The sequence below is a fragment of the Cibotium barometz genome, chromosome 63 (genome assembly GCF_041138505.1).
Source record: "Cibotium barometz isolate CiBa-2024 chromosome 63, ASM4113850v1, whole genome shotgun sequence".
In the NCBI taxonomy this organism is placed as follows: domain Eukaryota; kingdom Viridiplantae; phylum Streptophyta; class Polypodiopsida; order Cyatheales; family Cibotiaceae; genus Cibotium; species Cibotium barometz.
The window spans coordinates 11549193-11621281 of NC_141108.1; the positions used below are offsets into that span (position 1 = coordinate 11549193).

The following is a 72089-nucleotide window of genomic DNA, read 5'->3' on the forward strand; positions in this document are numbered from 1 at the left end:
GTCACTTACTCCCAACCTAGTGAGAAAAGGCTTGGAACTATAAAAGCAATTTCTCTTGTTTGTAACTCATTCTCCCATTTGTGCAATAGAAGTAGAGTGTTCTCTCTCTCTCTCTCTCTCTCTCTCTTCTTGCAACTCTAATCTAGCATGTGTGGTCTGCTTAAGGTTAGAGTTTGGGAGTGATTAGTGATAATCACTTATTCTCTCTTTCTTATTCTCTCCCTCTTGCTTGCGGGATAAGTGCTAATCACTTGTTCTCTCTTGCTTCCCTCTTGCTTGTGTGATTAGGCTATCACTGTGATCGTCTTCCACAGAGATCCCACACAATCTTTGTGAGAGAGGTTGCACCGCCCATTGGATTAGCAACTGCCTTAGTGTGACAAGGATAATGGTGATGAGAGGCTATGGTATTCCCACCAAATGCCCAAGTGTGGTTGAATTTTTATAGAGAATGCAACACACGTTGCAACTAGCTCAAGGAAAAATTTCGAGAGCAGTGGATAGAGCCAAACATTATGCAGATAAGGAGAGATATTTTAAGGAGGGAAATGAGGTATTTTTACTTGTCCCACCTAAATCAACTTCCTTGAGAATAGGAAGTGTCCAAAGCTCTAAACCAAGATACTGTGGACCATGGAAAATCTTAAAAAAGATTGGGGATTTAGCTTACAGACTGGACTTACCCAGTGACTATTGTGTCCACCCAGTTTTTCATGTTAGTAAGCTAAAGCAATATTTACATGGGACCAACAATTTAATTGATGGTATTGTTTCTTTGTAGGAGTAGGAGACTATAAACCATGGTCTAGATCGTATACTAAATCATAGAGAGAAAAGGCTTAGAAATCACATTCTCTAAGAGTATTTGGTTGCATGGAAGAGGTTGCCATTAACAAATGCTACATGCGAGGTAGCTATAGTTCCTTATGTTAGCATTTCCCTACCTTTATCATCAACAAGGAAGATGATTTCTAGAAAGGGGGAGTACTCACAGTAAAATCTCACACAATCATAAGGGTAAGTGTACCAAGGTGAAAGGTGGTGACTATGATCCGGCAAGTAAATGGACGTAAGCACCCATGAGACGACCAAGCATGGCTGGCCAGCACGCGAGGTATAAGAAGTCAAAGAGGGGTGTCGAGTTATAACAACAAGTGGCTAGGGACTCACGTTCATACTTGGGGGATCCCAAGGAGGATTAGTGTCAAGTGAATCAAGTCACTACATAAATTGGGGCTTGGGCTTGGACTAAAAAAAGGTCCTCACACGGGGATAGAGGTTGGGTGGAAGAAAGAAAGCTTGCCAAGGAATGTTTCATTTTTTGGTATCTTCATCATCACGAGATTAAGGGGGATTGGCACTACCTTGGAAAAGGTTTGTTAGAGTAACCTATACTCTCAACACCAAAGTAGCCACTAGCCCTACTGCCTATACCAAATGCTTTTCAACATAATCTTATTACAGCCCTATGCCGAGAGGTATGTACAGACTACCACCAATTCCATATCCACCTCCAATGTTACCACCCCGACCAGTTCCTCCTAGACATAAGCAATATGATTCATATAGATATCTAGAGAAACTCCTAGCCACATTGACTATACCTCTCTATTCAACGCCATGATATAACAAAGAGCAAGGGACCTCAACAATATGGCACAAAGGCCACCTCTTCAATGTTTTCACTATAAGGTCCTACATCTTGCTGTTGAGTGTCCTCATAGAACCATCGCACCACCTAGTGCCCTAACTCCATCACTAAATTCAGTGCAAAACCCTAATGTCATTCCATATGGAGGCACACGTATGGAGGCACATGTTACAAGTGTGAATTTGGACTTGCCTTCAAGGATTGTCCTAACAAAGTGACAATCACCCGAGTGGGAAGTAGGGGCATTATCCACTTTGATGAGCCTTAACTTGTTAAGTGTATAAGGAAGAATTATTCATATAGTCCCCCTTATTCATACAAACCCCCTTTAATTCCATCACAAGGATCCAAACTAAGTTGAGGGCTACTACGAAGGAAACATCCAAGGTAACAAAGAAGCATAAAACTCAAGCTTTGACCTCGAAGCCATTAGCTGATATAGACATAGGCACAAGTCCCAAAGGCTACATCATCCCCTAAAAAGGCTAATAAACGAGATTTAGAGGTCCAAAATAAGAAGACCTTGAAGAGCTCACTGAAATGCAAAATGCACGATTGTTACCACCATTATCTTACATCAAGGAGTCACGGTAGATACACCAAAGGGTCATACATTCAAGATATGAAGCAATAGTGTCCAAAGCTACAACTTGGATGGGCGCTCGTAATGGTGTGACGGAGTATTTATGGCGATTCTCGCTTCAAGAGCATGTGGTGGCAAGTCAGGATGAAGTCCTCAGTGATGTACTTCATGGATATATTATGAGAGTAGTCATTGTAATAGCATTAGGCCTCTTATGAGCCTAAAGTGCCCGGCCGGCCACAGTTTAAGTGAGTGTGAACACTTATGGCCATGTATATAAGTGAATTTCTCTCATAATATAACATACTCTCCCATTGTGCAATTGAGTCTTACTCTTACTAATCCTCTTGCTAATCTCTCTCCTCCCTAATGCATGCTAGTGAGTGTGTGTGTGAGTGAAGTGAGGTGAGGTGAGAGGAGGGACGAGGACCCATAGTGTAACACGGCGGTGTGACAACGCTCGTGGGAGATGCGGTGGAATTGCTTCTCAAGGAGTTGTAGAGCTTGGAGACCTCAAGGGTTATGAGCTCGGCCATTGGAAAGATCCTCACGACAGTTGCGGTTCACCACGTAATCTCTTTTTGGATGTGTTTCAAGGAGGGTTAGAGTGAGCCATAACATTTTTTGCGCCGCTCTTGGGGAGCCATCCCTTGGCTTTTTCCATCGTTTTGCCTCTAATCTACACATAACCCATTGCCCATTATCTTGATTAATGGTTCCCCATGAAAAAGATGTGGATTTGATGGTGATTTGGAGTGAGATTTGGTGTAGAATAGCTCTCTTTGTTGTTTTTAAAAAGAATATTTTTTTTTCATATTCTTAGGGCTTGGGCATAGTTGTATTAGCTTAGTTTGCATCCATTGCATCAAACAATGCACGAGAATGCAATTCTTAGTGAATGTTAGCTCTCTTTAGTTTAAGCATAGATCTAAGATCATTAATTTGAATTTAATTTTGTGTTTTTTGTTGAAATTGTTTGGATTAGAGTGTTAGCAAGCATTAGGAGTAGCTTAATATCTTAAAAATTTTCTTAAAACCCTTGAATTTGACTAATTTCTCTTAATGGACTGGTTTTTGTCATTAAGGGTGATCTTGTTCAAGAGGCCAAAAAATTAGAAAATGTGTTAATTGGGGTCTAAATTGATCCTGTGAGAGTAGTCAAAATTGAGGTTTTTGAGTGTTTTGAAAGCATCTAGATGCATCAAAACACCTAATCACATTAATTTTTACATCAATTGGAGAAATTTGACTCTCTTTGCTTAATTTTGCCTTAAAGAGGAGACTATAATTAAGAGTCTAATTAATCTTCTAATTTAGATTAATTTACACAATTATTGATGCACAAAGATTAGTTTTTACTTGCTCTATCCAATGATGTTCTCAATTGTGTGAATTAATTAGGGATTAATTAGAGTCCTTGATTAGTGTAAAAGAGAAAAAGATTAGTGAAAGAATTAATCTTGGATTAATACTTAATCACTTTTTTACATAACTCAGTAAGGATAATGAGCATTCAATGAGTAGATGCTCATGAGTTGTCAATTTGTCCATTTAGGGGGTCATTTATGAAGGGTGTAAGGGGTGTCAAAAGGTTGACTCTTTTGATTCCCACTTATCTTTTGGGAGAATGTCTATATCCCTTTCATTTTAAATTCAAAAAATATCCCCCCCCCCCAAAAAAGGAAAATTCGTATTTCCCACTAGACTAAAAAAAAAAATTCGGCCTGTGAACGGAAAAAAGTTCGTCCGTGAAATGGAAAAAATTCCGTCCGTGATACAAAAATCCGACCGTGAACGGAAAAAATTCCGTCCGTGAAACGGAAATCCGGCCATGAACGAAAAAAAGTCTGTCGGTGATGAACAAAAATTTCGACTGTGAGAAATTCTGACCGTGAAAGTGTAGGCCATGAAACGGTTTATCGTGAAAGTACAGGCCATGAAACGTTTCGCCATAAAAGTGCAGGCCATGAAAGTGTAGGTCGTAAAATGGTTTGCCGTGAAAAGGTCCGCGGCCGTCGTGAAAAAAAAAGACTCTAGAAAACACCCTTGTTTGGAGGCCCGTATCTACCAAACTGTATATCTAATGAAGGTGCTTTAGGGCTCATTGAAAAGCTGACATCGAGCTCTTCGACTCTGGACTTGGCCGTTTGAAGTCAAAATCGACCATTTTGGCCTCTGACTAGCAGCCTCAAAATTCGACCTGAAAATCGAGGCAAAAAATAGCCCAAAGACCACGAAAAATCGCAAAAAATAGCACGAAAACGATGACAATCCATATTTGGGCTACTTTTTGAGGGTCTAAACGACAAAATCACGGACGACTCGGGAAAACAAAGTTGTAGTACTCCAAAAATACTACAACTCCCTCATACATAGTTTTTCAAAATTCTTTCTGGAACACCCTCAAAAACATGCTGTGAAACAAGGAAAAAATTCTCATTTTTTTTTGTCTCGAGACAGTGATGGAAAATAGATTTTAGGACCTCCTCTTCCATCTGGGAAGTTCCTAGCATACGCTTTTTCTGAAAAAATATCTCAAGTCGTTCATGTGCATATAGCGCCTAAGCTAATTGGGGCGAACGGACACCCGTTTGACTTAACGAAAAGTATGCCAAGCCTCTTGAGGCTCTAACGGGCTATGGGAGAATATAAAAAGAGAAAAAGAAAGAGAAGAAAAGAAAAAAGACTGTGATTGCTCATTAAGGAGCATTTAGGCACTCTGACATGGCCACGATAGAGGTATTGCCAGGGATCACACAAGGACTGAATCCAATGACTGATATCTTCGAGCCATTGAGATCTATGCCGCAAATTCACCTCCCAATGTCATTGGCCATGCCTATAACAAGCGTGTCATCGGGTTTTATGCCCTTTAGCACCTTGATCCCACGCTTTGGTCCCTTGCCTAATGTTCCCACAAACCCTATAAGAACCAACCCTTTTCTTAATGCCCACACCTTGGATATACTAACTAGTCTAGGAAGGGGAGTGGCCCAAGGACTCACTGAGTCTCTTCCAACAAGAGCACTCACATACAGCCTCAGGGACTCATATAGAAATATGGCCGTACAAATTTCCAAAATTATGGGCAAATATGATGGAACAACAGACCATGTTCAATTCATTTAGATGTTTGAACAGAGATGTGAAGCCTTTGGAAATCCCAACTGCTCCACTAAGATACATGCATTGAACTTATGCTTTTAGAAGGAAAAGCTAGTCAATGGTTTATCACATTGATGCCTACGATCAAGACCAACTTCAAAACCTTGAAATCAGCCTTTATACATGGCTTTCCTAAACAAGGTGATCGGCGGAGTGCAGCAACGGAACTCTATTCGATTGAGCGTCAACCTAATGAATCCATTAGAGATTTTATCCTTAGGATAAAACTCTTGGACTCACGTTTTGTGAGTCATGGGAAAAATTAAATGATGTTCAATTGAAGAGATGTTTCATGATGGGCTTAAAGAATAACAGTTTACACAACTTGATCATTGTAACCAATCCGAAAACATTCGATCAATGTTGTAAAGAAGCAATACGTTTAGATGGCAACATGCTAGAAGATGACCATGCTATGAGGGGTTCCTCATCTAAACCAAGTGAAGCAATGGCAAAAGAAAGATTGATCTTGGAATTAACATTCCCAGAATTTTATGCAGCCTTGCTTAAAACCTTACAGCCAACATCTCTAAGAGAGGAATGAGATGCCTTGTGTTAAGTGCAATCACTACGACCATCCCAATCCTCATTGTGCATAAAAGGTACCTGTCCTTCTATACTGCATACATTATAAAACCTTTGACCATGATACTAAAAAGTGTCCTGCTTCATCCACAATGGACTTAAAACCTCCATCTCTCGTTAACCACACAAAAACAATCCAAAGGGTAGAAACTACTCAGGAAGCAGTTAATCGGACACTTCAATGTTTCTATTGTCGTGGACCTCACAAGGTGGCACATTGCACAGTTTGGAATACTTCGATGCCCATAGTCACTGACACCTTGTGACCCATGTGTGAACGATGTGGCATTGATCACATGTTCCAAGATTGCCCAAGATGAGTTGCTTCACTGCAACTTGTCTCACAAAATACAACTCTTAACATCTTAAGTGTACAAAACGGGCAATTGTCCATAGTACCATTGAATGTGCTTACAAGCTTACAAGCCAAGGCACGAGAAACAGTCAAAAGGAAAGCAAAAGACAATAGCTCAACATGGGTAGAAGAACATGCTTTAAAACAGAACCTAAAAGAGAAAACAAAACCTTCTAAACACCTAAGAAAGACAAGGGACAAAAACTATCGAAACCAAGGTCGAAGTAAAAGACAGGGAAAAGAAGTCTGTAGAGGACAAATACCCAAAAGGGGACATAAACACAAAAGAGCCAAAAGCTATACAAGATGCAAAAGCATCCACCTCAAAAGCCATAACACAAACCACAACACCCATATGTGCAACACAGAATACAAAAACCCAAAAGAAAATTCAATCTCATCACATGGGTAAACATAATGAAAAACTGACAAACCAAAGAAAGTCATAGAATGAAACAAGTTCTAGTACATCACTAAGTGAGGATGAAACAAGTTCTTACTCTTCGCTCAGTGCATCAGAGAGACCAATCAAGAAACTAGAATCCACCTAACCACCCCAAATGGATAATAATGATCACATGACATATGCGGAACACAAAAAGCAAACTCAGGAGAGCATGCTTAGCTTGGTTAAATGTCTTATAGGGTCATCGGTTGTGATTGAGGCTCATAATGCCAATCCTAAAAGAGCAACCAAGATTCAAAGCCTAGAAGTGGACCGCTTTCTCTTTCAAGAGGAAGATATACTCTCTACAAAAGAGTCATTTGAGACAGATTGTACGAACTATAGGCTTGAGAAAGCACGTGAGGAATTTGATAATTCCCTTACAAGATTAGAACAATCTCTCAATACCTCATTCGGAGGAATGCTCTTCTTTCATGATAAAGCTAGCATCACATCAGCACTTGCATCTTTAATGGCTCAACCTGAGTTATACAAGGACATAATGAACTCCATAAAATATGACTGTGAGGATTCACAAGTTTCCAAACAGCCCTCATCAAGAATTGTCAGAGGGCCAAGTGTGCCAGTATACGCATTCGATACTCTTGATGAAAAAGTTGAGACCCAAACAGAGGATGAAAGTGAATGGGAATATGAAACAGACATAGGATCTGAAATTGAAACAATAACCGAAACACCCATGGTTCCTTTGGAAGATTCTATCATGGTATGGTTGGATTTCCCTACAGGCAATGATGTTCAGTGCAAACGCGCATCGATTAGCCCTCGAGCTAGTCATAACATCGTGACAATAGACATTTAGGTGTCATTGGAACAACCTAAAATCATCCCTAAACTCATAGCCTTAGCACCAGCCAAAGTCAAGGAGGGCCCCAAACCTTCCACATCAACCCTACAGAAAACTCCACCAAGACTCCCACAATCACGATATCTTAATAGTATCAAAATGTGGGTGGAGAAGCAGCTACTTGTAGCTCAAGGCTACTATGAAGGTGCCAGTCAAATTTGGGTGCCTCGACAGTCAAAACCTCTTCCTCAACGAAGCACTCAAAAGACAAGAAAGAAGAAGAGTACTCCACAACACCGTCCACAAAAGTCTATGCGAGTTCCTCAAAGAACTCCACCAATGTAACAAGTGTGGATACCAAAAACATTGCTGCAAGCACAAGAGTACTACTAAAGAAATACCAAATCTTGGGTACCCAAGCGATCACAAAGTCCCCTAAGCTTGCACAAAGAAGAAAGCCTCAACACCAACAAGCACATCGACCAAATTACAGTGTTCATCAAAGATGGGTCCCTGTGCATGTGCTTCAACCACAAGGATACCATGATGGTAATTTCATCATACGGTTGCCAACTTCACCTATAGTTCGACAAGAATGGAGGCCCAAGAAACAGCAAAGCAAAAAACTCAACCACTCTTGTGCATTCAACACCAACACAAGAGCTTTTCTGTTCAAGCAAACAATCAGCAGTCTTCCCTACTACCTCAACATTATTTCAGCAAAACAAATTCAAGAAGCAATATGGAGACTTAGGAGCACATCAATAATAGAATAACAATGCTCTTGTCACCCCTCTGGAAGTAAGAAATGAGCACATAAGAAGCTGTTGCTTGCAAATCATGACATAGATGACCCATAAAATAAATAAAAAAGGGTCAAAATCTGTAAATTCACGGAATTACAATTCAAGGAGTTCCATCTCACGGCTTAAGAACCTGCACTTTCACGATTTAAGCCCCATCACGGATTAAGCCATATCACGCAACATTAGCCACTATATATTTGTTAAGCTTATTGCTCACTATTATTTTGGCTACATTAATGTAGCAGCTGCTCCATGAGTACATATCCATACTCATGCACTGGAGAACATTTGCACCACCAAAGCCTCACCATCAACTTCCAAGTACATCTCTGGATGGGGGAGCCATGGTGGGCAAAAGCCTGGTCAATGGTACAACATCGCCTGGAATTTGTTGAAATATACAAGTGAATAGGGTGTGTGCGGGAACATGCCCTTAGCAAGAGGCTGTAAAAGAGAATCTGTAAATGTGAGAGAAGCTGTGAAAAGGTGAGAAGTATCTACTGGGAGAGAATAAAGGGTAGCATGAGGAGATTTAGGAGGTGTGAAGATATTCTGGGAAGAGGTGGAGAGAATCAAGGAGAAAGAGGTGTGGAGATATTCCGGGAAGAGGTGGAGAGAATCAAGCAAAAGAGGTGGAGTGAATCAAGGAGAAATCAGTGGGATTGGATGCTTGGATGTAAACTCTATAAATTGAGGCATTGTCCTAATGAGAATTTGCTGGTTTTTGATTATCCATACCTACATTAAGCTATCAATTAATTGCTCACTAATCACATCTTAATTATCATCTAATCTCTTTTCTAATGATGTTGATTCTAGCATTTGATCCACCATAGCTCATCACATTGCTGCAAATTTAACATGGTATCAGAGCCTAGCCTAGAATCCATCAAATTTATGAGCCCATTATCTTGCTAATTAGGATTAGTAGATGATTAAAAAATAATCATTTTTTAGTTATTTTCAACAAGCTCTCTGTACCCCCAGCTAGTGGAGGGGCTTGATCTCCCTCCAAGAGTAACATTAGGGCAAAAGCTTCTAGGCAAGCATAGCTAGCCTCCCCACCATTCAGCTCATCAAATCAATGCATCAAACCGCCACGTGTTGCTGCAGTTCTACGCGTTTTTGCAGGCACCTATTTTCTGAGGGAAAAATGAGATTTCTTCTTCACTAGATGCAATGGCTCTAATTCCTCTTGGCCCTAGGGGTTTTCAAGGGTGCTCTACAAGCTCGTGAAGACAGATTTTGATTTGATCAAGTCTACAATGAGATCCAAGCTCTTCATTAAATCTGCAGATAGCAGACAGCAGGTAACTTTGGTAAAATAGAGATTAAGCATTCAATGTTTGGTCAAATCTTGTGTTTCTTGGCTTAATCCTCCACTAGACTAATTTCTATTGATGGCCTTGAAAGGATTTGAGCTCATTTGAACTCTAAGGCCTCAGATCTGGACTCCCCGCATACTCTATTTTTTGCACACAAAATAGAGGATTAATTTGCTAATCAATGATTAATTAGTACTAATCACTATATTTTGGTACAATTGAGGGTTCAAATTAACCATTAGGTATCTGATACAGATTAGTACTAATCACTATATTTTGGTACAATTGAGGGTTCAAATTAACCATTAAGTATCTGATACAGATCCCTATAACTTCAGATTGCAATTCGGAGATGGTTTGATACTCCAACCATTCCGTACAGATGGTTTGATACTCCAACCATTCCGTACAGATTTGTTACCCTTGATTTAATGTAATTTTTGGTAAAATTATGCTGATAAATTTGTGGTAATCATCATCTTGCATTTAACCCACACACAAATCCAAGTTATTCACACAGCAAGAGTTGCATTTGGGAATGTGCATAAGAATGAATGCTATATGTATTATGTATTGGGCACATTACATCATTGTAAAAATGGGATCAGACGCTACCCTTGTCTAGAATAAGGCAAGAGGCAAGACCTCCTACATAGATTTGGGTTTGCATTGCATAATGACACAAGATAAACATCAAAAGCCCAAAATAACTATCAACAATACATTAAAACATGTTGCTCACATGGAGCAAGAATTGACGGTCAAGCTCATGGCCCTAGCCATGAAAGAAGAAGAACATCTCTTTCCAAGAGGAAGATCAACACCGAGAAGAAGAGCTAGAGGAAGCATTGAAGGAAGACATGGACGCGTGAAGAGAAGCTGCCACAACAAGAAGATTGAAAGAAGAGGAAGACATGGACGCATGAAGAGAAGCTGCCCACGACAAGAAGACTAAAGACAAGAGAAGATGTGAGGCTCCAAGAAGCGAGGAGCCATGTGAAAATCTCTGAGAGAGAGAGAGAGAGAGAGAGAGAGAGAGAGAGAGAGAGAGAGAGAGAGAGAGAGAGAGAGAGAGAGAGACCCCACATTCCAATGTAACCTGTCCCAACATAGTAAAACCACCTCTGAGCCACCAATGATGTAGGCCATGTGGTAGCTGTATGTGTGAGCACTTTAGTCAAGGTCACGGGCACTTGTAGTAGCCTTGGACACATAGATAGAGAGTGTGTCAAGGACTATGAGTTTAGGGACTTGAGGCACTGGTCTCACGGACTATCAAGTAAGAAGGAAACTTGGTATAGGGTCCAGGTGTGCTAGGATTATTCACTTGAGGGGAGGTGTGCTAGTAGGCACTAGTCGTGGGCTATCAAGTAAGAGGGAAACTTGGTATAGGGTCTAGGTGTGCTAGGAGTATTCACTTGAGGGGAGGTGTTGAAATATGCAAGTGAATAGGGTGTGTGCGGGAACAAGCCCTTAGCAAGAGGCTGTAAAAGAGAATCTGTAAATGTGAGAGAAGCTGTGAAAAGGTGAGAAGTATCTACTGGGAGATAATAAAGGGTAGCATGAGGAGATTTAGGAAGTGTGGAGATATTCTGGGAAGAAGTGGAGAGAATCAAGGAGAAAGAGGTGTGGAGATATTCTGGGAAGAGGTGGAGAGAATCAAGCAAAAGAGGTGGAGTGAATCAAGGAGAAATCAGTGGGATTGGATGCTTGGATGTAAACTCTATAAATTGAGGCATTGTCCTAATGAGAATTTGCTGGTTTTTGATTATCCATACCTACATTAAGTTATCAGTTAATTGCTCACTAATCACATCTTAATTATCATCTAATCTCTTTTCTAATGACGTTGATTCTAGCATTTGATCCACCATAGCTCATCACATTGCTGTAAATTTAATAGAATTTTTCTTCAAATCACAAACCTCTCCAAACGATGGCACCATCTTCACAACTCAATGATTTTCAATCCCTAGTGAAGATCTCTATATTAGCCTTGCAAGTCGACATAATTCTTTCAATTGTCACCAAACAAGTGGCTACTTCAACACATAGCAGTTCAATAAGAGTCTATATGACTGAATTCTTGTACTTCATGTACATCTGCTTCATAAGAGCACTTAAATATACATAAAAACATAAAAATCACATGGATAGAAGAAGACAAGATCAGATCCTTCTCAACAACATTTGACAAGAATCCTACCACACAAAGGGACATCATCACAAGCCAATTACTTCAAATGATGAATGTCGCTTCAATGAATCAAATGAGGAATTGAGAATCATCATCTCATTCTGATGAATAAGTCTACGTTCCTCCGGATCCTTCTCTCTCTCTCCCATTATTAACATCTCTTAGTGTCCCCACCCACTAACAAAAATCACATGTAACCTTGCCGATGATTGCCAAAAACAAAGTGAGCCAAAAAAGAAAAGAAAAGAAAAGAAAAAAAGGGCTCACACAAATATAAAAATACAATTATTCGCAAAAACCCCCCACCCCATTAGGAATTCCCAATACACCACTAACCTCTTCATTTATTAACTAGCTTTTCTTATTCCTTCCGGAGGAACAAAGACCATTGAATGCCATTCAACATCAAAGCCATCGACAAAGCTTGTTTAATCTCCCCACACAAAGGTCTTCAATGCGGTCACATGGATGCGATCGTCATCGAAAGGGGAGAATGTTAATCCAATTCTAGGATTAACAAGACCTACCACCATTATCTTACATTAAGGAGTCACGGTAGATACACCAAAGGGTCATACATTCAAGATATGAAGAAGCAACAGTGTCCAAAGCTATAACTTGGACGGGCGCCCGTAATGGTGTGTGACGGAGTATTTATGGCGATTCCCGCTTCAAGAGCGTGTGGTAGCAAGTTAGGATGAATTCCTAAGTGATGTACTTCATGGATATATTATGAGAGTAGTCATTGTAATAGCATTAGGCCTCTTATGAGCCTAAAGTGCCCGACCGGCCACAGTTTGAGTGAGTGTGAACACTTATGGCCATGTATATAAGTGAATTTCTCTCATAATACAACATACTCTCCCATTGTGCAATTGAGTCTTGCTTTTGCTAATCCTCTTGCTAATCTCTCTCCCTAATGCATGCTAGTGAGTGTGTGTGTGAGTGAAGTGAGATGAGAGGAGGGACGAGGACCCATAGTCCAACGCGGCGGTGTGATAACGCTCACGGCGGGAGACGTGGTGGAATTGCTTCTCAAGGAGTTGTAGAGCTTGGAGACCTTACGAGCTCGGCCATTGGAAAGATCCTCCGATAATTGCGGTTCACTAGGTAATCTCTTTTTGGATGTGTTTTAGGGTGAGCCATAACAACGATCAGTTCTGTGAAGGGCAACGACATCATGATCATTAAAAGTGGTTCTGATAATATCTCTGAAGCTACCTCCCTCGTGGAGGCAGCTGACAATGACCGATCTCCTATTCAAACTAACTCTTCCCAAAGAAAACAAACTCATTGACTACACAAACCTTTCAAAGAAATTCAAGGAGTACCCAACCCCCTGTTGGAGAAAGAGCACAAGCCCGAGAGCTTTTGAGGAAGGTGTAGGAGGCTGAATGAGAGATAATTCTTGATGAGGTAGTGGTGGAGTACAAACCATTAACCCTTTTCCTAAGCCAATCCTTGATCCCATCCTAAAGCCAATCATAGAACCAATAAGGAAACCTCAAAGAATGCCAAAGGCCTTGATCAAAACTATAACCATTCTCTTAAGAGGCCATGAAGAGAGTCAAGCTGACCAAACTCCACATTGCTAGATGCAATAAAGGAGGACTCAGTGTAAGTGAAATTTTGTTTTCCATGGGTCATTATAGTCACCACATTATTTTCTATAATGTGATATTAGGTGACAATTTCTTTGATGTGATAGTAGGTGACAATTTCATTTTGACTCCATCAAAGGCATTGCTTCCTAGGGAAGGATCAATTCACATCCCCTACACATTAGCAGGTCTAGCCCACCTTCAAGTGAGTATAAGTTAAGCGAGCATGCATGAGGGACATATCAAGCCTCTCATAACCTTCTTATCCTTGAAAGTTTAAGTCCTGGATAAGTTCTCTTTTACAAGAAAATTTGTAACTTTGGAGAGACTTATCACTTTGAGTGAGTACAAGTTAAGTGAGCATGCATGAGGGACATAACAAGCCTCACAACCTTCTTATCCTCGAAAGTTTGAGTCTTGATAAGTTCTCTTTTACAAGAAAATTTACAACTTTGGAGAGACTTATCAGACTGGATACTTTGAGTGAGTACAAGTGAAGTGAGCATGCATGAGGGACATAGCAAGCCTCACAACCTTCTTATCCTCGAAAGTTTGAGTCCTGATATGTTCTCTTTCACAAGAAAATTCACAACTTTGGAGAGACTTATCAGACTAGATGAATGGGAATTAAAGAGCCCACATAGTTGAACCTAAACTTGAAGAGGAGAAGAATGAGTCATGCCATAGTTAGCGTTCTCCTTACATACCCAAGGCAAAAGGACACATGAAAGTGCCCATGAACAAGCTATGACACTACTTCAAAAGTGATGAAATAAACGTCGTGTTACCCATCGTTTATAAAGGATTGATGGTCTATGTAATCTTGGATTGTCAACATAATCACAAAGGATTGCTGGGAGGCCTAGGAAAGCCCACCACTTATAGGCATGAGCCTCATGGTAAAGCTTGGAAATGGGAACACCATCAAACCCTTAGGCATTCTACAAGATGGAAATATTAAGACCTTTAGGCTTGCATGATTGGATGGTGTTGAAATCACATGCCTATTCGTACTCGACGCATTCAAAATAGAACCAAAAGTGGAATCCCCACCTTGAGCTAGAGCTCCCCAAGAAAGGACACCTAGTTACTTGGCCCGCCTTGGTTCACACTAGGGCTAGCCACAATGTTTTATCTTGGGAGACATAAACCTCATTAGGCCACCCACCATCTACAACAACCATTATCGCAATAAATAATTTCCAATCTATGACCGTTAACTATTTTGAAATAATTTTTTCTTATTGGATCTAAACATACATCATGCAAGTTTTATGTGACCCTCGTAGTATGTACATTGAAAAAAAGAATTATCCTCAGGAGGGGATGGATCATGGACAAGGATTGCATCGTTAGCTTGCAAAGAAGCACCACAATGCTCGAGCTCCCCTTTGGAATGGTTACCATACCCTTGGTAGATGAGGCACCTTGAACATATCAACATCCAAAGCTTGATCCTCCACTTACAAAAATCGCCACCTTAGGTAATCTCTAACCCTAAACAAACATCTCGCCTTGTTGCGATGGCACGGCCACCCCCTCAAACCATGGATATCCTAAACCTCACTGAGGTACGAAGACCACCCCCTAAACCACAACCTCAGTAACCCTTCAAGGAGGTCACCAAAAAGAATGGTTACACAAGAATATAGATAGGGAAAGTATGATGCCTATGTAAGGACAGAGGGCATCCACCATTTAGCCCAAAGCCCAATCGTCAGCGGAGATCTACCAAGAAGAAAACCTAAGCAATAGAGTTTTACCCAAACCCCAAGTCCCACTGGATCCTTTTCAAGTTGCTAGAAACCCAGGGTTTCTAGAAAGGGAACCTGTCTGTCTAGGTCCCAAAAACCTCACCATCTGCACAACCACGGAAGCCAAAAAGATCCAAACAATGGCCTCAATACCCAGAAGGATTCTACGAAAGAAACCCCCACATATGGGTGTCAAGATTAAAGAAACATGTGCCTCAGACCTCCACAAACACACCCTCGAATGTCAAATCCAAGTGGGTGTGGAAACCCAAAAACATGCCTACGATGCACCAACTCCAAAGCTTAAGCAGGAATGGACACTAGTTTCTTTCACCTCAACTCTTGTGTTGCCAACACTAGCTGGACTTTGAGCAGCAAGAGGTAACACGTTGCCCATGTGTAGTGGCCCTCCCATCCTTGTCTATAGAAGAAGAGCCACCGATGTTGCCAAACCACAAAGAGAACTGTGCACACATTTCTATGGCACCGTCGAGTTACCCCAGGGCTCAAAAGGATCACCATGACCCCACAACACCTAATATGTGCACCACATCGCAACACCAAGTCGCAAGCTGAAACTAGAAAGACATAGCTCCATCAAACGTACCAACAGCAAAGTTGGCCTCACGTCATCGTTGGATGGGCAAGCAATTCTCCGTCCTCGACCATTGAGTGCACGCACAGTAACCCTTGAAACCTTGCTCATGCATACCACTAACCCTTGAAACCTTGCTCATGCATACCACTAACTAACCTGTCTGGATGCCATCGTTGGATAGGCAAACAATTCTCCATCCTCGCCTATTGAGTGCATGCATGGTAACCCTTGAAACCTAGCTCATGTATACTATCGCGGGAGCAAATTTTACTATTTTATTTGAATTGAATTTTAACTTTTATTTATTGTGTTTCAATTTTCTAATGATTATTTTGAGTGCAACCCATGATGAGATAAGTGTGTGTGTCGCACAAGTGCATGTGTTGCACGAGCTTTTATTGCATTAGTCGTAATGTGCATATGTTGCCCAAGCTCTCTTATTGTGTTAGTCACAATGTGCATGTGTTACATGAGCTAAAATTATGTGTGTCGCAATGTGCATGTGTTTTTGCACACGAGCTAAAATTGTGTGCCACAATGTGTGTGTGTCGCAATGTACATACGATTGCACGAGTGCTCTTATTATGTGTGTCACAATGTGCATGTGTTGCATGAGTTAATATTGCGTTAGTCGTAATGTGTGTGTGTGTTGCACGAAATATACGCATGTGTGTGTGTGTGTGTGTGTACAAGAAATATGTGGGCGTATGTCCATTGGTATTAGTTATTGGGCAAAGATTTTATTTGTAAACCTTAGGAACTTGGGCCAAATTATTTATATGCAAAGCAAAAACCCCAACTTTGAAAAAAATCTACTATTATTGACTCCAAGGGCTATATTTGGAAATAATATATGATTAAATACGTCATGTGGGAGAAGGAACCACACACGTCGGGGGGAGATTGCACCCAATGCTTTTGTCTTTGTCTTGAGTATTTTCTACGTATGCATTCATGCTTTTATTTTTATGTGTTATTTTAAAGCGGTTCTTCTTTTTCAGTTGGATTATTAACCTTGATAATACTTGAGAAAGATCTGGTTACAATGGTATCAGAGATTGGGCAAGTACAAAGGACATATCTTCAAGGTTTTTAATCAAAATGTATTGTTCAAGCAATTCAAAAATCCAAAGGTATGCCTAAACTTTAGAAAATTTGAATTGTTTTAACTTACAAAGCAAGCAAAAAAAATTTGGACGGGAAGAGGTAGGCTTGCAAAAGCCTACAGCAAAGGTACTATTGATTTGGGGAAAAGGAAGAGCCTCTTAAAAACCTTTGGGCAAAGAGAAGAAAAGGACAAAAACCTTTAGGCAAAGGTTAGATGGTTTATGGAAGAATTGTGAGCCATTGGATGCAAAAGTGGATCAAGGGCAATGCTTTTATTTCAACTTTGGAACAAAAACCACCTCTGTCAAACTAAAAAACCACCCTTCTCCTTGCAAAATCACCTTTCCAATCTTCATCCTCTCCAAGATCCATCTGTATGGATGTAATCGACTAATCAAGAGGAGTATTGCCCTATTCACAGATTAAGGATCCAAGCATGATAATTTGTATATTGAAGGGTTTGTGTGCTTCCCATTTGCATATGCATGCATCAACTCTCACACACATCACATCTTTATCCATGCACGTGCACACACCATTATATTCACACACTTTTGCTTGCGTACGTGCACCCCCGTTTATATTTCATGTTTACATCTACACGTGCACGTGCCTATACCCCGCGCGTGCATATTCACTTGCACATTCACCCGCTCGTGCACTTTCATTTACACATTCACTATAATATCGCACATACTTACATCCACCCATTTGCATGTGTACACTCATTTACACCCACGTGCATACGCATTTACATTCACACGTACACCGCATATGCGCACGGTAAATGCACCCCATTCACCCACATGTGCACTTTGTACACATGCACACACCTTCACGCCATCATGTGCACATGTGCACCCCACACACTTGCATGCACACACACGAGCACACATGATTTTGCCTCATAGTCCTATTTACACATGCACATACCCTTACACAATTGCCTCTTCACTTACATTTGCACATGCATACACTTAACCCTGCTCACACGTGCACTTATCTTTACATTCACACGTACATATCCACTCATGCATGTCATATTCACATATGTGTAGGCCTTCCCACATGCACCCCTGCATATTGGCACCCACATTCACATTTGCATGTGCACACCCACCTACATACACTGTACTCGCACTCACATTTGCATATATGCCCGCATTGCACCCACACTCACATCTGCATATACATATACACGCACATGCACCCTCCCCACACATTTTCACACATGCACATTCACACATGTGCACCCCATACACTTGCACGTGCACATGCACACACGTGCTCATGTGCGCATACACACATTTTCACCTGCACGTGACCTCGCACGTTGTACATGCACACACGGATCCCTGCATATATAACATTTCCCTTTTTATTTTATTTTATTTTTGTTAAAAACCCCCTTTTTGTTTTCTCTTTTTTACTTTTTCTTTTCTTTTCTTGACTTGTCTTTAAAAAAAAAAGCTCTCCTCCTTCGTTTTATTTTTCCTCTTTTGTACTGTTTTTTATTTTATTCCTTTTTTAAAAGCAACTCCTCCTCTTTAAAAAAAAACTTTTTATTTTCCATTTTTTTTTCTTATGTTTCTTATTTTAATTAACAATTAAAAAAAGAGAGCCCTCTGTTGTTTCTTTAAATCTAATATTAAGAAGACGAAGAAGAAGAAACCCCCTTGCTTTTCTTTTTTCTTTATCCACTTGCTTTTTTATTTTTTAATATATATACGTATATATATAATACTAGCAATCTTATTATTAAAAACTCCTCTTTTTCTCTTAAATTTTTTAATTTTTCTTGCTTTTATTTTTTTAATAAATATAAAACTTAAATAATAATAATAATAATAATAATAATAATAATAATAATAATATATTAATAATACGTTTAAAAAAGCAAAAAATCCAAAATGTGTGGCATAGGTCTCAATGGCTTTGTAAGGCTGGCTTTAAGGTCTAAATCATACATATGCATATATAGGGGTAAGCTTTGACCTCCTAGACTAACTACTCTTTCCTCTTTTGATCCTCTTTTGATCTTGTTCTTGTAAGTCTCTTAGTTAATTAAGGAGCTCCCTTTTCTCTCAGGTTTCTAGCATATGGGACCCCTTAGTCTGAAAGTTACGCATCACTTTGAGATATTTGGGTGACAGAGGTCAAACTTAAAATTGCATTAATATTTCATAGAAAACATAATTACAAGAAATCCATTGTTTGGTGCAAGTAATTTAGAAGTGTAGCGCTTATTGAGACGGTCTTTGGACCCCTAGATGACCAAAATTGGACTTCTAGGTGCAAAACAAGGGTTGGGATTCCTGAGCTAAAATGCAAGCTCTTAGCTTCTCAAAAAGCTTCTCCCCACTCCCTTTTGCTTTTTTAGGCATCTACCTTGTTTGACCTTGTACTTGTATGAAGAATATTCTTTTGCGAAGAATATTCTTGTACGAGTTTTTTTGAACTCCAGATTATTGGGAAAAATTTTTAAGAGAAAGAAAAAGGACACTTTTATTTCTTTAATTAAGTAATTAATTTAATTCTTGAAAAAAAACCCAACAAACGGTGCCTGCACGCGTGGCACCCCACCCCTCCTCCTTCGCAGATCGAACGCCCCCCCTCTCCGCCTCCGCCTCCGCCTCATCTTCTCCTTCGCCCCCCGTCGCCTTCGTGCCACTGTGTGCGCCTCTCCTCCAGATCCGCCACCGCCCTCTCTCTTCTCTAGGGCCAGCCCGCCAGCTCTTCTTCCCTCGACTTGAACCATGGCCTGGCTCTTGGCTCCTCCTCCCCACCTCTCATCCTAATGTCCAAACATGTCTGATGGTGTCGGAGGCCCTGACCTGCAGCAGTGAGGGAGAGAATAGGTAAATCACTTTCAACATCTGTTCTGTGGCAACCTCTTGACACGCCTAGTATAGTGTGGTAGTCCACTACACTATCATGTGCTAGTCTCTCGCTTGTGGCACCCAATTTGCTTCTTATACAGTTAAAAGCGGCCTTATATCAATTTGCAAACAGATCCAATGCAGCTCTAGCAGTTCCTGATTCTGAAGCAGGGTTGCGTAGAGAGCTCTTGCTTGCACAAGGTCACATGCACATAATAACAATGGATTTTGATCACAACTCCATGGTGACAGTTTCATGATTGTAGTATTGAGGGCAGCACAACAGGGATGCTAGACTTGCATTTCTGGTGACATGTAGGCTGAATCAACTTAACTTTGAGGAGCTCAAGGTAGCGGCAATCTGTGTATTCATCTTTGGCAATCCCTAATTTGTGTGTGAACGAGGCATTGAGAGGACGAAGGGAAAGCTTCTGAGAAGCAAGCCCGCCTTTCCAACTGCATAGCCGACCACCCAAGCTTTGTCCTCTTCACCAACAAAACCCCCGGCCATTCGCCAACAAGAAGTAGCCTCACCAAAACCTCCACCAGCATACCCACACAATCTAATCGGGTTCTTCAATACCATCCGCAGTTGGCATGATTGACAACCTCACCCCCAACCGGCTTCCTTACAAAGCCATCGGCAAAACGACAAACCCGATAAAGAGATGACCAAGATGTCAGCCCATCAACCTCGAAGTCGGTGTAAGGACAAGCCACCCATCGTGCCCACCACAAGGCAACACTACCGCGTCGATAAGAAGCCTCTGGTGCACTAACGACATTTCGACAAGCGACGATTAATTATATGTAACACCGACGTCCGTGTCTTCTCGACAAACCAATAAGTGCAGGTAACCACTTCACCCTCCTTTTACTGCTTATTTTGTCTCCCATTGGCTCGGTTGAGGGCTCCCCATGGAGGGCAGAGGTGGTACAGCTAAGATTGTTTGTAGGTACATTGCTTGGATAGTCCAATCATCACACCACCACCAAACCCAAGTTAGCTTCCCCTTGCAAGTTTACGGTGTGTAGCCAATCTCTTGCAACAAGTTTTCGATGTGCGGCCAATCCTCTTCACTCACATCCTTTCGCCACTTGCACTTTGGCACACTTGATCAGATAGTCCTCCCTGCCTTGTGGTCCATCTGGCCCCTAACCACATAGCCAAGCCTTCCATCGATTTCACCCAATGGTCTAAACCACACATCCGCCGCTGCCGCGACACTGAATCCCATTTGTGCACACGACATCCATGCCGAATACCAACACTCTGCATGCTTGTCTTCGATCCAGTTGTCTTGTCTCAGCTTCATTCATTGATCTCGTTCTTACTCAATCTAGCCCTCTTTTCATCCATGAAGCACAATTCTGACATTTGCATCTTCACAAGGGCTACTAGCCTTCCATCTGCACACAACACACCTAGTCTTTTTGTGAGAAGATTTCAACGAAGAATCCTCCATCTTGCTCAATCACATGGGCATCCCAATCACAGTCCCTGGAGCCGCCAAATCCATGCACCCAAATGACGATCTTCACATAATGTAGTGCTTTAACCAACCATTCTTTGGATCTTCCTCCAAGGCAAACAACGGGCCTATATCCGTGCTACTCAAGTGAGGCGGAGATGCCCAAAAAGGTTAAAACAATGTCATAAGCCAAGGTCGACATTGTTTGATATTCCAACATTTCATCCCAAGCCGTAACCACTCTGTAATGCTTCCCTTCAGTCCACCTTCCCTTTTGTCTGCCAACCATCGACTTTGTCATGCTTTAAGCAAGTGGATAGTGTAGCCACCAACATTTCAAAACAAGGCTTACAAAGCGCTTGGATTCATTCAGCCACATCCGAGTCCGCAGTTTACTCATGTTTCTGCCAGATTGAGTGTTCTAAATTCTTCAATCTGCTCCCCCAGCCATTCTCTCAGGATCACTTCTGATGCATTTATAATGAAGTTGAGTACACTAATTGTGAGAAATAATAGTTTATAAGATAAAAATAACTTTAATCATGTGTAAAATTACATTGTTTGTCATCCAATGCATCAGAATTGCTCTTGGAGGACTGAGGAAGCTATGTCAGAACAGTGCGAATTTAGGCTCTGCAGAGCGGCAGTGCAGGCTCAAAATTCTCACTGTTCCACTCAGGATCATTTCTGATGCATTTATAATGAAGTTGAGTACATTAATTATAATGAAGTTGAGTACATTAATTATAATAAAGTTGAGTACATTAATTATAAAAACTATAATTTATAAAATAAAAATACCTTTAATTATGTATAAAAATATATTATTTGTCATCCAATACATCAAAATTGCTCCTGGAGGGTTGGGGAAGCTATGCCACAACAGCGCGAATTTGGGCTCTACAGCAGCGGTGCAGGCTTAAAATTCGCACTGTTCTGGCACTGCTCCCCCAGCCACTCAGAATCATTTTTGATGCATTTATAATCAAGTTGAGTACATTGATTATGAGAAACAGTAATTTATAAGATAAAAATACCTTTAATCATGTGTAAAAACATATTATTTGTCATCCAATGCATCATAATTGCTCCTGAAGGCTTGGGGAAGCTGGGGAAGCGGTGCAGGCTCAAAATTCGCACTGTTCTGGCACTGCTCTCCCAGGGTCATTTCTGATGCATTCACAAAAACATTGATGGTACAAACTAGAAAAAATAATGATATACTTGATGAAAATAAGTTTGTAAAAATTGTATTGTATTCATAATAAGAAGTGATACACCATCTTTATAAAAGCTTTCTTACAATATTGAGCTTCCTTCTCTTGTTATTGGGCAGAGTGTGCTCAAGGAGTGATTGGGCTATTTCTTGATGAGGATCCTCTATGCCTATGCTTTTAGCTATACCTATACGAGCAAGAAGCTTACCCCTAAATCCAGAACCAAAAACATCGAAGGCAAGGGATTTTTTAATCAGAACTATACATTTGGTGCTCTGTGCCATAGAGGCTACACAGAGCACCTTAGAGAGGGCTTTCAAAAAGAAGAGAGTGACGGCAGATTGAGGGGTGTAGTCCCTGTGGGTGGATAATGGCGATGCTATCCACAGGAAGTTGACCAAGATAGTGCGCCAACGCAGCATCATGTCCATGGACCTTGGCCTGGTCTCTGCTATGCTACCGCCTCTCCCAGCAAATGCGTCAATTTCAACCACCCTCTACAACCAAAGGAAAAATCAAAATATTTTCCTATACATAATTACAAATGTTTCTAGGTTGTAAAAGGTCGATTATTACTTCTTGCTCAATGTCTTCTTTTGCCAAAGTGCTGGTGGGACGGAGAGGTCAATTGAGGACTTAGCCTCATCCTTTTTTGGTGCTTTGGTCTCCTCCATCACTCCAGCAGCAAGGGTATCCTTTTTAGCCTCTAGCTTGTCTTGTAAGGTTGTGAATTCCTCCTCTGGAACTAGGGCTTGCTCCGCGGTCTCAACCATAGTTTCCTTGACCAAAGCAATTGTCTCTGCGATAGATTCTCGTTGACTTGAAAGCTTGTCATTGCTTTCACCTCGATCTTGAAACTCTTGCCCCTCACGTGTATCAAAACAAAGACTATTTTCCCATATACTCAGTTCATCTTCAAGCTCTTCCACATACCTACTATGTGTTGGTAGGGCTATGCACCTTGCTGCTGAAAATTCAAGGCCCCTCCATTTGCCATGATTCTGAGATCATGGTTGTCCCCTCCTTACGCTTCCCAATCTGTAAAAATATAGAAAGTGGCACAATAACCAGAAAGTGTAAGAGTTAATTCTAGACATGTAGTGGAATCAGATATACCTTTCTTCTCATCAACTTGAAACTTGACTCTTCCACATTGTCAAAGCCCAAAATGCTAAAGTGTTGACGCAGGTTTGCTAGGCTGTCCAATGCTTGCTTGCTGGCTGCTAGTCGCTCAATCCATCCATTTTGCATCATCACAGCTACCTCAATAGGCATAATTTCTTCTTCTGAGGCTTGAAGTGGGATCCATGTCTTGTGCTTTTGCATCCATCTTTGGTAGTGCAAACGCATGTACAAAATAGAGCGTGCCTTCAAGAACCTAAAAGACACTGTAGAATCTACTACATTTCACTTGTACACATCACCTTGATGTGACCCCTCATTAACCTCCCAACCCTCTCCTAGTAATCCTTGAATGAGGTCAGACCGTACCTCCTTACAAATATACATTGTTTTTGTTTGGTGCATTGGCATGGAATTGAACATGTGCACAAAAACATGTAAAGGACAAAACTAATTAAGCCCTACTGATCTAGATGCCTTTGAAAAATTGAGTGGTCTTGATATCACTTACCATCTTAAACTTTAAGCATAAGATGGTCCAAGCATCAGGTTTGGGCCATTCAGGATCGTTAAGAGGGCGGTTGGGGATCTCTTCTAGCTTGCCAAATAAGCCTGGTGTTTTTTATCTATAAAATATGAGTGAGAAAAGAAAAAGATATTGTTCTGTACAAGATCACTTGGGCTTTGAGATTTTGGGCTTTGAGATACAAACATTGCCTCTTCAATGATTTTGGGCTTTGAGATACAAACATTGCCTCTTCAATGGATGCATGCATAGCATAGAAAACGAGGGAAAAATATCTGCAGAGACATAAGAAAATGGAGAATCATAAGAAAATTTGAAACAAAAAATCTAATATTAGCATGTTATTAAAGCTGTGTTTATGTTACATTGACAATTTGAAGGAAACCTTGGTCGTTGGCCTTGAATGTACAGGTCTCCAAGGGTATACACATGTTGCATTATGGCAACCAGTCCTTGAATGTACAGGTCTCCAAGGGTATACACATGTCGCACTAATGGCAACGAGTCCTTCCTTCTTAGTATGCTCGAAGCCTTGTAGCCGCCCCTTCCAATGATGTAGCATATTCCCCAGTTTTGACGCACTTGATGTGGTCCCTTAGAGCTTAGCTGCATGTAGACCCAAGCCCCAACCCTGAATCTTGTTGGAGCCCAAACTCCATTCTCATCTCTTGTGTTATGCATCACAAGCTCTTCCACCTTCTCCCTAGGTCTTCTCACATTACTGGAAGAGGCCATGGTGGTAAGAAAAGAGAAGAAGGGAAAAGAAAAGCTTGTTTTACAACAGAGGAGTGGAGAGGAGAGAAAGTTCAGGGTTTTCAGTGCAGCAATGGAAAGCTTAAAAGAGGGTTAGAGTTTGAGAATAGGGTTCCTAACTTAAAAGAGGGTTAGAGTTTGAGAATAGGCTTCCTGAACCTAGAGTAGACTAAAGAGGGATAGAGTTTCTACAGCAATGGAGAGGGAAGGAGCTTGAGAGAGAGAGAGAGAGAGGGAGATTGAGAGGGAGGGAGCTTGAGAAGGAGGGAGAGATTGAGAGGGATGGAGTTCGTGCAGCAATGGAGATTGAGATTGAGAGAGGGATGGAGTTCGTGCAGCAATGGAGAGCTTAGAAAAGGAAGAAAGAGGGAGAGGGAGCTTGACAAGGAGGGAGAGCTTGAGAGGTATGGAGTTTTTGCAGCAATGGAGAGCTTAGAAGAGGAAGAAAGAGGTTCAAAATGAGCTTTCCAAACCTAGAGTATGTTGGGGGGAGGTTTGAGAGGGAAACACACTTTTGGGTATGGAGTTTTTGCAGCAATGGAGAGCTTAGAAGAGGAAGAAAGAGGTTCAAAATGAGCTTTCCAAACCTAGAGTATGTTGGGGGGAGGTTTGAGAGGGAAACTTTCAATTTTTAGGGTTTTTAATGTGTGCGATTCTAGGTGGGGGGACCTCTAAGTTTGGGCCCAAGAGGTAGGGGGACAAGAGTAGTAATTAGGCCCCATTAGCAAACCAAAGCCTAGGCCCCCTATGGTCAAAGAAGTAAAAAATGCACCCAGCCCTCTTCCTACTGGTCCATTCCTAATTAAAAGTTAATCCAAGAGGCCCTCTTTGGGTCCAAAAAATTCCTAATGGGTGTAAGCATTGTACAACCCATCACCTGGAGAACCCTCGAACTTACGGGTACCTCCAAAATGTTGTAATGCATATAACCTCTACTTTACCTCCAACCCAACACCACTCTCGCTGACGTTTTCATCTCGAAGAATCCCAATCTCTAGGCATCATGCCCTATGAGATCCGAGAATAATACCTTGTCATGCCCCGATGTCCCAAACCATGCCAATTATTTTCATGGGGTCCTCACCACTCATTCCCCCAAACACAGGGTGCGGACCACTTTTACAAACGACCTCATGTTGAAAGGTCCACACTACTTCCACAACTAAGAGGCCTGGCATGAAGCACCACTACATTGCTAATAACTTCCCATGCCAACTCGCCAACATGCTTGCCACCATCAAGGCTGCCCAAAGCTTCCCATCACTTTGCCCCGCCCCGCTGGCCAACGGATCGGTCTCGAACTAACCACTTAATCCCGCCAACGCCATGGCATATCTTGGACCATCCACACCATCTACTTCCTGACAACAATTTCACCACCCATAATAACTTCACCACCGGCTTGGGTAACACGAGGACACGGTCACGCCATTAGGAAGGGGGGTATGTTAACCACTCTATTGGTTAACATGGTTTTGCCCACCCCGACCTATTGTAAGGTGCTTTTCCATCTTACCCATGCAACCGAGTACTTATCTTTTATAAGACGATGCTGGAACATATAAAGTAGCCTTACCATGCACATAATATCAAATAGGGAAAGCCTACAGACTTAGTGCATATAATTGCTTAAAACTAGTAATAAAGACTGGACCATTTTTAAGTTTGGTTGAACTAGTGTGAAAACTAGTCATTTGTATATGTCATTTTTTAGAGACATCCCAAGCAAATCATCTTACTAACAAAAACGATTGAGGATGAAAAGTCTTTTAAAATAAGCAAGACACAATTATTTCTTTGTAATAGTTTACTTGTGAGATATCCTGCTTGCTTTCTTGTAGGTTTTTTAATCTTGTTTGCTTTGATCGATGCATGATAGATAGGTTTGATTGTAGGTTTTCTTCTTACAATAGCTTCTCACCTTTGTGAGAGAGAACCATTGCGAAGGACCATCTCTTCTTACCTCCATCTAGGCATCTAGAGTTTTCCCGTCACTCCTTTGGTAAAGAGCATTTCTGTGTGTGACAACTGACAAGACACAACACAGCACTCACAATGGGAAGTTGCATTTGTGACTCGAAACAAGACCCAACGACACATGCTTCGACAAGGCGGCTAAGGTAAGCTCTTGACTTGAACATGTATGGATAGAGAGTACCCAATGTAGGTATGGAGAGAGAGTGCTCAATGTGGCACAATGACCATCCTCATCCTCTTCAGGTTTAGGTTCAGTCATGTCGCCTCTCTTAGGTTCCATTCATCCAATCAGATAATTCTCTGCAAGTTGAGAAATTTCTTGTTGTAAAAGAATTTATCGTTGGGACACGTGAACTTTCAAGGACAAGAAGGTTGTATGGTGGGCTTGCTATATCTTGAGTGATATTCATACTCACTCTAAGGTGGGCTTGGACTTGTCAATGTGTACGAAATGAAGCCATCACCAACCACCTTGGAGAGAATGTTACGATGACTATGATGACCCATGGAAGGCTAACTTTCACCTCGCACATTGAGTCCTTCACTGTATCTAGCAATGCGAGGTCTAGGTGAAATCATTCCAAAGGCAAAGACTCCATAATAACTGGCTCTTTTGTAGCCTCTTGAGAATGGTTATGGGTTCGGTCAAGGCCCTTGGCATGGTATAAGTTCTCCCACTGGTTCTATGTTTGGCTCTCTAAAATAGGGTATCTATAGGCTCACACCTTTTTTGTATGAACTAACTCATATATTTGACTTTTATGAAAGAAATAAGCTTTCTTAGATACACACTTTTATGTAATAAGCCTATGATAGGGTTGGTGTGCAATTAGTGTAATTATTGGGTATTAATTTGTTATGTGAGTGAACTTTCTTGAGAATTTAATTATTGGGTATTAATTTGTTATGTGAGTGAACTTTCTTGAGAATTTAATTATATTTATTCAATAAAAATTATAGTTAGAGATGAGAGTATATAAATATCTCTAAACAATTAGAAAAATATAAAGAAAATAAATTTATGATAAAAATAGCATATTTATGATAAAGATCCCCAAAAAGTAGGTTGATTTTTGCATACGATTGAATTTAGCGAAACGGCATGTGTTGAGTTGTAGACCAGGCCTATTCCCCTAATTTAAGTACCAACTCGACTATATTTTGATAAAAAACTAGAGAGATACAATGGCTGCAAGTTGTTTGCAGGCCTATACTTGTATACAGGGAGTCAAGACAGGCAAACATCTACAGGGAGTATTAATTCTCTTATTGTTTTCCTTATACGGTTTAATTATTTCATGAGAGAGAGAGAAGAGAAGAGAGAGAGAGAGAGAGAGAGAGAGAGAGAGAGAGAGAGAGAGAGAGAGAGATTAAACATGGTTTGTAAGAATTGTAGGTTCCTTGGATGAAGCTCTCTTTTCTTTCTATGTTCTCTTTTCTCCTCTGATGAGAAGATTTATGATTGTATCAAATTACTTTATACCTTAATAAATCATTGAAATACTCATATGTGAGACCGCGGGTCTTACATATGGGGGGAGACAGATTGGACCCAATGCATGTCTTGTGTTCATAAATATATTTCCATTTAAGTTTTTCATTTAATTCTTCTTCTAAGGTTGATGTCCCAACTTGTAGTTAACTTATTTAAAATAATTTATAAAATTTATTTAAATCTTGTACTTAGAGAAAAGGTTGTAATACAATTATACATAATTAGTATAATTATTGAGTAACATAAAATAGATCTATGATAGGCTTCGTATATAATTAGTTAGTTATTGGATAATAATTGTATACAATATCCCAATAATTACAAAGGACTAAAATTTTCCTTAGAAATCGTAGCTATTAGTACATATTGTATGACAAGAAATCCTTAAAGGACGTGAGAGGGTATATCCTTACAAGTCTTCAACATAATTTTAATTAGCTAGTACAATATTAGGTATACCTATCTCTAGACTCACACTTGTTGACTCATACCTCCCATGTCTAGGCTCATGCCTCATATCTCTAGGCTCACGTCTAGCTAGACTCATCTTTTTTTTTTCACGGACTGTGGGCTTACATCTCCTAACTCAAGACTGTGGGCTTATATCTCTCAACTCAAACCAACTTGAGAGATGGTTTTGGCATGGTTTTTAAAGTTTTCTGGACTTAATGGAGACAATTAAGATTTCTAATCTTAATTAATAATGATTTATAAGTGATTAAAAGTTTTTAGATTATTTTTTGTTGATTTTACATGCTTCTAAACTACCAATTTGAAAAAATTTAAAATACATGAACAAAAATTATTTTTTTACTTTAATCCACACATAATGGAGTTCACTGCCCCAGCCCCACTCTTAATTAGAATTGCTAGGCTACCCCTTGGCTTAATGTAACAAGATCAAAGTCTTATGGGCTTCAAAATCATGCAAAAGACTAATGAAATCAGGGTGGTTTGTCCTTTCAAATGTAATAAACTTCCAAACTGAATAAAAAACAACAAACTAACACATCCAAAGCTCTAAAAAATATTTTTGCATATATCCTTAAAAAGAGAAGCATGAGTACTTTAGAGAGAGAATGGAAGCACAGGTTAAGAAGGAAAGCTGAAGTTCAGATTCATTATGTGTGTGTGAGCACTTACTCAGAGAGCGGTTCATTTCTATTTTGAGTATACAGTTTCATTCTCTCTCTAGCCTACCCTCAACTCGCTGCACACAAAGGAGGAGCTCGCTATCCTGCAAGGCCCCGTCCGCTCATGGCTTCGAACAAGAAGCAGGTAAATCAAACCTCCCCGCTCGCTTGATTAATCATAATTTATAAACCAACATTAGTGACTAATCACACAACCCTTATCACCTCTTTTAATCACCAGTTGATCTAGACGCTGACTAAATTACCTTGTTCGCGCATCTTTACGCATTCAATTATGGAAAGATACTCTTAACCACTACCTAATTGCCTTGTTTAAACACCTTGAAGGCTTCAAATATGGAGAACACCAGCGTTAATGGGCTTGCTGATGCAGGCACTAATCATAGCTTCTTAGTGAGTGCCTTCGATTAAACCAAACATCTAAACAGGTCAACTTTTTTAAAAAATTACTTTGCTATTTTCAGATTTCTGATAAGCCTAGCCACCTCTGCTTTATGAGTGCTTAAGCATCAAATCTAATGTTTAGCTTCTATAAATGTGCCCAAGATTGTAAGGTTTCCACTGAGAAAATCTGTATTACTGTCCCATTTTTTTGAAGCTACAAATACCCTATTTCTCAGCTTGTGCATCCATATCAGAGATTGTTAGGGTTTGGAGAGAGAGAGAGAGAGAGAGAGAGAGAGAGAGAGAGAGAGAGGACCTCTAGAGAGCACTAGCATGTGTAGATATTGAGACCAAAGCATTTATTAAGGTAAAAGCCATCAGAAATTACAAAGTGAGGAGATGATCTAGGGCCTTGGGGTTGTGCTCTTCTTGAGCAATGTTCCGAAGGGGTCCTTTGAACCACTTTCGGGCATCAAGGGACCACCACAGCAAGCTGAACGTCATCACCAACCCCACTGCAGCAGGGGCATAGTTGAAAGTTCCCAACTCTATGGGATACTCTGTGGGCAACATGAAGGCACTACATGTGTAGCAAACCCAAGTGAAGCCAACCCCACATACCAAGCGGCTCGCCCTGCCCAGATGAAAGGGCCCACGCTTGAAGGCCCCTCTTGGCACTACCATGCGCGCAAACAAAGGGACCGCATAGGCTCCCACCCATCCTATGGTACACATGGAGCTCATTGCTGTGAACACGACAGTCAGCTTGAGGATGGGCAGGGCAATCAAGATTGATATGGCTGCGCACAACCACACTGCATTAGTTGGAACCTTCCTTCGAGGGTGTAGCTTGCACCATGTCTCTGAGAAAGGGATCCCTCCGTCGCGAGAAAAGGCGTACACCTGCACAATTACACATTCAAATTCATCATATTTCATTCTTTTGCATGCATGTATGAATGTGCAGGCATGCAACATGTGCGCATGTGCATGTTCATGAAAGTTGGCATGTATGTATAGAGTGATATCTGTCGAAACTTATATCTTCTGGTCAATTCCACGAAGATGGATCTTGCCATGTATGCATAGAGTGATGTCTGGTCAATTCCACGGACGGTGCACATCAACCATGTACCAAGGAGGCCAGATACGCGGCCGTTTGGTGGGTAATTAATCCCACATAGTAACTTCCAAGATTAGGGTAAAGGACACATTTCCATGGGCTCTTTTTGGAGAAGCAGCCGGGATGGCTGCCGTTACTTATTTTTTTTAATGTCATTATTTAGAAATTACTTTTCTTTACATTAGCATAGGCTGTAGGACATATGAGAGGTCTCCCCTCCCACCACTGTAGTCTTCCACTTGCAAAACTTTTTCTGTGTTTTCCTGGTTTGTGCTTGTTTCTTGTAGTGCGTATGAGAGGTCTGCCTTCCTACCCCTGTAGCCTTCCACATGCAAATCTTTTTCTAGTGTTTTTCTCGTTCGTGCTTGTTTCTTGTTATGTAAGTGCAAGTATTCTCTCAATTTGTAAGGTTGGATATATTCCAATTTTTTAAAGGTATATAGGTTGTTAACCCAGCCAAACTCTTATACTCACAATACGTGCAGCACTGGTAGTTGTTGCAAGCCCACCAAAAAAGAAGGATCCCCATATGATGATAAGCATGAACATAGCACCCAATACTGAGTGGTACCGCCCATAAAATGCATCAAATAAGATTTGAGCAGGTACAAATTTTCCTGCTGTCTCGTTTGTCGGATCATATAAATACTGTGGATCCTGGAAAACATCAACTTTTTTTTAGCAAATACAGTATTTCACATGGATTTGTTGCTTGCTAATACACTTCCACACGTGTTCAGACCTGTATGCTGAAAGTTAGGGCCAGAATAACAGCCCACCCAAGAATTGAAACAATGCCAAGGCTGTATATAATAGCAGTAGGACCATTGATCTCTGCCCCTTTGGTTTCTTCTGTTAGATGTGCTGCAGCATCATAGCCAAACAAGGAGTATTGAGAAACAAGGAATGAAAGGATAATGCCGTATGCTTTGCTGGGCACCGTAGCAAAGTTTGGAAACTTTTGAAAGTGGAGGAAGACAAAGGATGCAGGCTGGGTTTTTGGTGCTACGAATGGAAGGTAGAGCACAAGTAATAAGCCTCCAATAACCTGCCAAAAAATGGCAATGGTGAGCTTGCAGAGTATCAAGTAATGCAAGGCACTGTGCTACAGCAGCGGTATTAGTTGGAAGGCATTACCTGCCACCAGACGGAGAGAAGGCCAAAGTAAGAAACTGCATTCATGGTGCATGTGTTGATAAACGCCCATATGAGGGCTAAGCTAGTGTACATAATCAAGAAAACCCATGGGGGTGCCAAATATCCACCACCATTGTTAGTCCCCGTGGCAAGAAGTATGATGTACTGCATGACTTGTGATCCTGCATAAGCCTTTGAGAATCATCAGCATGTTAGATACTCAGGAGATACTTATGAAAGGTGTATTGTGTGCAATAATAATACGTATGGTAGCATATGAATCTGAATTCCTTTTTTTGTCACGGTCTAAAACACATTGCTGTGGCGTAATGCCTAGTTGAAGAGCACCTGAGATCCTATGCCTGTGATCGAACCCACTAGCTCAAGCCATGCACAACACCATGAGGCGAACGGTCCCCATGTTGGTCCTGCAAGGTGAGCAGTCCAGAAGTACAATGATCCTGTTGTCTGCAAAGAGGTCAAATGAAATAAAAAATACCGGAAGGCAATTTTGTAATATAGTTGAAAACTGATGATATGTGCCATGCAAAGATAGGAAAGCAGATGTTTCTAAACAAAATACATACACTAATGATGCTGTCAAACAAGATTTGCTTCACATTGTGATGCCTTTGGAGCATATTTTGACTTGAGTAAAATTGACGTGACATAATGCACTAAGTAGACATAATTTTCTCTTCATGTTTAATGGAGAAAAACATTGTGACTTCCTCAATCTATTTGCTATCTGGGCGTCAAGCATTGCCGTAATATGATGTGCTTTGACTCACCCTGCAAAAACTGTCAGGCTTAAGGGGGCTTCACGCTTGTCCGTGCACTTCTTGCCCATTTCATTGCCTATGTTTGGAGGACTTCACAGCTGGATGGTGGACCTAATGCTGCCAGTGGATGATATATGTGGTGAAGGTAGTGGGTTCCCTATTTGGTTCCACTTTCCTGTTTTTTTTTGTTTGTCCATGGGAGTGTTGAGCTTGTCCAGTCAGAGAATCTTGTCAAGAAAAGCATGTGTGACATGGTGGGCCCTAGGCTTGATGTGACACACCTTGTGGTCTGGACCCCGCCACAGGGTCCATACATGGGCACCTAGGGCCAGTCATGGTGGGACAGCCCTAGGGGATGGCATTGGGCGGTTGGTTCAGGCCGGTGAGAGGTCTGGACCAAGTTAGGCAGCCTGGGCCGGTCAAGCAGCAGTGTGAAACGCCACCTTTTTGCAAGTTGTGGAGCAGTCCGACCAGCATCGTGTGGCCGACCAGTCCTGCCGCCCCCTTGTATAAGTTGCGTATGGAAAAACATTTCATCTTGCATTCCTGGAAGCACATCAGTCAAAGAGCAACTCTCTGAAAACCCTGCATTGGAAAATGATCTGCAGCTACAGGCTGAGATCAGGGATTACATTCAGTGTTCCATTTTGTACTTGAGAAAGAGTTGTAATTGTACATAAATATACAGTAGGATTTAGGGCTACTTGTGTGTGCTTGTGTTTGAACTTTGAGTTCCGCTCAACTCCCCCTCTATCTATGCAAACCCTAGCACATATGCACACGTAGTCTACAATTGGTATCAGAGCCTAACCTTGCTTTGGCTAGATTGGCACACAGGAGGTTTCAGAGTGCAAACATGGTATACCATAAACGGCATAGCAGCCTTGATTACCCGCTTGATTGGGGATCAAGTGGAAGCTCTGGACACTTGCATGGAACCGTAACAGGCTTCTCTCTGTGCGGAGGTTCGATGCTTCCAAGCGATGGGCGCAGGGCCACATGTACCGGTAGCCACTCCAGATTTGGCATCTACCATTTGCAGCAGGAGGACGATGTCTCCGAGCATGAGGTGGAGCAAACATCCCATTTCAGGTACTGCTCTTTGAGCGACTGGACGAGCATCACCCTTAATCTGGTGGTCATTATTCGGAACCTTCTACTAGTCAGCGGAGAGTCGTCGATCACGTCACCGACAGTTTTCTTTAGGGAGCCCTTCTCAACCAGACTCTTCAGACCGACTATGCATCGTGGAGCTATTGAATTAAGTAGTTCTTCCTACCTGTGCGAAAGCCTTTTTTGGTCCAAGGCCACTAGCAGGGTAACGGATGGCCATGGAAGTTTGATGAGAGCATGGGCAAGGCTATGGACAGCCTGCATCCATTGGGTGCCCATGGACCTGGCAAAAAGGGCAGTCTCCATCAGAGGTAAGAGGCACCCAAGCATAAAACGGGGAAATAGCATTTAATGATTTATTTGTCCTCTTTTCTCTGGTTGGTCAGTTTCAACAGGCCGACTTGCTTATGTGGCTAGTATATACTTTAGGCCAATATTCCATTTCTGCAATTCCCTCTAGCCCAAGGCATGTGCTTCAGCCCCAGGCATCAAGAAGAGGCATAAATGCAAGCAAGAGGACCGCAGTCAGTGTGTTTTACAACCCTCTGTGAGAAGAGGAAAATGCAGGTTATCTTCAAGTCAAGGGGAAGAAGGATGATTCTCTGTGGGAAACATTAATTTCGGGTCGGTCCACAAGTCAGGCAGATTCAGCCCATTCGTTGTACTATTTCAGTTGCAACAATCAAAGCACATACTCTCTTCAGAAGAGAAGGGGGGGGCTTCAGTGTGGGTGTCCACAAGTGGAAAGAAGGATGATTCTCTGTGGGAAACCCTAATTTCAGGTCAGTCCACAAGTCAAGCAGATTCAGCCCATTCCTTGTACTATTTCAGTTGCAACAATCAAAGCACATACTCTCTTTAGAAGAGAAGAAGGGGGGCAGGGGGTGGGGGGCGGGCTTCAGTGTGGGTGTTCTGTGTATGCTCCATCTCTCTCTCTCTCTCTCTCTCTCTCTCACTTGCTCTTACCATAATGAGCAATTAACGCATCACTACTCATGATCAAGAAGACAAGACTTCTGCTATGCCGCATGTAACATACAAACTCCTACCAGAGACCTAATAGAGAAAGAAGAAAAATATCTCATTGATGATGAAATGGCAGTGCATAAGTATGGATTTCATCACCGGATCGCCAAGTAAATGCCGGATATGATTCCATATTCATTGTGGATCCTAGTATATTAAAGTATATTAAAAGTTGTGCTGGATATGATTCCATATTTGTTGTGGATCCTAGTATATTAAGAGTTGTGTAGATTCCGCCACTCCACCTATGTGACAGTGATTTCTGCTTAGTCTTAGTTAAAAGTTAGGAGAGGCCATTGAGCAATAGTTATTGAATGTGAGATATGTTGATTTTGAAGCCAACGAGTGATTGGATGTGTTCTTGGAGTTCTTAAAAGCATTTATTGGCTTACATTGTCATTTCTAAACTTGGTCAATGTGAATGATTTTTTTCCCTTAAAATATAGACAGTAACTTCAAGTTTGCATTAATGACACTTGTGAAAGGTGCCAAAAGTGCTTAAGAGACAAACGAAAGAGAGTGTGTTTAGAATCTAGAATACGAGATGCCTAAGGCATAATTAATAATAGGAGATGCATAGAAAACTATTACATGGAAGATAATAGGAGATATATGATATTCGACATTCGTCCGATGATTTTCATCCAGAAGATCACCTAGCCAATTCTCACCCACAAGAGACTTGTATCAAGTATTTTAAAGACGTTTAGCATCTTGTAAACCAAGATTCATGGTACCAAATTAAATATCTCGACGAGATATCAACAAGTAACAAAGATCGTGGAACGTTTGAGACCCTTGAAAGCCAATTTCTTTTAAATTTGTTTGCTTTTAGTAGAGTTAGTGTGTAACCTTTGCTTAGACATAGCTGTTGTAATGATCATGTGTTGCTTTTGCAACAATGTCCTATTACTATAGCTCTTCAAGGTGCCTTGAGCATTTCTCCTACTATAGTAACTATACATGTATTAATTTGGTCATTTCCCACCCCCAAACATGCCCCCCCCCCTCCCCTTTTTCTCTCTTTCTCATTCATATAAGTATTAATTTGGTCACTTTTGGCCGCAAAGAAAGTTCAAAAGAGAATCAATTCTTTTTGGCTCAATTTGAATCATAAATTCAAAAGCTAGGCTAGCATTACAAAATTTTACCGCAAATCAATGTGAGCATTCCTTAGTTAAAAAAAGAAGTGCATATAGATTAAGATTATATATATATATATATATTGAGTATTGTTGTCTTGGTACGGTTCTAGGTGGAATTGCACACCCCCTCCCACAAAATACTATATATATATATATGTGTGTGTGTGTGTGTGTGTGTGTGTGTGTGTGTGTGTATATATATATGTATGTATATGTATATGTATATGTATACATATATGTATATATGTATATATATGACGACAATACTCAATTACAAACTTCGAGAGTCCCGAATAGGAGAACTATGAGTCAAAGAGCAACGGGTATATATGGGTTCAAGGAAGGATTAGAACGGGGGGAGGCATATCAAGGTTACCATTAGTTGGTTTAGGGTTAGATAGATTAGCGTTAAAAGGACGAGTTTTGAGTAGGATTAGGAGAAGGACGAGTTTTGAGTCGGATTAGGAGAAGGACGAGAATAGAGTTAAGTTGGGACTAGGTGTAGTTAGGTTAGGTTTAGGGATAGTGAGTATGGACTCTAGAGTTAGGAGGATTAAGTTAGAATACATAAGGACTATATAATAGTTAAACTAGGGTTAAAGGTACCTTAGATTAGGGTTGGTTACAATTGGGTTATGTTTTTAGGTCATCTAGGTTAGAGGTTATACTGGGGCTAGATGCATACCATAGGTGTGCATGCCAATACTAGATCTAATAATAATGAAGTCTTTTCAGGTTGAACTAGGTTACCTTTTTGTATTTATAACTTATGGTCATTGACTCTCCATTGATAAGGAGGAAAACATCACGTTTTAGTGCATGAACATTTCAAAGTTCTCAAGCTTTGATGAGTCTTTTGGTAGGGTAAAAGGTCCCAATTTAACCCCCCATTCGTAGAACCCTCCCCCTTTCATGAGCAATTGTTTTTGCCCGAAGTTGGAGAACATACTTTACCTTGCTCAACTATTGTCTTGGACATATCTATCATTGGAGTACTAGGTTTAGGTAGTCTCGAAGTCGTTTACTGAACTAGTTAGCTACTAATTTTAAAGCTACAAAGATAGATATGGATTTAGACGTACAATATGCTTTTATTTCAAAGAGTGTACTAAAATATGAGAAAAAGATGCAAACTGTCCATGCCAAAGATTATATGTCTATCCTCACCCCCTTAAAAAGGGACATCTTAAAAACCATTGATTATATATGAATTAATAAAAGACTTCAAAGGAGCTAAGGAAATTTTGAAAACATGTTTAAATTAGAGTGATGCGTGAAATTGAATACATCAAGAATGGTAGATACAGATATTTAGATGAGTTAAATGATTTGGTTTGTCTGACTTGAGGTGATGGTTTTAAAAATGGCTCCATACAAGTAAATCAATACTTTAAGAAAAGTAATAAGCTTTCGCAATACATGCACTTAAATGGTTGACTGCACCCCACAGGATTTAACGCAAAAGAGGTGCATCCAAGAGGGGGATTATAATGAAAAGGGAGCACATAGCTTCAAACTCAAACCATAAAATGGAACCTTTATTTATAATCCACAACAAAATTATTGCCAAAGTGCTTTAGGGTGATTCACGTCCCATGAGATATTTTTTGTAACACACAATACAGTTGTTTCTTTTATTCATTAAGATTCTTCTAATGGATTGTGCATTATGAAAGCTAGGTGTATAAGTAATCAAAGGTACACACCTTGTAGATTGGATCAATGATTAACATCATCCACCTTTCCCTCCTATGCAATAATTGAAGCTTCTCTTTTAACGCACCCTCAAGCCAACAAAGTTGCCTTAAAAGATACCTTGTAGATTGGATCCATGATTAACATCATCCGCCTTTCCCTTCTCATGTAATTGAAGCTTCTCTTTTCACGCACCCTTAAGTCAACAAAGTTGCCTTGAAAGACACCTTGTAGATTGGATCCATGTTTTATGGTTTTGCTGAGAAGGTGGTCCTTTATGAGGAGAAGCTAGCCTTGGGTTTGAGCAGCACAGATGCCTAACCAGTCTTGATTTAGACACCAATGCATAGTATGGTGTGTGCGTAGCGGGGTGAATTTCCTAGTCGCCTAGACGCCAATAAGTAGGATGGTGTGTGTAGTGGGGGTGAAATTCCCGTGTGCGATTAGACACCAATGAGTAGTATGGTATGTAGCAGGGTGAAATTCCTAGTCGTTTAGACACCAATGGGTAGTATGGTGTGTGTGTATAGCGGGGTAAAATTCCTAGTAGTTTATACACCAATGATAAACACCAATGAGTAGTATGGTGTGGTAGTATGGTGTGTGTGTAGCAGGGTGAAATTCCTAGGTGTCTAAACCAATGATAAACACCAATGAGTAGTATGGTGTGTGTGTAGCAGGGTGAAATTCCTAGTAGTTTAGACACCAATGAGTAGTGTGGTGTGTTTAGCGGGGTAAAATTCCAGTGTGCGACTAGGAATGGCTCATGAAAAAAAAAATCTTTAGATTAACTTAAGCAACTTACACGTGCCAATAAATGGTAATATATATTTAGAGGTGCAGAGAGGGGAAAGGAATGAGTGTTCTCTGTTAATTAACTCCCAAGTGTAATTAAATCAATTGAGTAAGGTGGCTTACCGGGAAGGAGGAGCAAATCTCAGAGAGGGCAAGGGCCACGAACCACGTGAAGAAACATACGATGAGCCAGCCCCAGACGACGCCGGCGGGGCCGACGAAGGAGAGGCTGAAGCCGTAGAGGGGTATGATCCCCGTGAAGAGGGTGACGGTGGAAAACGCGATGCCGAGGACCTTGGTCATGGTCTGCAGAGATTGAGATTGAGATTGAGATTGAGATTGAGATTCAGATGCAGATTAAGATGCAGATGCAGATGCAGTAGCGCACTCACCATTGTCCTTCGTAGCTCCTGCTTGTAGCCCAGCTCATTGAGCCTCCTCTCTGCACTGTCCACAGCTGATGGACTTCTGCTCTCCCCCTGCCGCCCACCCGCCGCCATGTTATCGCTGCACCCACAGACTGTGTGCAGTCCGGCAGCCGGATCCGGCAGGGTGAACGACGGATGCAGCTAGGATGCTCGGGACTCGGAAGAAGTCATCCCACACACGGCAATTATAAGCGTCTGAACGGCCCACTAATAGTATCTACATATGTGGGGGGAGGGGGAATATAATATATTAATTAATTAATATCTATTTATATAATACTAGTCTTTTTTTTCCATAAAGAAAATGCTAATACACTAGGGGCACTTTTTTTTTTGGGTTTTGTTTTGATAGAGGGGACCATATAAAAGCTATGTGAGTGTGTGTCTGTGGGAGAAGATGGCCATCATGACAATCCACTAAGAGGAGATTTGCCATGTACAGATATCGTATTTTGATTTTCACTTGACAGTTTGGAACCTCCTTCCTGAAGCATTTTGCAAAGCTAGAGTAATTTTGACATGGCCACCATGACAATCTACTGAGAGGAGATCTGCCATGTGCAGATATCTTATTTTGATTTTCACTTGACAGTTTACATCCTCCTTCTTGAAGCATTTTGTAAAGCTAGAGTAATCTTATTTTTTTAGTTTTCTTTTTTCAAGGGCAGAGGAGGATGATGGCCATCATGACAATTACTAAGAGGAGATTTGCCATGTAGAGATATCTTATTTTGATTTTGGCTTGGCAGTTTACAAGACAAACTCTTTCTTAAAGCATTTTGCAAGGCTAAACTAAATATAGAAAACAATCACATCTAGATGACTCTCTATGCAAATATGAACCCCATATTTGAAGGTGAATTTTTACCTCAATTGTGCATTGCTCAATTTCTTTAACCTTAATTAACCACCACCATGCCTTGCTAATTTTTTTATCTCACTCATGCCTAATGTTTCCTAGTGTGTGGTGGACATTTCTCTTCCACCTTTAGTAGTTCAATGATCCTTTTCGACTTTTCTTTGGCTATGTTTTTAAAACTGAGAAAAAGACATTGCTGCCTCAAAAGTCAAAAAAGGGGTTTGATACACACTCACTCATTCTTAACATGGATATTTTTATTATATTTAACAAGATAACCATACCATTATGTATTCTTTATGGCATCTACATATTGGTGCCTTAGTAACATAATCTTATGATTCATTAATAAAACAACAAGGACATAAGTCTACAAATTATTCTTGCAGTAGCTAACATGTACTTACAAGTCTCTACAAATTATTCTTGCAGTAGCTAACATGTACTTACAAGTCTCTACAAGGACTTCAATCTATTTTTCTAGTCAGATATTCTGTATGCAATGTTAGAAGTTGTTTCTACAAACTATCCTAACATGTACATAAAAGTCTTAATCTCTATAGGGACTTCGATCTGTTTTTCTAGTTAGATATTTTCTATCCAAGACAAACTCATTGAAACATTTTGCAAGACTAAAGTAAATACAGAGAATCACATCTACATGATTCTCAATGCAAATATGAACCCCATGTGCCTATTTGAAGGTGGATTTTACTATTACGCATTGCTCAATTTCTTTAACCTCAATTAACTACCACCATTCATTCCTATTTTCACCTCTATTGCGCCTTGCTCAATTTCTTTAACCTCAATTAACTACTGCCATTCATTGCTATTTTTTAATCTCACTCATGCCTAATGTTTCCTAATGTGTGGTGGACATTTAAAATCTCTTCTAGATTTAGGTAGTTTAATAATTCCTTTGACTATGTTTTTCAAACTAAGAAAAAACCAAAAGTCAAAAAAAGGACCAAATATCCAAGGATGTGTTTGATATATACTCACTCATTCTTCATAACATGGATATTTTTGTCATATTGAACAAGACAACCATACCATTACATATCCTTTATAACATCTACGTAAATCATGCCCTAGTAACAAAATCTTTAATTGAAAAAATTATGATATAATTCTATAAACTATTCTTGCACTAACTAACATGTACATAAAAGTCTTGGTCTCTACAGCAGGGACTTCGATTTGTTTTTCTAGTTAAATATTTTCTATCCAATGCTAGAAGTTTTTATAGTGCCTCTTTTCTAAGGACGATATAATTCTATAAACTATTCTTGCACTAACTAACATGTACATAAAAGTCTTGGTCTCTACGCAGGGACTTTGATTTGTTTTTCTAGTTAAATATTTTCTATCCAATGCGAGAATTTTTTATAGTGCCTCTTTTCTAAGGATGAACATTTTTCCCAAAATATGATAGTGAGAAAATGTTTCTCACTATAGAGAGAAAAGCTATTGTTGTGTGCATGTACTTGCACATGCAAACACACGCATGTACATATACACATAAACATTTGGGATCCATACATGCTCGCATGTGTGCACATGTCCTTGTGCATAAATACACATGTAGTTATAATTATATTTAAATAACTTTCAAACATAGTATGCTAAATATTTCACAACCTTATATTCTCTCTCTCTCTCTCTCTCTCTCTCTCTCTCACACACACACACACACACACACACAAAGATCTATATCATCTCATATATGTATGTATAATTTAACTCATGCGCCTAATGTTTCATAGTGTGTGTGGTGGCCATTTCTCTTCTAGCTTTCGATAGTTTAATGGTATGTTTTGGCTTTCAAATCTTTGGCTATATTTTTTAAACTAAAAAAAGACATTATTTTCTCAAAAGTCATTCTTTGGCTATCTATGTTAGTAACAGCTATGAAAAAGACATCGTTGTCTCAAAAGTCAAAAAGGTGACGGAACATCCAAGGAGTTTCACAAATCAATCTTAATATGGAAGACCACAATACCATGATGTATTCTTTATATGTGGGGCCTTAATAATACAATCTTATAATTAAGCAATAAAACAATAAATATAGACCTCTCCAATCATTAGAAAATGGAGGCCCTTTCATCTTAAAATGTTCATTATCCTTGCACAAACTAACATATGCATAACCTTATAGTATGTACATGTGATGCCTTAATAATATTATCTTACAATTAAATAAGGATAGAACTCTAGAATCATTAAAAAATGGAGGACCCTTTCATCTTAAAATGTTCATGATCCTTACGCTAACTAATTATGTGCATAACCTTAGTCTCCAGGTCTTTAGTCCATTTTTGTAGTGTAAAACTCTTTTCGATTCAATGCTAATATTTTTTAATGCTCGTCTTCTAAAGTAAAAATATAATATTTTCCATGTTTAATAAGATTAAGAAAATCTACCATGGTGTTCATGCACTTACGCAAGTGTTCACACACACCACACAAATGCACATATAATATTTTCCATATTTAATAAGATTGAGAAAAGCTACCATGGTGTTTATGCACTTCGCATCTCTCTCTCTCTCTCTCTCTCTCTCTCTCATGCACATACACACAAACTCTCTCTCTTACACATATACATGCGCATACACAAAAAAAAAACACAAACATATATGTAGTTCTGTATTTATTCATATATCTACATATATACCTTTTGGCATATGCTTTTGAGCTAGCATTTTTTGACAAGCTTTGCCAAAATGGTGAGATGTTTCTCATTTAAAAATGATGAAGTGGAATTTTTGTTGTATATCATGTGTAATATCTGGGCTCCAGCTAGCTCATGTATATGTATGTCCCCTACTATCAAGAGTAGTCATGGTTGAGAAAATTGGGTGCCCAACATCTTTGTTTCCACATGAGATGGAGGCCTAGGAGGTTAAATGGCTTAGGTAGTATTTGGCACACATTATTAGAGTGGGCTACATGCTAGAGTGAATCGTATGCACACAAGGGATGCACATAAGGAATTTATAAACTTTAGCCCTGGACATCATAGAAATTAACACAAGAGATAGATAGACCTTAGTCTTGGACATCTCGTCTAATGGTTATGAAGGGGGTCCAAGTGGGGCTCAAGATGAGCCCATATGGACATGAAAGTGTGAAAATTTATGTTAAAAAATTTAGTAGTTCTTTATAGGACGATTCAACACCATGAATAGTGGCATCAACCATAATTGTAGTTCTTTACAGGACGATTCAACACCATGAACAGTGGCATCAACCATAATTGTAGACCAACACAATCTTATCATGACCACCCTGAACCCCATGAATATCTAGAGACACCTAGCCTCACAAACTTTAGTCATCACAATGTTTGTATACATCCTAGCTTCTCTTAGCATATAATAACCTATTATCTCACCAGGATGTTTCCTCGATAATTCAAAAGGAGTAGATGGATGTGGAGCTTGGCCATGTATTATATCACATCATTAATCTCTATCTCTATTATTGTTCAATTTAAATTTGAAGTTTTATGGTGTGAGAATCTTACTTCTTATGAGTGTTTGCTTCATAAATTGCACATTGTATCCTCTTACAATTCATATTTCTAACATGGAATTGTGTTTTAGAACACATTTTATTAGAATTCAAGCATGCGAAAAGAGATCTAAAATGAATTCCACCATCACATTTTGTTTAACATATATCAAGAGAATCTAAGAAATCTCCAAAGTATCTTATTATGTTCTCTGTTGCATGAGGGAGAGGATGCTCTGCACACTCACACAGACATACACGCACACACAGTGACATAGAAGCTCAGAGAGCGAGAGAGATGAAGCTCAATGCTGAAAATTACTCAATAATGATGATCACAAATGAGTGGAATGAAATATAGCCCTAGCCATAGGGCTGATGTGGCTAACACATAAGAGTGTGTTCACACGGGGAGAAAACCACTGCCACACAGCACAGGGTAAAAGTGCCTGTGTGTTGCTGATCACACCACGGGCTTCCAAGCTAACAAACCCCCTAAAGTGAATGGTGTGAACATGTACAGGATGTAGCAGACTAACTTGGTAGAGGTGATAAGTTCAAAGCTTTGCAAAAAACCTCATACTTTTTCCTAGAAAGAGACTTTGTAAACCCATTTTCCATATTGGCCTATGTAGGCACATAAGTCAAGGCAATCTCTCTTTGCATATGGAGCCTTTTCCCTAACATAATGATAATGCACCTCAATGTGCTTCGTTCGCACATGTAAAACTAGATTTCGTGTGACTGTTAATGCGCTATGACTGTTAGTGAAAATGGTGGTAAAAGACGACTGTCTAATATCAAGATCTGCCAATAGACAACACAGCCATACACACTCCATAATAGCTATGAATGCTGCCCTGTACTCAGTGCTTCATAACTTGAAGTGGCCACTCTAGGCTGCGCTAAGCCATGAAATACATGAACTGCCAACAAGGAAACATTTACCATTGGTAGACACCCTAATGTCATAATATCTTGCCCAATCATTTACCACTAGTAGACACCCTAATGTCATAATATCTTGCCCAATCATTTACCACTAGTAGACACCCTAATGTCATAATATCATGCCCAATCATTGTTCGTGTAGGCGGACAAGCATAAAGAAGACGCATTGCTGAAAAACAATGCAAAGTCCTAAGTGCCTTGAAGATAATGAAAGACATGTTTCACTACTTGCCAATGTCGAGTGCTTGAGCAATGCATAAATCTGCTCAACTATGACACTACATATTGAATATCCAGAGGGGTATTGCATAGATATATAAGGCATCTGATAGTATAGGCGGCAACATCAAAAGGCTGGGAAGAAACCTTAAGAGACAGGCGGATGCCTGATTCCACAAGAGTAGAAACAGGTTTGCAATCTATCATTTGGAACTGTTCTAAGAGCTGCTAAATGTATCTTCTTTAAGATAACATGATCCTCCCCTCAACTGGTATAAATTGGACACCAAAGTAGTAATGCAATAGCCCCATGTCAAAAACATCAAATGCATGCTATAAGTCAACTTTATGAAAGCTGAAATGTGCCCGTCATCATCAGGGCCAGTCATGGGAGCAGATAATCCACATAAAGGTTCAGGATTATGAGTTGATCCCCTTGTTTGCAAACATAGAGGGTACTCTCAGTTGGACTATTCTAAATAAGATAAGAGAGCAAGTATGTATGAATTTTTTGATGAGCCTGTTTCAGGCCATAGAGTGCTTTATGCAATATGCATACCTTATGCTCTGCATGTTTATGAACAAAGCCAAGAGGCTGAAATACATAAACCTCTACCTACAAATCACCATTCAGAAACGTAGCTTTGACATCCAACTGATGTACCTTCCAACCTTTATGTGTAGCCAATGCAAAAGAGTGCGGATAATCATCATATATGAAGTAGGTGCAAAATTCTCATCATAGTCATCATATATGAAGTAGGTGCAAAATTCTCATCATAGTCAATGCCTTCCTGCTAGGCATACCTTTTGGCAACTAAACCAGCCTTCTTGCTAGGCATACCTTTTGGCAACTAAACGAGCCTTGTAATAATGATCAATGGAGCCATTAGGTTTCCGTTTTAGTTTGTACACCCACTTTGTGCTTATAGCACGCTTGGTGGTGTGCAAGTCACATAACTTCCATGTAGCATTTTTTTCAATGGAGACCAACTATGAACACATGGCTGAAACCCAATTGTCATCCTCCAATGCATCAAAATGAGAAAGAGGTTCCTTATTACATGCTGTAGCAACAAGTATTGTATCAAGGAAATGACATGCATTTCGAGAGGCAGCTCGTGTCCGACCTGGCATAAGTGGAGTTAGTTTGCCATCACACAAGGTGGCATGGAGCTAGTGGTGGGGAACTCTCTATGAATCACAGTTAGTTGCATCTTCTTCAACGCATGCATCACCCAAGGCAAACGGATCAAAGTGTGGCTGATCTAGAGCAATATGGGGAATGCCAAATTGTTGAATTTGCTGACTGTCAGCAAACAACAGAAGGTTGATTTGAAGCCAAAGTGGGATCAAGTGATTTAGCACCTGCACCAAATAATGGCAACAATGTATCAAAAGCATCGGGGCCATCACAACTGATGGTTGTAACCAACATGAGGGCATAGGTTGAGAGGCATATTCATCAAAGGTGACATCTCTAGATACAATAAGCTTTTAAGTGGATTATACATACAACTGATATCTTTTGCTTTCACTACTATACCCCACAAAAATACATTTCAATGCCTTTGCATTAAATTTACGACTGTGTGGTGCTGGTACATGCACGTAAGACAAACAACAAACATACGCATATGAGTGACTCTGCAAGAATTCTGCCTTTCGAAGACTTATAAGCGGTCATAGATTTCAATGCTTTAATCGGACAGCGGCACATAATTGGTGCACATGCCACTTTGAGCCAAAATCTAGATGACAAATCCTTGCTTTTAAGCATACATATTGCCATTTCCATGACTGTAAGATTACATTGTTCAGCCACACCATTCTGTTGTGCGGTATACGGAGTAGTACACTGATCAGTAATACTAGTTGATTGCTACAGAAAAGTTGTAAGTGCATGTGATAGATATTCCCCCTCTTGATCAGAATGCAATGTCAGGAGCTTATGGTTGCAAGCTTTTTAGCCATAGGGAGAAACTGATGGAAATCTAAAAAGTCATATGATTTGGCTTTTAGGCCATACATCCAACAGAAATGGATGTAATCATCAATGAAATTCATAAAGTACTGATGTCCTACAAAGATGATGCCCTCACTAGGCCATATAAACCACTATGTATAAGTTGCAGCAGTCAAGTAGCTTAGACAGCACCATATTTGGAAAGGACCGCGACGATGCATCTTTCCCAATATACATCCCTCTCACACATGCTTGCATGGGAGATACATAGGTGGAAACTCTTGAACCATAGGCTGACACTGTAACCTCAGAAGAGAAGGGAAGTTAAGGTGACAAAAACGAGCAGGTCAAAGCTCAGTATCATAACCTATGATGTGGAAGCAATCATAACATCAGCATGAGAATCACAACTCTTATCATACATATCAAGTCTGTAAAGGCCATTGTGTAATGTACCAGAAAGAAGAAGCGCATCGAAATCAGTTTTGTCATAAATGAAGCAGCAATGATTAGAAAACTGGATTTTGAGGCCAGCTTTTTTACAAGTGTTGAGATAGAAATTAGATTTTTTGGATGCCAGGTACAAACAAAGTGTCAACAAGAGTGTATGTGTCCCCACTACATGATGTTAACTCCACATTGCTGATGGAGCATCTCTCAAGGTGGCAAACAGCTTCTTGCAAGAAGTAATGTGCTTTGTAGCACCCGAATCAAATCAAATAACCAGTCAACATCCGACAATGACAAACAAGAAGCAGATAAATCGCTACATCTGACTGTTAAGGCATCACTGATGTTTCTAAACATTTTATACTACGAAGAAATGGGCAAATATCTGACACAACAGTGGCTTTAAGTGACTTAGAGTATCTTAAATGTTTGCTTAATGCATGTGCAAACTTACCAAATCAGCAATCTGTAGATTTCGAAGTTGCAGGCGGAATCGGCAGACACAGAATCTGCAAGTCAGAATTTGCTAACGTGGAGTCAGCCAGTCAAAAGATGATGTGGTGTCAGAAGGTCACAAGCTAACATGGAACAGCATCAACTACCTCATAGACGCGAAACCAACTGTGAGACGGGACGGATGCTGAACCAGCAAATGGAAAGAATCTGAATCTGCTAACATACGGCGGACCCTGAATTGGCTAATTGAATAAACTACTGAAAACTAAAAGCCAAACGTCGAATGTCTAAGGTGGAAGTCCAAAATTCGGATGCCGAAAGTAGAGGGAAAAAGATAAAAAGCGATTGTTGAATGGGGTAAACCCGGCCAAAAAAGTAAACCCTGCCAAAAAAGTAAACCCGGCCAAAAAAAGTAAACCCTGCCAATGGCATAAACTTGGCAAAACACTGTAAGCTGACTACTACTGAATGTCGAAGGTGGAAGTCTAAAATTCGAATGTCGAAAGATGAGGGACAAAGCTAAAAAGCGACTGCTAAATGGGGTAAACCCAACCAAAAAAGTAAACCCAGCCAATGGAATAAACTCGGCCAAACGTTGTAAGAAGCTGACTGTTGCTGAAGGCTGACTACTAACGCAAAAGCCACAACTAAATGCTGAACACAAAGTGCTAAAGTGGAAGGCTGAGCTGAGTAAACCCGGACAAGGGAGTAAACATGGGCAAGAAAGTAAACCTAGCCACTCTTGAATGTAGAGAGTTGAAGACTGAAAGCTGAGTTGCTGACGACGCAGAAGCCACAATTAAATGCTGAATCATTGATGGTTTTGGTTAAAAGCTGAATGTCAAATGCCAAGTGAGAGATGATTTGCTGAAAGCCTAAAGCAGAAGGATGAATGGGTGAATGCTTAAGCCTAATGGCTGAAATACAGAAAGCCTGAAGCCGAATGGCTAAATGGCTGAAAGCCTAAAGTCGAAGGCTGTAGGCAAAAAAGCCGAATGGTTGAATGGCTGAATACTGAAGTTGAATTCTTTAATGCAGAGTGCCTGAAGCAGATTGGCTAAATGTGGAAAGCCAAATGCTGAAATGTTGATCGAGAAAAGCCGATTGATAAGTTACAACTTATACATAGTGATGATGTAGTTCTATGAGGATACCATCGATCGAGGGATATCTCTACTTTGTGACTTGCTACTCCAGGCACACCTGGGTGTATCCACTCAAAGAAAAGTCCCAGGTTTTTACTTGTCTCAGACATTTTATTTCTATGACTAAAAAAGTGTCTACATGTAAAGTTGGCACCCTTTGTAAGATCAAGTGGGGGAGTAAATGTCAAAGGAGTTTCATGTATATATAGCTGAAAGAGGCATAAAACATCAATACACAGTTCCTTACACACCTCAACGAAATGGCGTGGCTAAGAGAAAAAGCAGATCTCTCATAGAGATGACATGCTGCATGATTAAATGCTAAGATTTGCCTCACGTTTTTTGGTTGAAGGCAGTTATGGGTGCCACTTATGTTCTAAGGCAATCCCCCCACCAAGGCCTTGAATACAATTACCCCCCTTATAGATCTTGGAATGGTAAGAAGCCTCTATGGCTCATTTGCGTGTTTTTGGTTATCTTGCTTATGCTCTTGTGTTTGAGCAACAATGTAATATGCTCAATGATAAGGTGGTAAAATGTATTTTTATGGGATACAACTTAGAAAGCAAAGGGTATAGACTCTTAGCATCCAACCACATAGTGGATTTTGGTGAGTAGAGATATTGTTTGTTGAGAACTCATTTCAGCCCATGCTTTTATGTAAAAAATAGAAAAAAGTGACATGTTTGATACTCTCCTACCTTTGTACAATGTTGGGCAACCATATGTGAAGCAAATGAATGCTCACAAGATGCTGCAAATTACCCCATACTAGCTAAAAATCAGCTTGAATTTCAGCCCACAAATCAGTCAATTATGGATGATGTAGTGGATGAGGAAAGGGCAGCCATACATGCATCTAAGAGTATGCCAAAATGGCTAATGTAGATATTGCCGGAAAGCAAATCAGCTACTCCTTTACCTAGCAAGACATATGTAGGTTCTCATCATGCATATTATTCTTTTGTTATGGAATTAAGAGGAACCTGTTTCCTTGGAAGAAGCATAGGAAAATGACCATTGGTTAGAGGATGAGTACAATGTAATCCTCAAAAATGACACTTGGTATTTAGCAAATTTGCCATATGGTAAAAAGACCATTTTTACAAAGTGGGTTTATAAACTAAAGCATAAAGCTAATGGTAGTGTTGACCGCTATACAAGGCAAGCCTTGCAAAGGGTTATGTTCAATAAAAGGGTATAGATTATGATGAGACCTTTACACCCGCATCTTGTATGATTATGATCGTATGTACTAGTACATCTTATCATGGTTGGAATGTACATCAGCAGTTATGTATCTTAGCCTTGTGGTTTTATTGACAAGGGACATGAGTCTAAAGTATGCAGGTTGAAGAAATATTTATATGGCCTTAAGTAGGCTCCCAAAGCATGGTATGATAAGATAAACACATAGTTTTTCCAACATTCTATAAAAAGAGAAGTAAAGATTATTTTTTGGTCATCATTTTTATTCATTGATGACATGTTGCTCATAAGCCCTAATGAGGAGAAGATTTCATATTTCAAGGTTGAATTACATGTGTCATTTGAGATGACAGATTTGGAGTTGTTGCATTATTGATTGGGCATATAGTTTATGCAATGTGTGATGATGGTATTGTGATGTTGCAATCAAAGTACATACAGAGAATGATTACACAGTTTGGTCTTCAAGACTATAAGCCTATTGTTACATCGATAGAGGTAGGTATTAGGCTTAATCTCTAGGATGAAGGTGAACCATTTGATGCATCAATTTATTAACAGGCTATTGGGTGCCTCATCTGTCTATATAATACGAGGCTAGACATTCAGTTTGGGGTCTTCTAGTTGAACAAGTTTATGCGCAATCCTGGAAGTAAGCATTGGTGGCCTGCCAAGCGAGTATTCAAATACTTACATGCACCCTATTCTATGCTAAGGGGGGTAATACTCAGCTGCATGCTTTTAATAATTCCAATTGGGTTGGATGTTATGACACACACGTGACCAATAGTGGTTTTTTCTTTTATCTTTATGATTTATGTATATTATGACTCAGTAACAACAAGAATTAACCAACATTGGTGGCTACTTTAAGTTATGAAGTTGCATACAAGGTAACATTTACAATGATTGTGGAGTGTGTATGGCTGAGCCAGCCTTTTGGCAGATCTTGGTACTGGACCCCCACCTTCATCTTTATTGATAGCTAGAGTACATGAGTGGTTATAAGGAACCTAGTGTTTCATGCTCGAACAAAGCACATCAAGGTGCATTATCACTATGTCAGGGAGAGGCTCATTATAGGAGGAGAGATTAACCTAGCTTATGTCTCTACACATGATAATGTGGTAGATATGTTCATAAGAGAAGTTTGAAACTAATGTGGTAGATATGTTCACAAGAGAAGTTTGAAGCTTTTCGCAAAGATTTAGGCTAATTTCCATTTGGGGATTGATCAGCCACACGATCCCTATACATGTTCACACAATCACTATAAGGGTGATTTGTGCCATTTATATGGTAGTGATGTGTGGACATAAGCTAATACTGGGCCGAGACATTTTTTCCCTCTTTCGGAGGATTTTTTCCCCAAGTGTGTGTGTAAGTGATCTTATCATATCACTTCACTTGTACTTCACTCATTCTCATTGATCTACTTTGAGTGTTATGCTTATGTCCATCTGTCCTTGCTTGTTGCATCTATGTATGTATGTATTGCTACCTTGATCTTTGTAGCCATTTATATGGTAGTGATGTGTGGACCAACATAATTTTTCCCTCTTTAGGATATTTTTTTCCCCGAGTGTATGTACACACTCTTATAAGTGTGTATAGGTGAACTTATCATGTCATTTAACTTGTAATTTACTTATTCTTGTCAATCTATGTGTTATGCTTCCAGGCTTGCTCCATCTATGTGTGTGTTGATATCTTGATCTCCACTCCAACAAAGTTTTATGTTCAATTTACTGTAAGTTCCAAAGGAAAAAATAATTTTAAAGTTAGCTAAGTGATAATTTTTCAACCAAAGATATTCAATTTTAAGTGAGATATTTAAGTGCTATAAATTAGCATGGATATTCACTTTAAAGAAGAAGCACTTGAAGTGAGAAAATTATGAAACACTTAAAACAAACATAATACTCATAATATTTATAATTTATTTATTTATACTAAATATTATAAATTAAACTTAAATAACAACACAAAACAGCTTCATTAAAAGAAATTGACGTGTGAACAAAGCTTCATGCACAAGCCAACTTCTCACCATAAAACTACAAAGATTGACAACAAGTGTGAAGTAAGCCTCAAAAGCACAAGTCAACTCCTTAGCAAAGTTTACTAGGGAATAATTAATCCTTTCTTGCCAAAAGGAACTCCACACATTTGTGATCATCATTATTGAGTAATTTCTAGCATCGAGCTTCGTCTCTCTTACTCTCTGAGCTTCTCTGTCACACTGTGTGTACATGTGTGTCTATGTGAGTGTGCAAAGCATTTTCTCCCTCATCCAACATTGGTATCAGAGCCTGTGTTTACGAGACGGCCTTAATTTCAGTGCGAATAGCTCAGAGAGCGGCGTTCACTTTCTTGATTTCAGCACATGCTTTTGCATTCGATTGATGGCTTCCATTGTCAGCATTCACATTTGTTCTTGCCCCAACTTCCTGCTCGATTAGCCTTGATGCCTTTCCTATCTCGTTTTAGCGATGTCTCGTGTTACGCATTTCTCACAGCAGCTGGTTTCATATCTTGGCTATAGAACCAATAGCTCATTGCCATATATCTCTAAAGCAATGAATCATGTGTACATTGGTGGCCTTCTTCAGCTTCGCCGCCACCGTACATCCTTTCATCATCGTCGCCTTAACCTTGGGTAGGCTCTTGCACTTTGCTCTTTCCATAGATCTAGGGCTTTTGTCTCCTCTATACATTGGTCAGATTTCTTTTCTACTGTTGTACATTCTAAGCAACCCTGCTACACACTAGCGTTACACCCAGCTCAAGTTTTCAAAAGCCTTTGGCTTTGAATTTCAGTCTCCATCGAGTTCTATTATTTTCTATCGTTGTTGCTGTTATCTGAGTACTAGCTTTTAGTTTTTCACATTGGACTTCTGCGTCCATCAATTTAGCTCAGTCATCCATTCATCTTTCTATTTGGCATTAGACTTCTATGTCTCAATTCTACTTGTTCATCCATTCAGCTGTGTCAATCAGCGTAGCCTAGTCCAGCAGTTCAGCCTTTGGCTTTCTTTCATTCAACATTCAGCTTCAACTTCAGTTGTACTCAATCAGTCATTCAACTACATCCATCGATTTTGCCCAGTCAGCAAATCAACCTTTGGCCTATCGACATTGGACTTCTACGTCCATCATTGGAAAAATTTTAGAAAATAGGATTTGGTTAATTAGAAATTTCCATTCCCTTTCCTATCCACGAAGACTGGGCTATTACCTCCAAGGGAAAGAATTTACAATCGGCTGGCGCTGCGCGTTTCAGGGAGGAACGGGCTGTTTGCGCTGATTGGCCCATAAGAGCTTTGTAAGCTTTTACTAATAAAGCTTACGATTAATTAAAAGCTTTGTTAATATTTAATACTAAAGCTTTGATAACCCTATATATATATATATAAAGCTTATCAAAGCTTTAGTATTAAAGCTTAACAAAGCTTTTAATCAATCATAAGCTTTATTAGTAAAAGCAAAGCTTAACAAAGCTTTTAATCAATCATAAGCTTTATTAGTAAAAGCTTACATAGATTTTGTGGGCCAATTTATATTTTGTATATATATATATATATATATATATATATATATATATATATACCTTATCCCATCTACCTCTCTCTTTTTAGTGCATTCTTGTGACCAAAAATTCAAAGAGAGAAAACTTCATAGTTTCTCTTAGAGGAGAGAAACCCCATACCTTCTTTTTTTAAAAGGCAAGTTTTTACAATAAAACTTGCCAAAAGACCTTAAATTTTTTTATAAAACCTATCCTCATCACTTCAAAAGAAAACTTTTCGAGAGAACTCATTACTCCCCACCACAAAAGACAACAATTCAGAAAGAAATTCAAAAATCTCAAATCTTTTAAAGGACGTAATTGAACCCAGCATTTTGTGACTGATTTATAAGCTGAATCTCTCCATCTTAATTTAGTTGCAATGGTTGCTTTACCCATTCCGCCCATGGTACAAGAATAAATCTTAGTGCTTCAAGAACAAATTGCTAATGAACGAGAAGTCCAACACAAATTAGAGCATCAAGTCAAGCGTGCCAAACGCAAACGTGATTATTCCAATTCTTTCGACTCAGATGAGGAGGAAAGTGATCAAGTTAGACACACTGTTAAAGCTACATTGCGTGCTCAAAATTCTAAGAAAGACTCACGAATCAGTCGAAAGGCATTGACTTTCTAAAATTATGATGGCAAGAAGGATGCACGAGTTCTCATTGCTTGGATTTGCCAACTAGATGACTATTTCTTTGGCGAGAAGTTCTCTGAAAAAGATAAAATTAAATGCGCTTGTAATCATTTAATTGAAAGTGCGACTTTATGGTGGAACGTGATTAAGCAAGGTAAACATCGACCTTCAACATGGAAAGAGTTTCAGAAACTCTTATAGAAACATTTTCTACCATCGCAGTACAAAGCCTTTAGCCTTGAATTGTGAAAAGAAAAATATTTTTTCTAAGAAAACAATGACTCCCCAAACCTCGGCATCAACATCTTTGAACACTAAAACCTCTCCAAAATCATTTGACACATCTCTTAATGACCATAACACAGGTATAACACTAAGGTAGATGATTCACAAAAGACTAATAAACATGATTCAAAGAAATGTTACAGGTGTAACGAGATTCGACACATCACATCAAATTGGAAGTCAAAGTTTATTTCATTAGGACTCAATATGATCGATGAAGATGAAGAAGAAGAATACCACGATGACTACTCAGACTCTGGAGGTAACATATTTATTGTATTTGATTATTTAACACTTTTTAGTAAACTAAAGGAGAGTTTTTGTGCATCAAAAGTAGAACTTCTTGAAGGAACTGGCCCTTCCATCTTGAATTATACTTTATGAATTTTTCACTATGTATTAGTCTTGTGGTATGGGACACGAGATTAATCTTGTGTGAAGGATTCCGATGCATACTTATCTCTACATCTGTGTGGGATAATTTCTGGTGGTATGGGACACTAGAATATATTACACATAGAAGTCCTTGATATAATGTATTTTGTTAGGGAGCATACTTGAATTTATATAGTATATGACAATTAATCTTAGGATTTTCTTGCATAAACAAACAAGCATTTGAGGTTAGTTTCTTATCCAAGCAGGAGGGATGTTACATAATGTCCACCCTTTAGTTGTATGGGGACGTCCGGACGCTAGTGTGCCATCCTAGTGAATTGGTATCGTGGGTGACTCCACATTAAATACTGATTACCTAGTGGTATTGGCATAGCTTGAGACCACGCTTGACGGGTGTATGTTGTTAAAGTGTAACAAGTAGTGCCATGCTTGATAACTGTACTATTGTGGTCAAGTGAAACAAGTGGACTATGCTTGACAACTGCACATGGTCGAAGTGAAATAAGTGGTTTATGTAACTGATGTGCCATGCTCATTGGAGTGTAACAAGTGGCAATTCACACCATGCTAGATGATGTGTACATAATGATACTCTCATCACATAGTGAAACAAGTGGTGAATATATGCTGTGTTTGTGCCTATCAAGGTATCATATTGGGATTAATTGTACACTAGGTAATTAATATGGATATGTTTACAGAAATAGGTGATGAGAAATGTGTGTGTGTCACACATAAGGGATCTTGTCTATATCATATTATTTTGTATTATTATTTGTGATTTGATGATGGTGCGAGAATCACCAATTTAGGTGTCGCACAATATTTTGTTATTGTAGCATTCTCTTTACACAATTGAGGACACAGTTGCTTCCTCAAATGGGAGGACTGTTACAGGTATATATTTTATCATATTTTTGATGAATTAATAATCAAAGAAAAATATGCTTGATTTAATGTGTGCAGGAATCAGTTCAATGGAATGTGCAAATGTGCACGAGATTATTATGTAAGAAGGCCCACTAGCAATTATATTTGGGCAAAGGTTTTTATATGTACAAACCTTAGGGATTTTGATATGATTAAAAATATGTAAAGCAATATCCCTAAAGTGGGAAAAGCAAGCCCAATTTGTACGCTCATCTATTCTTAGCTCCTTGGGCCATTTTTATGAATAAAATTCTCTAAATACTCATGTCGTGGAAGTGGAGCTACACGGCATGGGGGGGGGAGATTGCACCCAATCTTGTCTTGATGGTCATATTATTTTATTTCCTTACCTTGTGTTATGCTATGTTATTTGATTTCAATTTAATTCAAGTCTTTGCTTTAATTTTTGATATATTTAATGAGTTTTTAATTATTTCTTCAATAAGTACAAAAGGGTCCCGTGACACCCTCGCACTCATCATCAAATCACAAATAATATACACAAAATAACCTAGCAACATAATAGGCTATAGATGAGATAAAATTCTAATACATGATCAGCAAAATGATCTCCATCTTCATGCCACAACTCAATCCACCATCCATACAACACCTCAATCAGTACCCTTGCATATCTCATGCCATACGACACCTCAATCGGTACCCTCGTATGGTGCGACACCTCATTCGGTACCCTCGCACATCTGGGTACCTATACTTATAGATACAATCCACATTAGTTAAACAATTAATTGAATAGATCAATTAATCCCAACATTGTCATGAGATATAGGCAACCATAAAATCAAATTACACGTACCAACAGGCATGGCACACACAAGCGTCCCCAATATAAAATAAGAAATATAATTCCCAGTAAATAAGAGTAATTCTCATATCATTCCCTCTTGCTGGGGTTGCAACTATCCTCAGTTGCATAAATCCATGAGAGGATGGCTTCATGATTGGTGTGAAAAACTAGATCAACACATAGTGCAAATATGCAATGAACCGATCAAATGAACATATGTGAAACGAGTCTAAGTGTCCCATACCACAAAGGCACATTCCACATACACACATAAGATGGTAAAAGATAGAAGACATGAATGTGTATGGAGTAAGTACATGAAACAAATATGATGTCCCATACCACCAGATTAATTCCACATATCACTCCTTCAGAATAGAAGTTTGAGACGGAGTGGCTAGTTCCCTCTGAAACTTAAATTCTGACACAAATTTTCTTTATCTTAAAATTTTACTTAAGTTATGAAATTTGAACTAATATTAATGTTTAATCTATGGTTTACTAATTAGGTTCTTAGGTTGTAAAAGTATTATTAAAAATCTTAAAGAAATATAGAACAAATGTGAAAAGTTTACAAAAAGAAGTGAATATATGCATACCTCGATCGTTGTGGTGTGTTTGAAATTATCTATTAAAAATAATTTTAACACTCCAAAGAGATGTGAATCGTTATGGTTTCTATGGATAGGGAATATAAAGTTGTTGAACATAACTCATGAGAAACTCAACATCATAAGAATAAAAGACAAATTGATTATTAATATAAAGATAGGAAATACTAACCTTGAGTCGAAAAGGTGTTTGAGAGAGTGTGAGATTGTAAATAAACAATAGATAGAATTGAATTTTCAATACATCCAAAGTTTAAGCACAAATATAAATATGAATGACTAGTAACAATTCTAACAATCTTGATTAATAAAATGAAAACATGAATTTAACTATTTCATGATAACTATCTCTTATGAATCAAAATAACAAAGTTCAAGACATAAGAGAAGACAGGGGAAGGATATGTCATATGTGATTTTTTAAAGTCATAAAAAGAAGGTCTCTAGAGTAAGGAGGATTTAGGGTGTGTACCATCTTTCAAGGAAGGAATTGTAATCATAGGTTTGGGTTAATAAAGCTATGTGGAACTCACATGTTCACAAGGAGGACAGGATAAAAATTTCAAGCACAAGTTCTAGAGTCTTTAATTTAGATTAGGCCGAAAAAATTAAACTTGTACAAAATGTAAGGCGTAATTTCATTAAAGCTTGTATAAATATCCTTATAAGATATTTATATGAAGCATCTCTCAATTTTGAGGAAAGCAATCTTTTGTTTTTTAAAACGGTTTAAGTAAACAAGTCAATCTATGTATTTACCTTAATGTCAAATGAGATGATGATTAAAAGATTAATTTAATTTGAAGTTGAAATAAACTTGAATAATAAATATGAAACTTGGCAATCATAAGATTGATTCAAGAGTAAGAAGGTCGCACTTTACATATATTCGATTGCAATGATGTTCAACATTGAGAATTCCTCATTGGAAATTATAGAGAAAAATGAGAAAGCAATGTGAATTAATTAAAATATAATTTTTCTAAACTATAAATATAATTTCAACTTATAAACATAACCTAATTTAAGGTTATTTATTTATGAATTCTTCCAAACCTAGCTAAGATTATATTAAACTATGACCTTATAAGAAATAAAATCTATAATAATATGGTTTGAAATTATATGCATAAATATTTAAGCATGATCAGTAAGGATAATAATGAGAAGCTTACTTGAAAAGTGCTCGAATCACGAACTGAAAGATAAAACTTACATAGAAATATTGGAGGAATTATTTACTAAGTTGTAGAGGGTAGCAACTTACTTGCAAGTGTCCGGATAGCTTTGCTACAAAATATATCATTAAAAGGACATAAATATCATGAGCATATGTGACATTTTAATTTGCTGATTATGGAAAATGGAGAAACTTACTTAGGTTGGACTACAAAATATTCGTTAGAAGAAAACAAATCGACAAATAATTTTTTATTTTATTTTATGCAGGTAATCAAATTACACAAGGTGAATACTTAACTGGTAAATGATCAGAGATTTTACATATACTAATCTGTAGGTTAGCTTCAATTCATAATATAATATCAAACTTCAATTATTAATTTATAAAATTTAAAAAAGTATAGTTATTACTTAGCTTTCACCCGTAATTTGTCAAAAGTCGGAAGCTCGTATGTCGAAGAGTAGTGGGAAGGATAATATTTGTTGATGTCAAAAAATCAACTAATAACCATGGATCCAAAAGCTTGAGAATATTGTTTAATAAATGCATCCGTTGTAGAAAATAACTCATGATGGCGAAACTATCCAAGTAATAACTTGTTGAAGAGGTCTTCAAAAGAGTTAACAAAATTATCGAAGAAGATGACCAGGGTAATAATTTCTTGATGCCTAGCTTTGCGTAGAAACTACCTGTTATTAGATTTTTTTCAAAAGTCAAAAAATTTGTGCTGAGATTTTAGAATGCCTACAAATTGCACTTGAAAACCCTTGAAAACCTTTGGAATTTAGCTTTTGTAAGCTTAACAAGATTTTTTTTGAATATTAAGCTTTTTAGCTTTAAGTTGCTAAAGCTTGCTTGAATTAAAGCTATACTAAGCTTTGAATTAAAGCTACCAAGCTTTGTAAAAAGCTTCACCGCCCATGACCTGTAATAAACTACGCATACCAAACAGTGGCGCGCAGCGCGAGTTGACGTGAAGGGAGAACGCTGCCGCCGCGCCAAATTTGTGGGAAGGGAAATTTTAATTGGAAAATATATTTAAAACATTTTTTTTTCCCTTTGCTCTTCAAAGGAAGGAAACCACCAATGCAGCGCAGATGGGGAGAAGAAAATTTGAGAGAAATTCACCACAATGCAAGCTTAGCAGTTCTGAGATGAGACCCTTAACCTCCTCAAAGAGCTGATTTCATCCATATGAATGGATTATGCAGAGGATTAGAATCGCAGAAGATGGTTTTGTGGTTTTTCAAAAACCCACTAATGGTTTTCCACCTTGCTTTACCCTTTTGGGCAAAATATTGATGGAGATTTGTTGTCCAATGGTTAAAAATAAGACTTCTTTCAACCATACATAACCATAAATGTATTCTTCTTCAAATTAAATTAAAAAATCACTAAAATCACCTCTTCCTTTGTCTCTTTCACCTCTTTGACCACAAGTCTTTGACCCTCTTTAAGAAGATTGAATTAATGAATAAATAATTAAAAACTTACACATACATCAAAGATTAAAGCATAGGCTTGAATCAAACTGAAATGAAAGAGCATATCATAGCATAAAACAAGAGAAATAGAACAATCAAGACAAGATTAGCTACAATTTCCCCCCTCATGCGTGTAGCTCCACTTCCACGACATGGGTATTTTGAGAATTCTTATTTAATAAATAGCCCAAGGAGCTATTAATAGTTATGCATACAAAATTGGGCTTGCTTTTCCACTTTTTATAAAAATAGCTCAAGCACTAGAGCCTATTCACACACTAAGTGTAAATAATTAAAACTCTTCTAGCATATGTGCTAGGAATATAGAAACTCCATACACAAGTTTGCATAAATAATTTGTACAAACATTTGGCACGTGGCCAACAAAAATAACGCATAAAATAACCTTTTGTACATTCGCACATTCCATTTATTAAGCCAATTTTCGCACACATTAAATCAAACATAGTTTTCTACGATTATTATGTATCAAAAATATGATAAAATATATACCTAAAACACTAATAGCCTTAGCCCTAGGACTAACGTGGCTAACACATGAGTGTGTTCACATGGGGAAAAAACCCCTGCCAGCATAGGGTAAAAAGTGCCTGTGTGTAGGGTTGTTCACACGAGGACTTCCAAGGCTAACAAACCCCCCTGAAAGTGAATGGTGTGAACATGTACAGGGTGGAGAAAACTACTCTGGTAGAGGTAACAAGTTCAAATCCTTGCGAAAAGCCTCAAACTTTTCTTTGGAAAGGGACTTGATAAACCCATCTGCCACATTGGCTTATGTAAGCACGTAAGTCAAGGTAATGTCTTCTGCATAGAGCCTTTCCTTGACATAATGATAATGCACCTCAATGTGCTATGTCTGTGCATGAAAAACCAAATGCCGCACGACTGCTAATACATTCTGACTGTTAGTGAAAATGGTGGTAAAAGACGGATGTCTAATACCAAGATCTGCCAATAGACGGTGGAACCATACACACTCCATAAAAGTTGTGAATGTTTCCCTATACTCAACCTCACAACTAGAAGTGGTCAACGTCAGAGCTGCTTCTTGCTAATTCATGAAATGTTTATACTGCAAAGAAGGAAACAATTACCACCACTAGTTGACATCCTAGTGTCATAACATCCTGCCCAGGCATTGTCAGTGTAGGCGGACAAGCATAAAGAAGATGCATTGCTATAAAACAATGCAAAGTCCTAAGTGCCTTGAAGGTAACGAAAGACACGTTTCATTGCTTGGCCAATGCTGAGTGTCGAGGTAATGAATAAATCTTCTCAACTGTGACACTGCATACTGAATATTAAGACGTGTAAGGCATCCGACAGCTTGTTGAATAAATTGGATACCCAAATAATAATGCAAAAGCCCCATGTTTGCAATATCAAATGCATGTTATAATTCAGCAATGAAAGCTGAAATGTCACGAGTAAATCAACCCAATTATTATCCTCCAATGCATCAAAAGGAGAAAGCGGCCCTCATTCCATGCGAAAGCAACAAGTTCGGAATCAACAAAATAAGATGCATGTCAAGAGGCAACGCGTGTCCGACCTAACATAAGTGTAGTCAGCTTACTATCAGCCCCCGGAGAACTTTGTGACTCGCAAATGGCTGCAGCCTTTGCAATTAATGCATCACCCATGGCATCCTAATCAAAGTGTGGCTGATATGGAGCCAAAGGAGGCTCAACGGATTCAACATCGGAACCAAATAATGGCATGAAGCTCTAAGCACTATGGACAACATCAATGCATAGCTTGTCAAGGGCCAATGAATGCCAATATATCAATAAAGTAACCTTAGTCAATGGTCAAGCCAACAAGGTGATAATCAGCAAATGGAAATTGGTTGATTTCACAAATCTGTCAAGTGGGGGTAGTAAGGCATACGTCCAGCCATTACTATGAGAGTATAAGATAACCTCTTAGTAACACCATGCGTTGTGGTGTGTATGGAAAAATAAAAGAGATATGTAATCCCACACAGATTGATGTAGAGAAACCCTAAATTATGCATAGTGACAAGGTAGCAAAGCTAAAGACAATGTAACTGTCCGATACCATTAGCATCCATGTAAATAAACTGCAAAGGGGAGGTAACTCGAACATGAAGCTAGGAAAGAGAGTAATACATCTCAGCAAGTAAACATCACTGCATGAAGGTATGTCTCCAAGACATAGCACAATTGAGAGGTTAAATGCAACCAAGGACATCACCAATAGCACAAAATGTGTCCCCCCTTAAATGCAACATCCAAATTCCTTTCCATTTTAAAAATCTAACCAAAGATTTCATGTATATTTAATTAAAAATATATATCAATCCATAATCATCCAATTGAATACAATACAATATAAGAGAGTGTTGTTTCTAAATGCACACACTTCTATGCTCATTTCGTTCAATCTTGGTGTCTAGTATTCATAGAATTTTAGAGAGAATGGGCTCACAAAGCCATAGGAGTAATAAATCTAATAGGAATAGGAAACTCCCTACTCATGAGGAAGAAGCTGAGACAAAGAGGATAGCTTGCCAATCAGCATTTGTGAACCCATATAGTTGTATCTCTCTACCGGCCTCATAGAAAATTACATCATCAACTATGGACTTTATGTACCTGAGAGTTTCTCTAGCCACATCCAAGTGTAGCTTCCTGGGGGCTTGCATAAATTGACTCACAAGTCCAACAACATAGCTCAAGTCTAGCCTAGTAATGGTTATATAGATCAAGTTACCCACTATCCATCTGCAGCCAAATAGTGGGGTCCTTCAAACTCTCACTTGCATCTGTGGAAAAAGATTTGTGTTATGCTCCAATGACATTGCAATAGGCTTACGACCTGTCATACCATACTTGGATAAAATGTCCGAGCCATATTGCCTCTATAACAATAAAATTCCATGAGATGGTCTCACCACCTCTATAACTAAGATACCGCAGCAGCCGCATCCAAATTCTTCGTCTCAAACTTCTTCTTCAAAAGAATCCTGACATTATGTATGTCAGCATCACTATCACCAACATTGATAATTAAGTCATCCACATAAATGACTAATAACGTGACCTCTCTATCTATCTTTTTAACATAAAGTGAAAAATGTACATTGGATATCTAAAATCCAATAGTAACAAGATACTCTCCAATCTTGTTTGACCATGCTTGATTCAAGATATACAAGGCTTTGTATAACTTACACACAAAATCTAGGTGTGTAATAATCTCATAACCCGATGGATATATCATGTATATTTCTTCTTGAAAAGCACCATGCAAGAAGGTATTCTTTGTATCCACCATCAAATGTAAATACCAACCCTTTGTTGCATCCATAGCAAATGACCGCTCTTACAGTTGCCATTCTCGCCACCAGGTTGAATGTCTCTTTGTAGTCAATGCCACAAGTCTGCACATAACCCTTGACAGTTGCCATTCTCGCAACCGGATTGAATGTCTCTTTGGTAGAGAACCTTGCCTTATACTTGCTCACTGATCCATCCAAGTGTAGACAATGCCATAGGTTTGCACATAACCCTTGGCAACAAATCTTCCTTATACCTTGCTCACTGATCCATCCAAGTGTAGACAATGCCATAGGTTTGCACATAACCCTTGGAAACAAATCTTCCTTATACCTTTTCACTGATCCAAGTGTTATGCTTTGACCTTATACACCCACCTACATCCAAGTGCTTTCTTTTTCTTAGTAGGCAAGGGCACTAAATCCTATGTTGTATTTACATCCAATGCTACCATTTCCTCATTCATAGCATTTTCCTTTTCTTTTTTTTTTCCTAGTGCCTGCTCAAGATAAGTGGGCTCTAACTCAATATTATTGCTTTCACCAAGTAAGCATAATCTCAACTTGTCCACTCAATATCTAACATTCATAGACACGTGTATGCTTGGATCACTGCTAGGTGTTCTCAACATTGTTTTGGCTCTTTGTACACCTTGTGCAGCAATAGATGGGATCCTAAACTCCTCATTAAGGCTTTGTTTTGAGCCACTATCCCCATCAACAAATGAATGACCTACTGAAACATCATGCATTATAAAAGATTGATCTACCTTCTCTTTTCCCTTACATGTGATACATGTGAATTTGCTGAATTTTCAGAACTTGTAGTACTACAAATGATGTGTCAGAATTCTTGGCATTCTGCCTCAACCTTCTTGACCAAGGTCTAACAATAGACCCGCTTCTAGAGACTCTCTAGGTCTACTAAACACATGTAATTGATGCATTCCATTCACTGCCACATTATTGTTTACATTAGCCTCCATGGAATCCTTCATGGGGTATACTAGCTACTCATCTCATAAAAAAGAACATCCCTACTAACTTGCAAATATAAACACTTTGCCTTTCTCTTTTATGAAGTAAACCCACACCTTCCTAGTGTGGTCATCGATGAATGATATAAAATAGTGGCATCCTTTGATTGATGTCATTTTTGTTGGATCCCAAACATCAGAATGCACCACATATAATGGTCTTTGACTTACATGCCTATCATGTGGAAATGCCAGCTCAGATTGTTTTCCTAGTTGGCATGCTTCACATACCTTATGCATTCCACCTACTTTAAACTTCAGCAAACTTGTAATACTACTTTGGGCCTACATATTTTTGAGCCGTTGAATATGGACATGACTAATATGCACATGCCAAATGTCTATGTTTGTAATCACACATGTACCATGTGTAAACATTACAATCTTAACTTCACTCATATTTACATCTAATGTAAACATTCTACCAATTCTGTTGCCCTTTGCAAGCCATGCAACACTGGTTATTAAAGCCTTCTACATAACAACCATAAGGATTAAACCTCACTTGTTGTAAGCCCTACTCAATTGTCCAATAGAAACTAGGTTTTTTGTAATATTAGGAACATGAAGTACATCAGTCACATGTACTTCATTTTGCCATTCAACATAGATAATAGCACTTTACGAAATTGCATAATATGATGTACAACATTAATAGGATGGTGCATTACCAACATGTGCAATAGGATGTACAGTATCAGATTCACTTGGATACCTTGGTTTTTCTATTATTAACATATATCTAAACCACTCTCCATGACTGGTCATGTGGTTAGAGGCACCCAAATCAACATACCATACATCTCCAAGGTTCCTTGCATTTGTAGTCATAAAACTAAGCATATATTGCATCACAAAGAGTTGCTCACTTCTATCTTCAGCAGCTTGCTTCTTGAAGATGTATAATATCCTTGTTGCAACTTTCCACTTTTGATATCATTTTGATTTTTATAGCACTCCTTTGCTATTTGACCTAGTTTGCCATGATAATAGCACTCCACATTATTTGCACTCTAGTTCCTTTACCATCTACCTTGGCCTCTTTAGCCCTCCCTACCTCTCCAGAGAGTGGCCTCTTCCACCTATTTATACATTAGATTCTTATTGTTGTTGCTGCCCATGATTTCAGTTTTCAAACTTTCTTGGACCTAGGCCATTAGATGATGATCTGCCTCTACCTCTACTCATGTCCGTGTGTAGAAGACATACTCTTGCATATTTCCAAAATATAAGTTACTCTTGAAATTTATCTCCTCAGGGATAAGAAGGGATATAGTCAAATAGACATTCGAAATCAGTCATACTCTTACCAACACCAAGTCGTCGTCATCTATAGGAGCTCCAATAGAGCCGATGACATCTATAAGCCCTTTTACTTTCAATGAGTAATCACTTATACTCATCTTATTCCTCTACATATTATGTAAGTCTTTACTTCAACTATATCTTTCTTACCTTGATACTTTTACTATACAACTTAACCAAGGTATCCCATGCATCCTTAGGTGTTGCTGCATCTTCTATATGATCTGACAAGCTAACAGACAACCAATACATCACTTTGCTGCTCTCTCATGCCATGACTTAAAAGCATGTACCTGTTGAGGAGTGACATTTTCTTCTGGAAGTTTCGTCTCATTCTCATCACCTAAAATAAACTCCAAGTATCCTTTTCCCACCATGAGAAAGTTTCTTATCCTAAACTTCCATACTTAGAGGTTGTAGTTGTCTAGCTTCTTGCTCATAATCTTGTCTAGCTTCTTGCTCATAATCTTGTCTAGCTTCTTGCTCATTATCTGTGTGATAAGCTGTTAGATATCTTTTTTTGCAGTAAGTTACCAACCAATGATTGCAAAAAACTTATGCACTTACAGCAACTTGCAAATCTCCAACATAGTGGTACTATAAACTTGTTATGCGATAACTAAATGTAAACCAATCAATCACATACATCCACCAAACTTGTAACACTTAGAATCTCAGCATAGATTATCTTATAATCAAATTTCTGCCGTCGTAGATTTTCACCGAACCAAAAATTGGGCATACATAATCAAAATTGGCAAACGAGGCCCGAAATGCACCCGAATCATGCAAAAACACGTAAAAATTACAGTTAACAAAATTAACTATACACAATATAGTCTTCTTCCTTTACACATTCACACAAGAGGATGCCACAATCTAAGACAATGACTTCTCTATCTACTTGTAGCTCTCACAGCTACCAAATGTGTTGCCTCAAAATCAAAGAAGAAAAGAGAGAGAAATACTCTTACCCATGTACCACTTCCTTGATTTCCTTGTTCTTACCTCTTTCTTGTCTCCTTAGCTCTCATATAAATTGGAGCTCTGATACCATAAAGAGAATGAGAGAGAGAGGGAGAGCTTGAGTTCCTTGCAAGAAAACACACACACACACACACACACACACACACACAAGAGAGCAAGACACAAGAGAGAGCTGAATGGCTGAATTTTCTTATATATTCTTCTCTTCTCTCTCTACAACCATTAAATAAAAATATAAGAGTACATAATATAAGTTCTTGTTGGTATGTATTTGCATCCCATGGGAAGGCCCCCCCACCTATGTTATCCAAAAAAAGGTCATGGCATGAGTGGGCATATTTAACTTCCATTCCCCAAGCACATAACCTTCCAACATCTATGAAGAATGTGGGAAGCCACTCTTTAATATGTGTTGAGAGAGACATCTTGACAATGGGCCCTTTCCTTTGTAAATGCCTAATTTTTTAAAAGCTAACACATAATGGGTCCCCTTTAAACCTCTCCTTTTTTGAAGCCTTAAGTAAAGGCCCAACTTTTTAAAGCCAACACACACACATATAACATTTTTCGTCTATGTAAGGCTACCCCTCTCTAGCAAAGCTAGTAAATGTCTAGAAACGTGAGGTGGGATTGAATGTTCGAGCACTTATACTGAACCACTAACCTCATGACTAAGTAACACAAGATCTTAAAGAGCCTTATCACATTGGATAAATTATAAAAAAATGTTAAGCTATCGAGCTCAACTAGTGTGAAAATTGGTGATACGCTAGGATGACAACTTCGCACTTACGACAATGGCATGGTTGGTGAGATTATCATTGATATGCGTGTGAAAATTGGTGATACGCTAGGATGACAACTTCGCACTTACGAGACAATGGCATGGTTGGTGAGATTATCATTGATATGCGGCTAGTGGATAACAAGTTGTGTGACAACCACATTTGGATTACGAGAGTATGGCATAGTATAGCGCCAATTCATATAGTCAGGTTCACATTATGGATCAACCATTGTTTGTTATAATAAAAGAGTACTTTGGTAGGTAGAGGTCCAAGGTGCAAGGCAAGCAAATCAAATTTTTGGCATGGATTTGTTGAAATCACATATATGGAAGAGAGAGAGAGATGCTTGTGATAAGAAGCAAGATTGCACAAGAACACAATGATTATATTATGAAGCACACAATACTCACACCATGTATGAGTATTCATAGGCACTAAGGCCTTATCTTCTGACCTAATCCTTTATAAGGGACGTTCACACCTAAGAGGATGTTCACACCAAAGTAGCCTGGACACAGCCTACACCAATTGAGGCTTAGATAATTCCAACACCCCCCCCCTTGGAGCGAAGGTGGTGAGGCCCGAACACAAAAGAAGCAACCAACCTCCAACTCCATCACATCACTGTAGAGAGGTGACCTAGCCATGCACACCTCTCATGCCATAACTATTCCCTGAATCAGCGTTATGACCGAAGCAAAGATTATTGCTTAGTCACCCCCCTACTCTCAAGGCTTTACAACAAAAAGATGGCATCCAAAATATTCAAATTTTGGGGTACTACCCATTCAGAGAACCCTTGACCTGAACATAAAAAAAACTAAAAACTGAGGAAGATTCACCCCAGAGCGCCGATGAACATCCCTTTTGGGAGTGGTTTCCAATCCCTTTTGGGCGTGGTTTCCAAGCCAAAGAGACTTGGGGTCCAAGCTGGGTTCTAGAGGTAGATGATGCAGAAGCAATTGTCTGTGAAGCACATCTCATTATTGAAGAAGTAGCTGATGCAAACTTCTCAAAAATGAATAGCTTCAGGTGAGAAGCTTCTTCAATGACCAGGTCACCATATAGGTGAGAGATATCACTGATGAATCCACCAATAATGGCTGAGGCACCCTTTGGTGCAGCTTGTGCCTCCTTCTTGAAGGAAACAAAACACTGTAAAGAATATTGATCCATTGAACCTCTTAGTAGAAGATTAAAACAGAAACCAGTGATCCATTGAACCTCGTTGGAGACGTTGTGAGCTAGCCCAGAACAGTAGGATCATAGAAGCAGCAGGTCGGACTGTCAGGAGGTCACCAAGAGTGTGCAGCCGGCACGGCTGCATCAAACGCAACCAAGAAAAAAACATCAAGGCTCTATAGGGAGGCAGAATGCTACTCCCCGGATCACAAAAACGCAGCAGAGCTGCAGCTTTCAACTTGCACCCAAGAAGCCCTTCCCTCATTTCCACAGGTACCACATGGGAACCTTAGAAGAGAAAGGAGGCAACATTTCAGAAAAACTCAAGCCTATGGTGAGTAGAAGAAAAAACACAGCAAGACCCTTCTCAATAGTGCTAAAAAATGCAGCTCTTGATGGGCTGAGAGAAGACTAACATAGCAATGAAGATGAAGGAGATCAAGGTGGAGGTGGTGGCTCTGATACCATGTTGAAATCACATGGTGAATGGATATGGATGAGAGAGAGATGCTCATGCGCAGATAGAACAAGAACACAATGGTTATATTATGAAGCACACAATACTCACACCATGTATAAGTATTTAGAGGCACTAAGGCCTTATCTTCTGACCTAACCCTTAATAAGGGGCGTTCACACCTAAGAGGGTGTTCACACCAAAACAACCTAGACATAGCTCACATCACTGAGGCTCAAATAATTTCAACAGGATTTTGGGCATGCCTAGCCTAAGGGACCTTTTGGAAGCAGGTGCCTAGATTGAGTAAAGATGTCTTTGAAGAGTATATATCCTAGTCGCAATGGTTCCCAGGTAAGAGAGTGGGAAGTTTATGGGAAGTCTAGACCTTTAGCAACACCTTTTCCTTCCAAGGTTCAGGCTGTAAAGGGATTGACCTCTTTTTGATTGAATCCAACATTGTGCAAGTGAACAAGTGGACTTTTGAAATGGTGTTTCTAAAATGGTGTGTCCATCCTTGTGGTGCAAAGGATCATCTCTTCTCATATCTTGCAAGTGAACAAGGGGACTTCTAAAATGGTGTCCATCCTTATGCAATGGATCATCTCTTGTCATACTTTTGGTGTAAATAATTCTTCCTAGAAAGCTTGCACAACTATTTGTAGTCTTATCTTCTTGTGTAATACAAGACTAGACATCAATTTTATTATTGGTATTCTGAGCAGAATCTCTAACAAGCCCATATAATAAGCCCCGAGAGAGTGTTGAGAAACATCCAAGGTACTAGGGAGTATAACATTAGCTAAGCCGTGGGCGAGGCCCTCACTGGCTCCTGTAACTCAAATTAGACGGGTGATTTGGACACCAAACGCTCAGTAACAAGGTATTGTTTTTCTCTTAGTTTAGGATGCATTTCTTGGATTAATAAGAAATAACCTCAAGTCATTGCATGGTTTACATCATGTGAGGCATTGTGGTTAAGGAGGATTCTATGGAATATGGGTGTGGTGTAGAAGCAACCTCCTATAACACTGCAATGTGACAACCATAGTTGCATGGCCATTGCTCGTTGGAATCCCATGTTTCATGCTCACACAAAACACAGTTTGTGTGTGAGCTCATCATGTTTGGGGAGGTCAAGATGGTGGTTAAATGACAAAGAATTGTGTAGAAATCTTCACAAAACACAGTTTGTGTGTGAGCTCATCATGTTTGGGGAGGTCAAGATGGTGGTTGAATGATAAAGAATTAAGTAGACATCTTCACAAAGGCTCTTAGCAATGACCAGATGGAGCGACATCTTCATCGACTTGGTACCAGATCAGAGGATCGCAGAGGTAGTTCACCTTTGGGTGGACATTAAGGAAGGAAGGGGGGGAGGTGGGGTTTGGATATCAATGCTCCATCCTCATAGTGTATTATCAAAGCACTAGCTAGCTCATGTTTTACGGCCCCCATTATGAGGAATGGTTGAGCAACCTTCCCATATTTACATGTAATGGTGCCATATAGTTTAGAGATAACATGGATTAGATTTGGCACATTGCCAAATAGGTTACATGCTGTAGTGCACCTTTATCCTATAATGGTTCACATTTGGAGTGGCAGACATTACTCTTAGACATCATGTTCTGATATTGCTAGATCTTCATGAACCTTCGATCGAGTCAAATTTATGTAAAGTACCATTGTATGACATGACTTCTAATTTTCTAGGTCCTTAGGTGAAAGGCATCAATACCATTGTATGACATGAGTAAATGTTCCAAATATATCCTCTATCTCATTCCTTTTTCTCTAGTGGTTGAATCCCCTTTCATATGACCACATGAATAGGAAGAATGTCATTTATTGCAATAAATTCTTGATAATCATTCTCCATCTTTATTGCAAACTGTAGAATTATTTTCCATCTCTATTTATTTACAATTTGAGGCTTTAGTTTTTCTCATGAATTATTTTTACTTATAAGTACCATTGTGTGTACACCACCATTTGTAAGTTATTATAGTTGATAATTATGATCATTGACTACTCTATGCGTTGGCTTGGGTGGCTTATTATTCTTCTTCCTTGCAACAATTTTCAAGTCCGCATACTCTCTATTTTAATTCGAGTTTAATATGTTGCATTGTAGGCGTCTGAAGCCATGAGAATTAAAACACCCTTAGGATGAAGAGTGTCCACCAAGATTTTGGAAAAGATAGGTTCACAGCCTAAAGCCCACTCTATTTTTCAACAAGATATAAGTTTACTCTGACCCAGAGAGTGCTAAATTTTTCCAAAATCCCTCTCAAATTCTAGGAGAAAGGGGAAAAAGGTTCACTTTAGCCTAAAGCCCACTCTATTTTTCAACAAGATATAAGTTTACTTTTAACCTAGAGAGTGCTCAAATTTTCCAAAATCCTTCTTAATTTCTAGGAGAAAGGGGGAAAAACCCTTTCAACAGTTCAAGAAATAGTTATGTTAGGATAAAAAATATAAAGAAAATGCTTGTTTAAAAATTACCATCAAGAATATGCTTGTGCAGAAACTGCCATCTCTTCTTTAACCCATGCTAAGAAAGATTGATTTGAGGTCTTGAAGACATGAAAGAGATTATGACTCTTCTTCAACCCATAGTGTACACTATAATTTGCGCTATAACCGACTATATTGCAACCCTATTTGGCTGTGTTCATGAAAACTCACATTGGAAAATGGTATTCATAAGACCTTTGGTTCCATGATTTGTGAGTGAGTTTAAGCTACTCTCTTTTGAAATTGGTTCAAGTGTGCTACTCCCTTTTGAGATTGGTTCAAGTGTGCTATATTTTTATATTCTATATATAAAAAACATGGGCATGCAAGAAAACACATGATGATCCCCATGGTTTGTGCATATCTAGATACACACACAAGGATGATAAATATAATATATAAAAGCACTTGAAATCTTTCTCTATCCCTTTTGCCTTGAACTTTTCTTCTTTTTCTGCTAACTCATTATTCATGGAAGGGCACCTGATGGGTGATATTGAATCCTTGCATATACACTTGAAATTCTACACTCAACACTCCTTCAGAGAGGGTTTCACTGTAGCAATGTAGTCATCTAAAAAATCTTCAAACTTTTTT

The 72089-nt window shown here is 39.1% G+C and overlaps 2 protein-coding genes and 1 long non-coding RNA gene across 4 annotated transcripts in view; 1 reads left to right on the top strand and 2 right to left on the bottom strand.

The window, feature by feature from the left end:
- The first annotated feature begins 29467 nt into the window (after nt 1-29467).
- Nucleotides 29468-35317, top strand: LOC147603685 (uncharacterized). Its single transcript, XR_015265527.1, has 2 exons — nt 29468-29699; nt 33028-35317. It is a non-coding gene; the product is annotated as an uncharacterized LOC147603685 (long non-coding RNA).
- On the bottom strand, nt 30304-39399 carry LOC147603686 (amino-acid permease BAT1 homolog). The gene is made up of 7 exons (XM_086796030.1): nt 39168-39399; nt 38899-39081; nt 32568-32687; nt 32220-32411; nt 31825-32130; nt 31557-31739; nt 30304-30862 (listed from the first exon to the last, which is right to left on the bottom strand). Exons 1-7 carry the CDS (start codon nt 39273-39275, stop codon nt 30344-30346), a joined length of 1611 nt encoding a protein of 536 aa, XP_086652156.1. The 5' UTR covers nt 39276-39399; the 3' UTR covers nt 30304-30343.
- Nucleotides 39400-71920: 32521 nt separating this feature from the next.
- The window catches only part of LOC147603687 (phosphatidylinositol 4-kinase gamma 4-like), a 2922-nt gene continuing 2753 nt past the window's right edge, over nt 71921-72089 (bottom strand). For both annotated transcript variants that reach the window (XM_086795909.1, XM_086795908.1), the window contains one exon: nt 71921-72089. This exon is cut by the window's right edge and continues 329 nt beyond it. In XM_086795909.1, the coding sequence (XP_086652035.1) occupies nt 72023-72089 (67 nt within the window). In that variant the 3' untranslated portion in view covers nt 71921-72022.

What these genes read in the sequence shown, in the direction of transcription:
- LOC147603686 (XM_086796030.1), bottom strand. Translation starts at nt 39,275, where the DNA reads ATGGCGGCGGGTGGGCGGCAGGGGGAGAGCAGAAGTCCATCAGCTGTG. An exon ending in AGATTTGCTCCTCCTTCCCG is followed by an intron (nt 32,688 to 38,898) that starts GTAAGCCACCTT and finishes ACCTCTTTGCAG; the next exon opens with ACAACAGGATCATTGTACTT. An exon ending in CCCTAACTTTCAGCATACAG is followed by an intron (nt 31,740 to 31,824) that starts GTCTGAACACGT and finishes GATGTTTTCCAG; the next exon opens with GATCCACAGTATTTATATGA.